The 72,089-nt window shown below is 32.3% G+C and overlaps 2 protein-coding genes across 4 annotated transcripts; one reads left to right on the top strand and one right to left on the bottom strand.

Annotated features, from left to right (window-relative positions):
* Positions 1-19,908: 19,908 nt before the first annotated feature.
* Positions 19,909-32,415, top strand: LOC110701329 (ultraviolet-B receptor UVR8-like). Of its 2 annotated transcripts, XM_021878970.1 has the most exons (15): positions 19,911-20,718; positions 20,932-21,008; positions 24,087-24,165; positions 24,969-25,028; positions 25,715-25,816; positions 25,915-26,008; positions 26,834-26,876; positions 26,962-27,007; positions 27,096-27,142; positions 27,252-27,354; positions 28,583-28,637; positions 28,761-28,827; positions 29,343-29,379; positions 29,646-29,725; positions 31,900-32,415. In XM_021878970.1, the coding sequence occupies exons 1-15, from the start codon at positions 20,448-20,450 to the stop codon at positions 32,017-32,019; spliced, it is 1,281 nt and encodes a 426-aa protein (XP_021734662.1). In that variant the 5' UTR covers positions 19,911-20,447; the 3' UTR covers positions 32,020-32,415. The 2 variants fall into 2 exon arrangements, with proteins under 2 accessions (XP_021734663.1, XP_021734662.1); XM_021878971.1 differs by lacking the exons at positions 29,646-29,725; positions 31,900-32,415 and having other exon boundaries at positions 19,909-20,718; positions 28,787-28,827; positions 29,343-29,378.
* Positions 32,416-48,153: 15,738 nt separating this feature from the next.
* Positions 48,154-54,685, bottom strand: LOC110701328 (diacylglycerol kinase 2-like). Of its 2 annotated transcripts, XM_021878968.1 has the most exons (8): positions 54,620-54,685; positions 51,751-52,950; positions 51,101-51,473; positions 50,943-51,019; positions 50,621-50,740; positions 50,322-50,486; positions 49,714-49,851; positions 48,657-48,806 (listed from the first exon to the last, which is right to left on the bottom strand). In XM_021878968.1, the coding sequence occupies exons 2-8, from the start codon at positions 52,867-52,869 to the stop codon at positions 48,657-48,659; spliced, it is 2,142 nt and encodes a 713-aa protein (XP_021734660.1). In that variant the 5' UTR covers positions 52,870-52,950; positions 54,620-54,685. The 2 variants fall into 2 exon arrangements, with proteins under 2 accessions (XP_021734661.1, XP_021734660.1); XM_021878969.1 differs by lacking the exon at positions 54,620-54,685 and having other exon boundaries at positions 48,154-48,806; positions 51,751-52,869.
* Positions 54,686-72,089: the final 17,404 nt, after the last annotated feature.

Below are 72,089 nucleotides of genomic sequence, written 5' to 3'. Positions count from 1 at the left end.
AATCAACTAACCAAATACGGAGTAATTGTTATTGTATGTCAAATTGGAGAGAAAAGGGAGCGTTATAGTTATGTATAAGGCTGTACAAGTAGGGCCAAAGAAACCGCACCAAAAGGTATCCCATTACATGTTTACATACTGTATTACACCTCAAAACATGGGACACCGTCCCAAGTGTCCTAACTATTATTCCGTATGCCGTACCAACTGACACCCACTCAACAACCAAAAATATAACTCAATTCCTTGTCAAATACCCCTATACTGTTTCACCCTGCAGTACTTCATCCGTTTCTTAAAGATTGCTTTTTTTTAAGGAACAAAGTAAACACGAGTAACAAACTATTGTAGCAGTTAAGTTTCGGTACGAGCAATTATATTGTGAGATCATGTTGTAATAACTAACTCTACTTAATCTATAAAGATTAGAGTGTTGCAAGTATTAATTAGGTAAACCGTAACATAAATAAACTCATTTTAAAATAGTTTAACATGATTTATCGTTAATTTTAAAAGGTACCGGTGGTTAATTAGAGAGGTTTGCATGCACTGATTACAATCACTTATACTCGTTTATTACCGGTAAGCTTATAAAATTACGTGCCTAAAAGAGATGAAAATAAAGACGAATGTAACTAAAAAAATAGACACCGAGAGTATATGATATTTTCGAAATGTACGAAGTATAACAATATGACATGTACGTTGTACTTGATGACTAAGGCGTGTAATCTTGGGTTTATAATTAGCCCAAAATATATACAATAATAATTAATATAATTGCACCAACCTTCCTTAAGAAACACCTCCCTTCTTTATATATATATAACCACCTCCCTCACCATGAAAATCACACACACTCACTAGTCACAACTTTGTACCACCACCACCAACTTTAAAACACACAAATACACTTTCTCTCTCCTCAAAACGACCTCATTCATCATGCTAAACGACGATAAGAAAAGCAACAACATCAAGGTGAAGAAGGGATTTTTGGCGGTCCAAGTTGGTTTAGAAGATGATGAAATAAATCATAGTACTAATAAAATTTATCAAGATTATGATAAAAATTGTCAATTACAAAAATTTGTTATTCCTATATGGTACTTGTACCACCCTTTATTCATTGGTGTTTTAGACCGTGCTAGAGAAGTTTACGGGTATCATTTCGACGGTCCTTTGCGACTCCCTATTTCCGTCGATGATTTTATTCATCTCCGGTGGATGATTGAGAAGGAGAACCACCCTAGTGGTGGCTCTCGTCGCGACGACCACGGCCAACACCACCAACAATATTCTTATCATCCACCCTCCTTTCGGTCTTGCTAGGAGGAATTTTTATTTTTATTATTTTTATTTTGGGATGGAGGGAGTAAATAATAGAAAAGTAAGGATTATTTAGCGTGGTTCAGGACCATTATGTTAAATGTGGTGCTAAACAATAGTAAGTTGTCAACGTAAATCTTTATTACGTGACAACTTATTATTGTTGGTATTTATCTATAATAATGGGGTACGGTTATAAGACTGAACCACGTAATAATCTCTAGAAGATAAAGTAAAATGCCTTCTACAAAGCAATTAGAAAAGATTATAATACTCACTTCTTCCCAAGTAGTTTAGTAAGTTTTATTTAAACATGATATAGAACTTTAATTAGAAGGGAGATTAGATAGTGAAAGAGAGAGACTTTCCTCTAATTTTATATTTTGGAAAGTTATGCCTCTATTATTACATTATATTAGTATGTAATCAATATGATACCATAGTTATATTTTCTCTTTTAAACAAATGTAATGATGATTTGAATTCTCCAAAATGAAATAACATATTCGATTTATTGTGGAGTTATTAGTTCATCAATCATCGTCCCTCTTTTTTCTTTTCTTTTTTTTTATAAAAAAATTATTATTTGATCTCTGTGTATGACAAAATTAGACAACTCACAACATAAGTTAGCGTGACAAATAATAGGAGTAACTAATTTCAACGCTTTATAAATCACACACCAAGTAAATCCTTTTGTACTCCTTACTTTAAAATTTGAAATAACAATATTACTATCTGTTAATATATTTTATTATTATCTGTTTTCCTACATTCCAGTCACTTGCATTTTACTCCTTCTATTTTTAAATTACATCCCTACTTTTCTCTGTTATATGAGGAATATATAAATGTTAGAAATAAAAATGTAATTTAGGAATTGAGGGAGTATGCAATTTCTAACAAACATTTGACCTTATTTATATGTTCAAGTACGTAAGTGAAATTCATAAATAAATATATTTTGTAAATGTATAACTATACTTAACAAATTCAACTTGGTGTGATAATTTTTTGTCTTATACATAAATTAAGAGACATGGTTGAAACTTTTTTTTTAAAATCTTTGACTTTAATCAATGAAATATATAGTAAGAGCTTGTTTCGATTTACTGAAAACAACTGAACTGATTGGGGCTGACAAGATTAAACTGTTGAATAGAGCTGAAATGAATTGTTTATAAGAAAAGGAAATTAGGAACTGATTAGAGCTTATTTGAACTGATTGAAGTTGAATTAAACTGAAATGAAATCAAGCTAAATAGAACAGGCCCTGAGTAGAACTTTATCAGAAAAAATAAAAATAAATAATAAGTACTTACTTATTTATGCGGAAGAAGGGAAAAACTTGATATGAGTCAATTCATGACAAGTGACTCAACAAGCGCCGCAAAAGAAAGGCAAATATGTTTAAAAAAATGTGTTTTTTTTTAAAAAAAAAAATTGAAATTAGTGTTCTTTTTATTTGTGCTTTTCTTCAAAATACAATGTATGCAGTATTTTAATTTGGCGTTCCTCACTAGTATTATGTTTGTATATTTTTTTTCAACTTTTATCATTACTCGGTATATACGGAGCATTATTCTAATTTTATCTTTACACCAATTTCATAAAAGTATGTGCCCGTTACCAATTTATTATTGTGACCTTTATGTCACGTTGGCTCTGATACTATGTTAATGGACCAACTCAACCAAAAGCTTAAACTAATAGTTGAGTCCCAGGAATATGTTTTATACTCTATCAATAATTAAAACTAATTATACTTATTTAATATATATATATATATTAAACGGACAACTTTGGATAGCAACTTTTATTATTCGTTAGATTACATACATAGTACACCAAAATGTAAGAAATAGAAAGAACGAAGGGAGTAGAAGTGTAAAGATAAAAACGGACAACCTAGTAATAATTGCTATCATTATTACTTCGAATTATTTACTGATACTATATTCAATAGGAGTTAAAACTACAACTAACTTGATTTGGAATATTTTCCAAAAAAATTGACAATTATTTTCTGATTAGAGTCAAAATATATATCCTTAAGAAGTATTTGTTGCACATGAAAAATTAATCATGTTATACCCTATGCATTTGGATAGCAATGCCACTCTAGAATAAAATCGTTGGAAATCTCTAATAAGTTGTTCTACGTGTTATTTTAACATAACCTAATCTCTAATAAAATCGTTGGAAATCTCTAATAAGTATTTGTGCGGTACACTCTCATTCCATTATTGGCTTTTGTACATAATGTGACAAAAATCGAATCAAACCTTATTCTATTCACCTCATTTTCTCTTTTTCTAAAGAATAAATTTAGTTCTAAAAATTTAAATATCATGTGAGAGTGAAGGATAGCTCTAGTGGTTAGAGTTTCCCTCTTAATTTCAGAAGATCATGTTATCGATTTTCACCCCCGCCCTTGTGGCTCTCTATACTATTAAAGTTTATTCTATAATTAAAAAGTTTTATTATTGTTTAAATAAGTCTTGATAATATGAATGAATCAAAGGCTAATACGTTAGACATGTAAAAATCATATAAATAGCATGCATCCTAAATCACTAATATATCAATTATCATAGCATGATTCACTACTTGTATACATTAAAAATTTTAAGGTACAGGCAAAAAACGCGAAAAGAACATGTAGCAGTTTTTTAAAGAACATAAAGCTATTTTGTAAAGAACATCCAATTTTATTGTTTTTTTATACATCTAAAGAACATCCCTAATATTTATAAAGAACATGAAAATATTATGTAATGAACATGATTTATTTATATTCACCATAATTTAAAAAAAAAAAAAATCAAAGAACATTTCACAATAAGTAATTAACATTATATCACAAATAAAAGTACATTACACAATTAAAGAACATAAACATATATTCTTTTCACTCTTTTTTAATATAAATATGTTCTTTTTACGTTAGATATGTGTTCATTACTTTTTAATAGTATGTTCTTTTCATTACAACAGTATGTTCTTTACATGTGTATAATATGTTCTTTTGGCGAAACGGCTTTACGATGCAAGATACCAACGCCTGTAGGAACCACACATTGGTATACATGAGTATACGTAAACACATGACCAATACGTACTAACCTATTGTATGTACTCTTAAATATAAATAAAAACCAAGCATTATGATATTAGAAATTTTGAGAAAATTTCCTAATTACTCGTAGCAATTTAAACTCAGTAAAAGATTACAAGTGTCATTTTATTTCAACCCCACTAAATATTATTTCTGAATCCATCATATGTCATCATTATTACTCCAAGCTAAGGCCACTCAATTTTTTTATTATTTTTATTATTATTATTTTGTTACAAGTAATTACTCCTTTTAGTTAGGTAAAAAATCATTTAATACAATGATTGAAATGGTATAGAAAAATTCTCCATTAACTCTCTTTCACTTTTTGAGAATTAGACGACTTTGCCAAAGACCTCTCATTGTGCACTCAAAAAAAATCGAATAAGACTTGTATATATTGAGAGTCGGGCCATAAAAGAATAAAGTTCCCGTATTTTATTTGATAAAAACCATATCATATATCTCAATGCATTTATCTTGTTGCTTTCAAGTGGTGACTAGTCCGATCGATGGGCCAGAAGTACAACGCAAAATAGCTACTCATCTTCTTAATCATGCACCTGGCTACTAAAATTGGAAAGATTTGTGGTAGGTAATTTGCACTTAAAGTGTAGATTAGACTGCATACTTAGCTTATTTGGTCGGTTTTATGAGATTGCTTGATTGATTTAGTTCTCTTCTAAAGAACGTGAACTTTTTGGCTAGAGATTAGGCACACAAATCAATAAAGAATGTAACATTAGCATGTGAAGATGTCAAGATGATCCTTGATCTATTAATATCCATGTAAGGCTGTAAGAGATGAGATATATCACTATATGGGGAAATATCAAAGCTAAAATCGATTTCCTAAAAAAATAATTACAGTATTATTTTCTCTAACCCTTTATATTTAAAATTTGAAATCGATCGAGTTTTATTAAAATTGTTAGAATATATGTTTTAGCTTAAAGTACCGATTTTTCCTTTGAACAGTCTTTATAAGAGTCTCATTGCCTAGTGCAACAAATCTGAGTCCATGGCATCACGCCCTGGTTCGGGACGCTTGGTCGGTTCCCATTGGTGTTTGGGAGCAACACCCCCAAAACTTACATTATCCAAAACTTACATTATATGTTATAGACTTATAGTGTTATGTATGTGGACTCAGATATACATTTTTTGTTTCCAGACCTAATTTGTTTTTTGTATTAGAAGTTTTACAAATTCCATAGTATTTCCATCCTAACGCATGCATGATTGGAGCCATATCTTGATATCTAATAAATCACCTTTAATGAACCACATAAAATTTTATTTGTGCCTAAATTATTTGTTGATTTTGTTAATCTTTCTTATGTTTGTAACAAGACTATTAAAACAATAAAATAAAATAACTCTGAATCACCAAGGGACTGAGAAAACTTTAGGATATATTGTTTCTAACCATTGAACAAACACTACCCTACACAATGATTATTTAACACATACGCTCCACATGCTTTGATTTCAAAATCCAAATTCTATGACACGGTCTACACACACATTCAATCGAAATAATAGAACACAAAAAATGACATCTAAATTAGGGTTGTACTCCATGATCGAGCTAGGGACATGAAATGGGAACCACATAATAAGTGTAGTAAAATGGGGCAGTCACCACCAAAACTAAGAAGGCAAAGATATACTAGTAGTGACTAGTGACAGACATATACATAAGTCAAACCATATATAACCAATATAAACAGTTATACACGTAGTACTCTCTTTATTTATTGCAGTGGCCTACTATATAATATACATTGCATGTATATACTTTCTTCGTTTCTATTTAGTTGACGCGTTTGATTTAGGCACATATATTAAGGAGTGGAGGAGAGAGAAAGAGAGAGTAAGAGAGAATGAAAAAGCAAGTGGGGTATCTTGTAAATACAAGGTAAAAAAATTTACCCTAAAAGAAACGTGTCAACTAAAAAAAAAACTTTCTAAGAAGAAATACGTGTCAACTAAGGGCCTGTTCTCATACGTTGAAATTCAGTTTAGTTCAGCTCCTAATTTCCTTCTCTTATAAAATATTCAGTTCAGTTCAGTTCGGCTGAGTTCAGTCAATGAAAATAGGCCCTAAAAAAAACGGAGGTAGTATATTATATAATGGAGAATATTATTAAAGTAATTATATACATATATATACAACTGTTTTTTTTTTATTTTTAAAAAAACATTATTTTCCCATCTTTGGGGAATAAAAATGTGCAAAATTATATGGAATGAAAAGTTGGAGATTCCTACTTGGTTTTTATGAAGATCTGAAAATGACATACCCCCCACCGGCCACTGCCAGATTTTTGTCACTGTTCGTGGTATCAATCAAACCAAACCTTATCATAAATCAAAAGTGCTACATATATAGTGCTAAATAGGTGTAATTTGTAAAAAATTAGTGATTTAAATTCTTGTATCCATCTTGGACATAAATATGTGTTTTATGTAGGGATGTAGGGATTAATTTCAAGATTATTAGACTGACAATATTAATTATAGATTGATGGTCCATTTTGTATAACCTAGCTAGATATGACAATATAATTATTGGTTATTTTTTGGTTGTTTGGTGAAATTAAATAATACGGCTACACATTGTTATACACTTGTGCAATTTGTATCATAAAATATGATATACGAGTACTAATTAAGCTTACAATATGATGTATATTGAGTAGGCCAGATGATACAACGTATACAAGAAAAGATATTTTCTTTTTTTCATATTGTACTTGTTAGGTACAAACTTGGAAAATGACTTTTGCTATATTTTTCTACTGTTGAAATAAATTCATGCTTTATATAACCAAGCATATGTATTTGATTTGGTGAATCACTTTTAACGGATTAACAAGCCAACTTTCGGGCAAAAAAAAAATTAAATAAAAAATAAAATCTAATTGAGGTACCTTCTTAATCACATTGTCTTTTGATTTTTATACCCAAAAGTTAGTTACAAAAATACATGATATTACCAACATTCAAGCACTGCACATATTTTACCAAATTATTTTGTAATCAGATGATAAAAGATAGTCGAGTCAAGCTACTAGCATAAACATTACTTCACAAGCAATTAGCACCAAACCTAGTCAAAAAGCTAATTAAGCAAATCAGTTTACAACTAACCCGATTTCCACATTGATTGAGGTAATATTTATCAAAATTTTATCTTTAGGTTGTTTTTTTTTATTTTTTTTTATATATATTTCAGCTCCTATACTATTATTACTCTGTGTCTAAAAACTATTTATGTTTGAAAGATAATTAACTATTTCATAATAAGAATTAAAAATAGAAGAAAAAAAAAATAATGATGGAGGGAGTATTAATTTGAATATGTCTAGTATAATATAGCCTTTTACATAAGGATCGTATGTATCATTGTACTGTCTTTTGTAAACAAAATAAGACGAACAAGTTGAAGCACTCCAAACATGTGGCAACTACTCATATGCTTGGAAAGATTCCCTCCCTAACTCTGTTCTAAATTAACATTCCTCCATCAAATAATTAAAGAGGGACCAACTAACAAAAAATAGGGGTTTGTGGTCACATAATTTTATTAGGCTTACTACGTACCCAAGTTAATAGGCACACTATAGCTAATTATACTAATGCTACTCTCACTAAACTAGTTGACCAATAAAATTTGCCAAATGATTGACAACACACATTGATAGGTATATTCACTCCCAATCATCTTGGGATACTTCAACGGAATAAATCCTAACTTCATTCGTTTACTTCTAGTTTGTCCATCCATAGTGTTTCTAGCATTGACCTATTGACAAATGTAGAGTTTGTAGGTCAATCCCAAAAAACTTGGGTACCCAACCGCATTAAGCTAATAAGCCTAACTTCAATATGGTTGTGTGACTTGTGTCCACTCATAGTGCCTTTGTTTTTGACTTATAGGTAGATTGATAAGAAAAAAAAAAATCTTGAATTCGATCTTCTCTCCAATGATTTATCATTAGTCAACATTTAACAATCTTTTCATTAATGGTGACCATTTAAAATGGTTATTTTTAACATTTGAGGTTAATTTCGAGTTATACTAGAGTTTCACTTGTAGGTTAAACTAGATTAGCCTTTTGTTTTGAATTGATTGATTTAATTAGGAATATACTATATATTTTATAAACTTTTGAGGTTAGAATTCTACATTAGCCTTTTTATATAAAATAAATAACCTTTATCATGAAAAGTTATAAAAAGGTATACAAAAAATTTGTTTTAGACAATTTGATTCAATATTTATCATCTTGACCTTGATTCTTTTGATAAAATTGTTAGTTTCGTTGTACCTAGTAAAGATTCTCAACTTTTCATTCACATTGTACTTAAGATTTAGGAGAAGAGTTGTGTGGAATTTTCTTGGGGCGTAAAAGAGAATTAAAAATAAAAGTTAGTGAACTAAAATTTTTACAATTTGTTGTTCCAACTCAAATGATAAATGGAAATCTATATCAAGAAATTTGTGAGAAATGGGAGCTTAACCACTTTAGTTAAGAATGGAAGGAGCGATGGAAAGTTGATTCAGCATACTCATTCATATATAGAAATCAAACCTACTATATTGACTAAAGTAAAGTTTTGTATACGCATGATGTGAGATTTAAGGTCTTTTGGATAAGAACGTACCAATTTAGTAAGATTATAATGTAGGCTTTTGAAAGAAAAACTGTGTCTTACATACAAATTAAATGTATTAGAAAAGTGTATTTTGAGGTGGATGGATCACAAATACTGTATAAGGTAACACATAAAGAGATAAAATCAACGATGACACGATTCACATAACAAAATTGGAGTCTTGATCACTAGTACAAGACAAAGGAGAACTTAATAAATTGCATGGTTTGACGAATTGAAGGTGTCTTATATACACCATTGTCAAGCACCATTATGACTTAGCTTGGGACAATAAATAGGATTATGAAAGGATTAAAAAAGATCATTAAACAATTAGGTCATCGAAAATTGAAATCAGTATTCAAGAAATGAGTGTATTAGTGGAGAATAATCCAAGTGACCTCATTCTTTGAAAATTTAAAGAGAGCATAGTTGATGACTTGATGTCGTACAGTTAGGTAAACCACCTTCATTCTTCACAAATTAGTACAATAATTTTCAGTACACCTTGTACCTCATATCTGTACTCTTACTTGTAAAGGTGTTAGACAACACTCTAGATTACATAAAACACAGTTTTAATTAATATCTTTATGTTAATTAGAATTTGACAATAGACAATAGATAGAATTAAAAGTAAGTTCTCTTCATCTTATTCAAGATTATTAGACCTATTTTTACATATTTGATTGGACCTAATTGGAATTGATTAGAACTTATATTGGCATAGTAACTACTCCGTAGCTTATATCGTGGTCATCCTTCCTCTTATTTTTCAATGTAGGAATAATTTTGACTCACACATGAGTAATTCTTTTAACATTAACTAATACATAACTACTTCAAAGTATTTATAAACTAAGGGTGCGCTTGCTTATAGAACCTATTACGCCTTATTGGACTTAATTTGCTCTAATATTACTTTGTATTTACACTTTTTTTAAAAAAAACAACTTTATATTTATACTTAATTAGACCTAGCCTGAGCTATGTTCTTTTGAGCTTCTAGACAAGCAGATAAGCTAGCTATCAACACATCAGAACATTTCAAATAAACAAGACCCTAATCTGTCTTGATTTCACCTTATGCTCAAAATTCTATGTCAATAGTAGACAAGTTAAAAAAAACAAAATACTTTCGGTTGATCAAAGAAAGTTAAAAAAAACAAAATACTTTCGGTTGATCAAAGAAAGAAACACAAGAATAATACAAGTGTATAAAAAATGTTGATTACATTTGGCCTTTCCATGAACTTGAAGTACAAAGTGAATTGCGTAGTCATTTTCAGTTTTTGCTCTTCCTTATATTTCACGCCTCCCTAGGACTAGTGGTACTCATCGTGCACGGCCTGCCAGACATCCGTACTAACTAGATTATGACGATCCTTATTTCTTTATTATTTTGCTTTTGACTCATACTCTTACATTTCAACTATTTAGTGCTATTGTGGGGTATAAAATCTTGCTGTTTTTCATCTTCTAAGATAATTTTTGCCCCACTAAATCATTAATTAGTTGGTCTAGGGTTATCATCTTTAATTACATTTATCACATTATCTCTAATCCATCCATTATAATACTAACCCACATGTCATCGTATTGCTTGCATGCACATCGTCCTAAAAGGTTAGATTTATTGACGCTTGTCCTATTACTATATAAAATGAAAAAATAAAATAAAAAACTATGTACTTAGTTAGTCTCGAGAATTTTTATAACCTGAATACTTAACTAAATTTTAAAATTAACTCTTGTTGTATAAGTGACAAGTCATCAAATTTGACTGGTTAGTTTTATTATTTCTCTGTACACCAATACTGAGTACTGTTCACTTTGAAAAGTTAGTTTCAATATTAAACCAATGCAATATCTAATTCATTTTAAAAGTTTATTATGTACACCTTCACCGACAGTTAATACTAAATTTTAGGGTGTTACCTTTCTCATTCAAAAGTTTCCACAACCGACGAAATTTGATTATTCTAATTATTAATTGCCATTAATCGTGGATTACGAACAATCTACCATTAATAATTCACTATCATACACAAAATGAGAGTGATTAGTAAAGACTATAATGTCGTCATGATGTGCATGCCAAATATATAATTATTGAATTGCACTTCCTTCCAACAAATTAATCAATCTTTAATTGCTAATCTGTCTGATTTATGTTATAAAATAATGTACAAAGTGCCAACAAAGTGGGACGTTAATAGACGTAGACATGACACAAATATAAATTGTTACAAGTCATAAAAGTAACAAATGTGACGAAGATAGGTGAAATAAAAGTTTTAAACTTTGATTAATTATTGATTAGACTCAAAAGTTGAAAAGTATTTGTAGATAAAAAGAACATTAAAGGGTGCAAAAAAGAAGGGATCAATTAGCCAGTAAAAGTAGATGGTTATGGCCAACTTGTCTTAGTGGATCCAGCTTCAAAGATGGGATCTTGGAATATCTTTAAATAGGTGCTACAAGCTATAAATGTGAATCTTAAAATAAATGGCTCATTAAAAAGCCAAAGGCTGTAAATTAAAAGTATAGTACTAGTGATGATCATTAAGCTTGTTCAGTATAGTTTGATTTGAAATAGGCTTTAAAAGTATCAACAATACAAGTTAGTAAAAGAGTTGTTCCATTTTTAGCCAGATTTCTTAAAGATATTGAATTTGAATCATGAAAATGCAGAAATATAGTTGCGAGTAATTTGGATGGATCGAAGGTAATAGTTAATGTTAAATTTAGAAACAATTTGAAATGGGCCTGGACAACCCGAACAAGGAAGAGGAGAGTTTGGCCCACAAACAAGGTTTTGGAGCTTCCATACTAAAACCAATTGGCAATAGTAGGAGGTACTCCTCTATGTTATAAAGTGAAACCATCTTTCCTCTTTCTCCAATGTGGGACACTTATAAGTGGACTACAATGGGTTTCAACAGTTAATAGAATGTGGATCAAAAAAGTAATTGTCAAAAGAGAAATAAAGGTAATAAGGGGCCAAAGGGGCCGGTGTACTGTTTAGGTATTGGAAAGTAAAGATTAATGTGATGATGGAAGAAACTATATATATGAAGAGAAAATGTGACATGCATCATATTAATTACATACGTAGGGTGAGGTAATTCTATTAAATTGCGGGGTTGGTAGAGTAGAATTGAAAATACATAAACTAGGGATTTTTTACAAGCAACTCGTAAATATATTGTAGAATGTTAAATACAAGTACGGGTTGTACATTTATTAAGAGAGAGTTCACTCTATAATATGATATTATGATCAAAGAAGATTTCATTCAAAAATAATTTTAAGAGAAGTAGCTTATTATTAACCTTACAAAGTTTTTAACTCTCTTTTCTTTTCTTGATATGAGAAACTTACATGTCGTTTTTAAATTTAAGAGTGGGGATTGGTATTTGTATAATTGTTCTTTTTTTCTTTAATAGACTCATGTCTTGACTCTTGAGTATTAGACCACCTACCCTTTATTATGACTTTAACAACAAACTAAAGTAGTTGATTATTCGCGATATTATTACCATCGTGTATATATGAACTCAAAATCAAAATCAATCCATGATCTAATTATTTAAACATACATTCGTTATCCTCCTATACCAAATCAAAATGAGAAAGTTTAAATTATACGAAGTATCTAATGAAATTATATTGTACTGTCAACTCACCATCCAAAGTGTAATAGTGTATATGTAGGATTTTTTTTTCTTTTATTTTTTTTAAAGAAGTGTATGTAGGATATTAATTAAATACGGACTTCCTCTATTCATCAGTCATCAAACTCATCACCCATCCAAAATACTTATAACTGTATTCAACTGTACAATTGTAACCACCAAAAGAAAATAAATTAAATTATTGCATGTACTATATATATACTACTCGTAGCTCATCATAACAAATAAACAAATTATGTAATTAATTACAAATTTACAATAATCAAATATGTCACCACCACGTACAACGGTACAAACTTTATTAAATTTAAATTATTGGGCAGCCTTTGATATTTTGGAAGGGTTTTTTTTTTTAATTAAAGTGATGCCTTATACAGTTATTTATACCTTAGAACGAAAACTACAATAATTAGTACATTCGAAATCATCAAACACACTAACTTTCGGGATTGGATTATTAGATCTACAAGCAACTACTATTAATAAATAAACATGCACGAGCAAGTTTAGAAATAAACAGACATGAGAATTTTATTACGTTAGTTGACATCCACAACTGTTATAGTTATAAATGTTATAATAAGTTTGTGGTTGATTGAGATGGAAGTATGGAATTAAACTTTTGTTAATTTCATTAAGGTTCAAGTAATTCTAATTTTGACAATTTTGCTAACATAGCTATTAATAAAACCCTATAAGGCTATAAGACATCGTTTAACAATGCGAATGACCGGTGAGCCTACAGATAAATTTATCTTATTTCTAAATCTTTTGAATGATTAAGTATGGAAAGATTCTTAGCTTATTGTTTATGATATTAATGTTGTGGATATTGAATATGACTTCACTAACTTAATTAGAATATTTGATTATGCATGAAAATACATTAATTGCTCGCAATACTACAAGAAACAAGTTCATAAACGTAGGGAGTTTCCGATTATAAACTTGTTTTAAAGCATCATACTCTCTGATTTCTCGAATCATGAGCCATCACAAAAGAAGGTTTGTTGCAACTGAACTCATGTGAGTTCTCAGTGCCTACGTATATAAAAATAATAGTGACTCCAATCATACATACGTCGTCAAAATTAATTTTATGACGACTTATTCCCTAATAAGTAAAATTTAATTTAGATTCTCATCTTTTCTAATCCCCGAATTCACTAGGCACCTATAGAAAATAATATACGTACTTTTTGGAGTCTATAACATTTCAAAAACTAAAACAAGAAAAATGCTACTCCATATTATATAGCCCTTGGGGCCAATAAAATATAAATATAACATTAATTACGTTGACTTGCACGTAAATTTGTTATACATTTCTAAATCGACATCATTTTAGAAAAGATAATAAATGTTTCTCATTAGATCTAAGAGTTTGATGTTTTTTCTATGTGGCTGATCACACCGTGGTCGGGTTACATATTAAGGGGTTACTCAATCAGTAATAATCTACTTATTATGAGATTACTCAGTCGATAAACGTGTTTTCATCAGGGTCACTTATTCATGGGTTACTCAGACGATCAAGTGTTACTTATTCTCGGGTTATTCAGTCGGTTAGCGCATTTTCCGTGTGAGAGTAAACCCTTGGTTGACCGAGTAACTGCAAAATAAGTAACTCAGGTCACATGAGCCACATATAAAAATTTGTGCTAATTTAAGAGTTATATTTATATGAATACGGAATATGATATTTCCTTGTTATATTACAAAAGAGGGAAAAAAATGTCATTTTCCTATTCCAAAGGGTTTAGAAATTAGAATACGTAGGTTTAAGGCTCTCCGATTTATTGATGGGCCATATCACAAAAACGAAATTAAAAATCTTTAGTCATTCCACTGAATATTTAATTTTTGGTTGACCATATCATACAAGCACTAGAGACAATAAATCGTAGGAGTACCATATAATACACAAGCACTAGACAATGGTACGTACCAGTGGCACCACATAATATATGATTATTATATGCCACATAATTCATACACGTACCATAAATAAAAAATAAAATAAATAAGAGCATATAATATAATCTTTAAATTTATCATTCCGTATTCATGTACAATTCAGCCGACCTCTCCACACACAATTCCCACTATAAATACAAACGTTTCTCCTTTGCCTTTCCTTAAACTCACATCTTCCTTACTACCAAAAACAAACAAAGAAAAAAAAAAAAAAAACTCAAACTACTTCTTCAAGTTCATATTATTATTCTAAATAAACAAGAAAACATGGTTAAAAAAGGGTGGTTAGCAATTCAAGTTGGCTTAGAAGAAGAAGATGATCATTGTCAAAAATTTGAGATACCGATAAGTTTCTTGTATCATCCATTGTTCGCAAATCTACTAGACAAAGCTCGTGAAGTGTACGGGTACTACGCCGACGGTCCGCTTAAGCTACCGTGTTCGGTCGATGATTTTCTTGATCTAAGATGGAGGATTGAGAAAGAGGGTTCAAGTCATAGTAGGGTTCATCATCATCAACATAATCATCCTCTTCATCATCATTTTAGTCATGCTTTATCTTTTCACTCTTGTTAACCTAAACGAGTAAATAAAAAAAAGTTGTTAGTGAAAGGTTTTGTAATTTTGCCTATCCAACCCTTTTTTTTTACATCTAAATCTTAATTAGAGAGAATTGTACTTTATAGAAGTACTCGTATTAAATATGAATATTATATTACAATGGACTGGTAGTTTGTTACACATCCGATTTATGTTCTCTTCTTCTTGTAAATTTCAATTCAAGGGATTTTCGTGATTTATATGTTTGATTAATTGAGAATCGGGAAATATAAGATTTAAATTTCATTAGAAAAGCGGGTATTTTAATATGAGAGGGTTCAATTCTCATAGGTAGAGTCACAAGTGTAAATAAAGATTGATTAAATTTCTTATTATTATGTATGATTAATATTATTGTGATATATTCAAAGATAAGTATTGTGTGAATGTGTGGTGTTGATAGCACAAAGTAATCGGAAAATTCAATCAGTGAATGAAATGAAAAAGGACAGTGCGGGTGTTGACTATTGTAATATTGTTGTTCACTTGTTTGAGAAACTTATTATTCTTGGGAATATTCTTTTGTTCAAGAAATTAATGAATTGAATCAAGATTAATTAGCAATAATTAAATTAAAAAGAACAATTACTGTATTAATTATAATCAAAATTGTTAAATAATGTTATCTTCTTGTTAGTCTTATCCTCAATGCACATAACGGTGATATGATTGGGCTAGAGCAATATGTATTTGACTTGTGTTTGTTAGTTTGGAATAAATGACACAAAGGGGTCCGACTTGGATATAGTACACGAAAAAATTATGCAAATCACTTTATTTTTGCTTTTAAAATTATTTTTAATGAAATTAAATTATTTTTTCTCAATTTAAATTATTTATATATATATTTTTTTTATAATATTTCTTTTTTAAAGTTAATGAATTTTATCAAATTGGATTATTTTTGCTAAACTATTTTTTTTTTTTACTGAATTGAACTTATTTTTTTACTAAATTGCAATTATTTTTTTAAGATGTACTGAACATGGCCTAAATTATTTATTTTTTTTAAAAAAAAAACCTAAAATTTGTTGCCACCAACCGTATCATGTAATTAGAGATCAATTATTAATACTCTAAATTCCTAAATTGCCCCTCTAAAAGAATAGAAAAAAAATCTTGTACGTGCCGGACATGTCAATTGTCATGTACGTGTGTTGATAATTGATATTGACTAGTTACGAAGTAGTATTTGATTTTATTGATAACTAGTCTTTTGACTCGTTTGATGCACGAGTTATTACTTGGATAAACTTTAAATATAGTACACAAAGTAATTGTTTCATTGGTAAAACTTTTTTTAAAAAAAAATAAGAAAATGGTTAGAGTAGAACTTTGAAAGAAGATGAAGGATTAGGTATATATATATATATATGAAGATTGTGGAATATGAAATGACGTATTAGTTTAAGTTATATTTTAAGTGTAGGAGATGAAAAGACAATTTTGATTATAATTCATATGTTTTATGTAATATGTAGTAATTATGGTGGAAATGAAACATTTCATTTTCTTTCTTGAATTTCCAAGTTATAGAATGCATAAAGACTTGAACAAAAAAATTAAGGGACCTGACATGTGACATATGGGGTTAATGAGTGACTTGTGATGACATGTGTCATGTAAAAAATATGTGGTTTGTGTTTTTAAATACTAAAGTATAGATTATATTTTTAAATTCTACTTCCTTGTCATCCTCGGTTCTTTTTAACTTGACATATTTATTTTATTACGCTTGTCAATGCAAAACTTTAACGATTATTAACTTTGATTACCCATAGGTAAAAATTATAAAAGTTATGTATTACGATAGTACTTATTGACATGAATTTTAAAAAAAATACTACATGAATATGTTTTTTCTTATATTACGTATATTCTTCACAAAAGACGGTCAAACGAGAGGTGGTGAATAGTGTAGAAGTCAAAGCAGATCAAGTAAAAAAAACGGAGAAAGTATGTTGTAGTATTAACTTTGTTGTAATTTAATTTAATCCTTTTTATGATTAATGATTTTAATTTGTTTGGTTACGGATTGAATAATCTAAGGGCCTATTTCTGATTGACTGAACTGATTAGAGTTGAAGTGAACTGATTAGAGTTAAAGTGAACTGATTAGAGTTAAAGTGAACTGAATATTTTATGAGAGAAGAAAATTAGGAGCTGAACTGAATTAAATTGAATTTATTAGAGCTGAATTGAACTAAACTTATTAGAGCTGAACTGAAAATAATTGTATCAGAACAGACCCTAAGAATGAACCACTTACGCCAATAAAACCGATGACGTTGAAATAGATATCAGTAGTATGGTGACTAGATTTTGTTAGTTACGGAGTAGATTAAAATTTTCAATAGAGTTTGGCCATGCATCATGCCCTTTCTATGAGTTGCATAGTCAATTAGAGCTGCAACTTATTTCTTGTGATTTGTGAATTGTCCATTTTTATGCAAAACTGTACTCGTAAGTTGTTTTCAGTTTTTAATCAGCCAAAGAGTGCCTTAGGAGTAAATTATGACTGATTGATGCTGATATGAATACGTTTTATTATAAATGTCAATGGTATCAACTATATATTCACAATTGCAATACATTATCAAAATGACAAATAAATAAATAATACAGTAATACGAAGTGATTATTAATCTAAAACGTCATACTGACACGACTCATACGAGTTAAGTTAAGAAAAATAAAATACTAACTTAATTACCTTCACAAAAGGATGATGTTTATTGTTCATTTGTTTGTGATGTCTACTCAATGTCAAGCCATTAATAGTTCCAATTAGATAAACTCCTAATAGTTACCATTGTACCCTTTTATGTTATTTTCCTATGCTTGTAACATTGATTGATTGTAAAATTTTCATTAGATTATACACGATCCCACGTCAGAGTAAAGCATGACCATATACAAATCTAAACGTGAATACTTACCTCCGTTTTTTATTTGTTGACACATATTTCTTTTTAGGAAATTTTACTCCGTATTTTAGTTGACACGTTTCCTTTTTGGGTAAGTTATATACATTGTTCTTTAAGTGTACCCTATTTGGTTTATCATTCTCTCTTACTCTCTCTTCTCTCCTTAATATGTGTACTTAAATTGAACGTGTCAACTAAATAGAAACGGAAGAAGTATCAAGTATGTTATAAGCAGTAAAGTTTGACTACATACTTTTTTTTTTTAAGTTTGGGCAACCAATAAGTCTATTGTGCACCCTGGTCCATCTAGGATAGCTGGACCACAACAAATTGTTCAGATTTTATTACCAAATGTTCAAAAGTATGGACGTGGTGCAGTGTTCGGATTTTTGTACAAAATGTTCAAAATTTGCAATTGTTCAGATTTTTTTACAAAATGTTTAAAAGTATAGGCATACATTGAGATTGTTCAGATATTTTTACTAAATGTTTAAAATTTACGAGGTTCAAATTTTTTTTACTTAATGTTCAAATTTTGCAATTGTCTAGATTTTTTTACTAAATGTTCAAAAGTATAGGTGTGGTCAATGCGATTGTTGAGATATTTTTACTAAATGTTCAAAATTTGCGATGTTCGGATTTTTTTATTAAATGTTCAAAATTTGCAATTGTTCATATTTTTTTTACCTAATGTTCAAAAGTGTAGGCGTGGTGCAGTGCAATTTTTTAGATATTTTTACTAAATGTTCAAAAATTTTGATGTTAGTTCGGTTTTTTTTTTTTTTTTTTTTTTTTTTTTTTACTAAATGTTCAAAAGTATAGGTGTGGTACAATGCGATTCAGATACTTTTACTAAATGTTCAAAAAATTTTAAGTTCAGTTCAAATTTTTTTTACTAAATGTTTAAAATTTGCCATCGTTCAGATTATTTTTACTAAATGTTCAAAAGTATAGACGTGGTACATTGCGATTGTTCAGATATTTTTACTAAATGTTCAAAATTTTTGATGTTCAGTTCGGATTTTTTTACTAAATGTTCAAAATTTGCAATAGTTTAGATTTTTTTACCAAATGTTCAAAATTATAGACGTGGTACATATAACTAACTTTGAAACAATCAATTAATAAGAATTCATACAAAATAATAAGAACGATAAAATTAATCAATCAAATTAAAGAGAAGAATCAAATATATCAATTAATCGATCGTAATGACTTGAAATGGCTTGAAATCGATCATAATCGATTAAAATCGGTAGGATTAGCTTCAAGAAATTCAAATAAAATTAAAACAAGATTTTTTTTTGAAGAACAAATTAAAATAAGGATTAAATCCACACATTCATCTCAAAAACAAAAACTAAATCAATATTGATCACAATGAATTCAGAATGACTAACCTTGATTGATCTCTTCAGGAATTTCAACGATATTCATCACGTTAAATGCAACAAATCAATGGAAAAAATTAAAGAAAAAAAAAATCAAAAAACAGAGGAGAGAGAAGAGTATGAGAAAAAAAAATATGATTGAAAAAGAAATAAAAGAATCAGATTAAAAAGGGAAAGAAAAGATCTTATAAAAAAGGAAAAAAAAAATAAAGAAGAAGAAGAAGAAGAAGAAGAAGAAGAAGAAGAAGCTAAGATTTCAGGATTGAAGAACAAAGTGAAGTTGTGTCTAATTAAGAGATCCGTGGATTTAGTGACAGGTCCATATAGAATAGGTGGATCAGGGTCCATGTAAGAATTTGTATTTGGGCAACCTAAAACTTAAGGCCCAAATTTGGGCTCAAAACCTTGGTCCGAAATAGGCCCAGCTATAATGCCAAGGCCCGACCCAACCAACCCAACCCGAACCCATGATCAGATTTACTCGGTGCATAATACAGTCGTACGGTCCGACCTTCTATGAGGTTCGTTGCAAGTTTGCACATACACAGACGTTGCAGCTTCTAAAACCATCAATTCATTCATCTAACTTCTACATTTCTCTCTCTTCTTCCAATTCATCTTCATCTTCTTCTTCACAAATCCTTCAGTTCAATCTCCATTGAATTCGACCTTCAAAATTCCACCATTCACACAATTTCTCCACTTTCTCTCTCCTCCATGAACAACAATTTTTCTTTTTACAATGTGGACTAGAGCAGTTTACTCCCAAATTTCTAAATTATCAATTCTCAACCCCAATTTAGGGTTAGGGTTAGGATTAGGGTTTTGTTCGAGATTGTATTCTACTGTTGAAAGAGGTAAGAGATTTGCTGCGGTTTGGGGAAACGGCGATTTTGGGAGATTAGGCCTTGGAAGTGTCGATTCTCAATGGAGGCCTGTAATTTGTCCTGCTTTCAATGGCGATAATCTTCGTTCTATTGCTTGTGGTGGTGCTCATACTCTTTTTCTAACAGGTTTTTACTTCAATTTATCTTGCTTTTGTTCTTCAATTATGATCATGGAGTTGGAATTGATGGTTTGATCAATTTGATTTTGATGTTTTAAGCTCAATTTTGATTTATGTTTGGGTAATTTTATCATTTTTGCAATGTTAGTGTGATTTTGTTTTTTTAGTTATATTTGTGTGTAATATTGGGAGGAATTCAGTTTTAGTTGTCATATGACAGAATCTGGGCGTGTTTATGCCTCTGGACTCAATGATTTCGGACAGCTTGGGATTTCGGATGATAAGAATTACGCAATGGTACGATATCGAGTGCCATAGTCAGGCCAAGAAATAAGTGTAACATGTCCTGCATTGTCTTTTGTTATTTTTTGTTTGCCAAACTGATATTCATAGGTTTTTGACATTGTAAATTATAATCCTCAATGTGATTGGTATCACCGTCTTGAAATTAAGGTTTAGGAGCAGTCTCACTTAATCTTTTCCTGCTTGATAACCAAACTAACAAATTTCTCATATGAAGGCATTTTGAACATATTATTCTTTCATCAATATATGATAACTTTGTGTTTTATGTGTTCGAGGTTATTTTCCTTGTAATAAATGTATGTTGGGAAATTGGGAGGATAAATTTGGTAGCGATGGTCTAGTAAGTCATCTAAGTATTGGAGAAATTGGAAGTATTGGTTGTAGCAACAATTGTAATATTGGACTAGCGAATAGCCAAAGAAAGCGGTGACAGCAAGATAATGATAAGGGGATATCATGGTGAGGGATGTGGTTTCCCTTATATTGGAGGAAGTTGAATTGATGGCTGCAGTTTAATGGTGTTAGATTATGTTAATGTGACTACACCACTAACACGAGTACACAGCATCTTGTATTGAAGGTGCATTAAGTAGGTGATACCTTTGCGCAATTGACATGTGTCCTTGTCTTGGCTTCTCATTTTTCTATTGCGTGGCATGCTGATTGTTAGAAAACCTTTATTTCAATCATGGCATTTTCCCACTGAGGCTTGGATGTTGGATATAACATTTCTAAGACTCAGATCATCCTCAGGCTTGCGTAGGGTCACCTACCTTTCCAAGTGGTTTCCAAAGCATAAACTTTCTCCATGAGCTTCACAAAGAAGATTTTTTCTGTTATCTTCAATTTCCTTCGCATAAGCTCCTGCAGCTTTGAATTAGGAAGGTTTTAACTAAACTCAAGTTGGTATTGAGTCTGTGTAGTCAACTCCCAAAAGAAAGACAGATCCTTTCTTTCCATCTTAGTGCATAAAAATAACAACCAGATACAAAAAGAGATATTCAAAGGGTTGCCTTCTCAAGAAGCCCATGTAAATGAATACAATGGAAGATCAATACAATGAATATTAAGTGCAAGCCATACCTTTCTTTGTGTATAGATCTTTTGAGTGGGGACCACCTCTATGGTCTAACGAATGAGAAATAGATATTGGTTGAAAGTGACAAGTGGCAATAATTTTGTAGGAGTTTTTCTTGCCTATGATAATATCTGTATCCTTGAAGGTTTGGGAAAATGGGATGCTGTAAGTTTGGACAGATGCTTGGCATATGTCTGCCAAGATTTGAATTTAACCTTGATTTTGTAATTCTCGGAATCAGCTTGCTGTCAAACTTTGGACCATTATGCAAATTTAATTTTTACTAAATCTTAATTCTTAATCCCCCTTAGAACTATATTATGTAAGAATTGAAACATGTAATTTTAAGAAATCTACTGGAAAAGATTTGCAAGGGAATCAATACAACTATCAAACATAGAACTAAGAATTCTGTATTTGTTGCCGTGAAAACTGCATGAATGACACGGCAATAAGAGTAGGATGGATGTTGCTGGTTGTCTGGTCCTGGTTCTTCAGCACCCTTCCTAAAAGGTGGTTGGAATCCTGAGTCGAGTTGCTCTGTTCCTGGTCATCTTTGAACCCTTTCTTTCCGGTGGCAGAGTTGATCTAGGAACTGTTCGGATGTTTAGCCTGTTTTAAGGTCTCTTGTAGTTTTGGTGGCTGTTACAGCTTAGCTGGTTGTAAGTTGTAACTCCTTATTCTTGGCAATGAAATTTAATTTACCAAAATAAAAATGGATGGTGCTGCATCCCGTAGGTTTGAGTGACAAATGGGAAGGATATTAGGATTAGAATGTTAGATTACTAGCGTTATTAAAAAAATGTAAAGAAAGAGAACTTATTTTCCCCTTGTGGATTTGGCGATTGCTCTAAAACCCATCCTTTGGTGGATTTGCACATATGAGTTAGTTTTAGAGTTTTTTAAGTTTTCGCATTTTCTTGTTGCAGTGTACAGGAACTATAGACAAGGTTGACCATGGAGGCTGTGATACTAAAGAGGAATATTTGGGGTCATAGGTTTTTAATTTATTTAGTGATAAATCTTGTGAGAAGATCTTAAAAGCAGATCCCTTATGAGGCGCCTGTTTGTGAGCTAATGATTATGGCCAGTTGTTGAGAATGAAAATGTATATTGAACTAATTGTTTTGAACCAAAGAAAATACTTACTTCCAAATATGTTCTACATTTCTACTTTTTTCCATCAGACATGGCCATGATTAAGGGCCTGTTCTCTTCAGATTGTTTTCAGTTCAGTTTAGTTCCAATAAGTTAAGTTCAGTTCTTAATTTCTTTCTCTCATAAAAATATTCAATTCAGTTTAGTTCAGCTCCTATAAGTTAAGCTCAGTTCAGTCAATCAAAAAAGGCCCTTATTTATGCTGAAGAATGAGAAAACATGATATGAGTCAATTCAGTCAATCAACTTACCCCATGTTTCTGGAGAGGCTCCTGTTTAAGGTATGGTGGGTGTGGGGGGCAGATTTCTTAGTTTTGCTCCTGCTATATTAGAGAGTTCTCTTTTTTGGATCCATGATCTGATACATAAATATCTACTGTCCTAAAAACGTGAACCTTTTAGCTTCATAAGAAATTGGTCTTGAATGTTAGACGCAAAAGTTCTTATCCAAATCTTATTTGATCTGGTCTTGACTTGGCGGCTAAAATGGACCTGAGTGAATACATTCATATCTGTTGTTGGTTTCATCGTTTGACCTTTTCAAGGAGGAATTTCATTGAAGGAACATCTTATGTGCAGAGTTCCATCTTCTTGGTGTTTTTGTGACTCAAAACTCAGAGGTTATCACATTTGTATGTTAGCCACTAGGGACCACTAGCTTATTTTCTTCATTAGAACCGTATGTTTTAGCTTTTTCTCGATTCTTGTTTCTATGCCCTACTTGTCTCAGATTTGACCGTGTTGTGTAGAACTGTATAAGCTCACAGTTTGGCCTTTGGCTGTGGTTGAACTGCTAAAAAATTGCTGTTTGATATTTGATATTCGTTTTTCAGGAGCCGGTTGAAGTAGTTGGAATTGAGAAAGAGATTAAACATGTTTCTGCTGGCTACTGTCACTCATGTGCAATTACAGGTCAGGAGTTTGAAATCCTCACCCTTATATCTTTCTAATTAGTTGATTACTATTTCTTTGTATGCAATTTTGTTTAATATTGTTCATTAGATGGTGTAAACCTAATGTGATGTGGGATCTGTTCCCCCCCCCCCCCCCCCCAAAAAAAAAAAAAAAAAAAACAACAACAACAAAACAATGTTAGCTGACCCCTACCCATTTTGGGACTAAGGCTTTGTTGAAGTTGTTGGAGTAAATATTACAGTATTCCACCATTTTTCCCCCTAGTGATGATGTAATACTGAAAACAGTGGAGAAGACTGAAGGAAGGACCAAAAAAAAAAATTTTGCCATTTTCAATTCTTTCTTTCACTGATATATCATAGGAATTTTATCTTGTGTAGAATATTGTAACTCCTCATCACTATATAGTTTCTTACTTGTATGTATGTTCTGAGACATCTTCATCAACATTAACCTAATGCCTCTGAGAAGCTTCCAGCTTGGCCAGATGAGTGGGGCTTCAAATGTTATTTGTAAGCAGATTTATCCTATGATAATTGGGAGGTTATCACTAACTGAACCGTCATCTAATTTATAGTGATGCAACAACCACTTGCTTCAGCTTCACACTTTAACTAGCCATTTTAGTATAGTCCATTGTAAACCAAAAATCTAAGAATTGTCTGCATTTTGGGAAGTCAATGTTCTGTATTTAAATATTCATTGTCTTTGCTATTTAAAGATTTCATACCTCCTATCTCTCAAGTTTCAAGGATTTCCATTGTTGTGTACTTTTTAAAACAATTTTCTCTAACTTACAGTTGATGGGGAGCTCTACATGTGGGGGAAGAACTCTAATGGACAGCTTGGACTTGGGAAGGGTAACTGCCACTTTCTTAATTCTTAGTTTCTTGCTATTTCATTTTTCAAAGTAGTTTCTTTTCGTTATAATGTAACAATTGTTCAGAATATTATGGGTTGTGTTTATAATAGTGTCCAGAGTTTGATGTGTCAGTCATTGCTTAGTTGCTTGTAGTCACTCATTATTAGAATTCTGTCAGTTAGTCATATCTTCTTTGTTGCTTTTGTTTCATTCATATTTGATGCTTGCCGGACATTGCTTGCTGAAAGTAAGCATGTTTCCAGATTCTTGAAATTTAGTACAGCTTATATCTGCATTATGCATAGACTTTGAGTATATGTTATTTTTATACTCTATGATATTTATTGTTGCCTTTCCAACTCTAAATGTAGGAAAATTAGAGGGTTTTTTTTTTTTTTTTTTTTTTTTTTTTTTTTTTTTTTTTTTTTTGTGTGTGTGTGTGTGTGTGTGTGTGTGTGTGTGTGTGTGTTGTTTGTGAAACTTGTATATTTTTAACAGAGTCTTACCTAGTTACTTTTACACCAAAGCTCCTTTATTTCTTCGTGGAAAAAAAAAATCTTTATTTCTATCAAATTTAGTGTTTCATTACTGTTTTATACCAAGTTTGTGTATGAACGTGTTTCCTTGAATTTAGTAAGCTGTCTTAATTGAAAATTAACTAGTAACATGCCTTTTATCTTTCAGGAGCACTATCAGCAGTCTCAAGACCACTAAAAATTGGATACTTGACTGGGATCATCATCGAAATGGCTGCTTTAGGTTCAGAGCATTCTATAGCTGTTACTGGTATATTCTTTGTATTATTTTTATTACTTTACCTATATATATTATTCAAAGTACTTTTGTTTTACTTGCTAAACTTCTATATTCTATTGGGTCTAAAGATGAAGGTGCCACCTTGAGCTGGGGAATGGGAAGTTCTGGAAGACTTGGTCATGACCGCCAATCAGGCTTGTTCAATTTTCTAAGCAGCAGGAGGTATGTGTATATTATATTATTATTGCTGGACGTCTATTATCTGGGATGCATTGGTTATGTTTTAATGTCCCACACTCCCACTGCTTATTGGATCAGTCACAAGACTCACGACTATTAGTTAGGTGGGTCAAATTCGAAATTCTTAGTTCTTTCTTGGACAATATGTGTCTTACACATTTACACTAAATATGTGTTCATATGTCAACATGTACATTATCAGGAAATTCTATTTGCCTTTTAGTTATTCATATTGTGTTCTTTGTTGATAGTCATTCACTTTCAGGACCATCTGCATAACCCCTGCCCAAGAGTTCCCAAAACATCTGCATAACCTCTGCCCAAGAGTTCCTAAAATATTGTTTTCCCTGGTGGTTTTCATGTGCCCAAAGACCAATTTTATTTGTTGTGGGGTGACTCACCATATGATCCCTTGTTATTATAATTTTGTAACATGTCACTAGCGAATGTCACTTTAGCTGACAGCGTATCTAAGTTAAAAATTGATATTGTTACACTAGATCTCTGTTACTAGGGTCACTGTCTGCAGATTCTTTGTTAAACTCCAAAGTTGTGTGGATGGTAGTATTCTTCTGTCCATCCCTCTTTGTTAATTTGATTGTGGAATTCCATTTACACAAATCAGAAATTATGGAAAATGATTCATTTAAAAGAAAACATGTTGATGCCTGGCTCCTCTGTATTAGTTCCAGTTCAATGATTAGAAAGAGGCAACAATTGCTAACACGTTGAACCTTAGGAGATCTTTTAAGTGCCAAGCTTTTTCATGTGATGTATGTATATTCATGTATGAATAAATTAATGCAGTGAATATACTCCAAGGCTTATCAAAAGACTTGAAGGGATCAAGGTACTTCATATTTTATTTGAATGGTTTTTAAATATTTAGGTCATCCGGAATTTAACATGTTAATGAGCTTATTACTTGTTTATAGGTCAAAACAGTTGCTGCTGGATTGCTGCATTCAGCTTGTATTGATGGTATTTGTGTTACAGATAACATTTTGGAGTTACCTTGCATTCATTAAGAAAATCAGATTAATGTCTTTTATTACCTTTGTTTTTGCAGAAAATGGCAATGTCTTTATTTTTGGTGAAAGAAGAATAAACAAGCTTGTGAGTTTTTAATGCTAATGCTTAAATGAATCAAAATTATTACGGAGTATAATTTCCTGGTTGCTTGATAGCAGTAGTTACCATCCCGTCTAATTCATTCAATTTGCAGAACTTTGGAAATTCGGACAATGTTACTGGGCCATCAATGATGTCGGAACTGCCAATTTCTGAAGAAGTTGCCTGTGGTGGTTATCATACCTGTGTTGTATCAAGTAAATTCTTTTAACCTTTTCTAAATTTTTGTAAATTTTGTTTCCCTTCCAAGAAGCTTATGGTATAGTATGAGAACTAGTTCATTAAGGCAAGGATGACTCAAAAAAGGCAGCTCCATTCAAACTCATGGCTTTTAATTGGATTTCATTTTGATGGCTTGTTAGTCAATTGTTGTTTTTCTTCATCATTAATAGTGGAAGAGGAATTATCTATGCCATTGGAAAACAAAGATTGAGCATTTATCATCAAAAGCCTCAAAGATCACTAAAACTGTGGTACCAATTTTATTGGACAGATATAACAGAAGTAGAAAATGCATTTTGCTAATATATTGAAGTTTTTGCAGCACTCTACATGAATTATATAAAAGCATTGCTGCTAAGCAAACCAAGTCTAAGCTCAAGCAACTAAATAACTAAATAAGGGAAAGTGGGAAATTTGGCACACTAAATTAAGTATGCTAGACTTGCTAAACCTTCTAAGTTTTAGGAAACATAATATATACTATAAACCAGACCTTTGTGTTATGAATAAAAGAGTGTAATAGTCCACTATAAAACTAATGTTGAAGCATCTTGTTTTGTATGATAGCATAAGATAAACAATCTATGTCTCAAGTTGTAGTTAAGTATTTCCACTCTTCTATATGCTTATCATTTCAGTATACCCATATACAATCCTTTCTTTACCAAGCACCACTGAATAGTAGATCGACTAGTAAAAATCTACCTTTTGAGGTTTACTCATAGCTCCAAGTTACTCTTTGTCAACACTCCCTTTTGTTTTTTCTCACAATACCAAATTCATATAGAATAGAGCTTTACGTCTTCCGTTAAAACTTGTTTAGCATGTGTTTTTGATCTATTTGTTTGTTTGACATCATTTACTAAGATTTCTTAGTCGGTGGGAGTATTTTATATTCCAAGTGATTCTTTTGATCTAATGTTATCTAAGTAAACTTGTTTGGCATATGCTTATGAGTTATGACTTCTGTTTAGTTATGTCAATGACCTAGCATTTGGCTTTCTAGATTTTTGAGGATGTAAGAAGTAGTAACTTAAAATGTGTAGAAATAGACACATAGATTCCAACTGTGGTCTCTGGCAGCTCTTCCTACTCTCAAGGCCTCAACAATATCCTTTTGCTATATGATGCACATGAAATCTTACTTGGCCAGCTAGCCTTTTAAAATTATTCTTATTTTTATCGCTGTAAATTTTCTCACAGGGCATGGAGAATTGTATACATGGGGTTCAAATGAAAATGGCTGCCTTGGCATTGGGTATGTATCTGTTGGATTTCTGAAGTTGAAATGATCAAATAGTCTTTTTTGACCATGTGATAATGACATACTATAAAATATCATTTTGTATCAATTGTTCTTATCTTTTCTCTACTGACCTAGTTGTACGGACGTCATTCATTCCCCAGAAAGAGTTGAAGGTCCTTTTCTAAGGCAATCAGTGAGTAAGGTTTGTGCTATTCTTGGATTTTACTCCCTATATTCTGGTATATAAGTATATTTGCTATTTCAGCCATTTGCACAGGGATTAAGAGTTCATTTATCTGACTTAGTTTTCATCTGCTGTCAATATTAATCCTAAATATATGTTTTCAAACTTTTCTAACCCCTATTTTTTACTTGCTTCTCATCTGGAGGTGTTTGGAATGTTGGATTATTAATACTCCTAATTTTTTATGCACTTCAATGACGATTGTTGTCAAAGTTTATAGTCATTTTATTAACAACGACTGTAAATAATGTAACATCATTTTCCAACAAAAAAAAAAAACGCGTTTTTTTTTTTTCACCATTGCGAACATGAATAATGAATTTGTGGTAGGTGCAATACCAAAGAGAACATGGTCATTCTCTTCTTCTTAACATAATTAAACAGTACCAATGCATCAAAACTATGATTCATGTGTCTTATAGATTTGCTATAGATATCTGTATATTCTTACTTTTAAATCTGCATCATGTCAGGTTTCTTGTGGGTGGAAGCACACAGCTGCTATTTCAGGTGGGTGGTTGTCTTTGCAGAACATTTTGGTGTTGCTGATACTTGATAGTGTTATTTTCTTCTAAGCATTATCTCTATTCTCTATCACACCTGAGGGCTGAGATATATACATTATTATTCAACTGATGCGTTGATGCCTATACTATTTATCACGTTTAAGAATTTCATCAAGCTTTTGTCCAGCAATATACTTCGTATTTATTTTACATTGTTAACTGTGATTGTTTTGACTTTTTTGCTGATTTACTTTGCCTGATATTTGGCAGATGGCTATGTTTTCACATGGGGTTGGGGAGGTTCTCATGGAACATTTTCTGTGGATGGTCATTCTTCCGGTGGACAATTGGTTTGTTACTCTCTCTTGTACACCCTTTAGTTATTCCTGTTTGGCTCCACATGAACTATGTCTTAGACCCTTAGTACAGACGATCCATTCTGGATGTATAACATTAAAATGTTCTGGACTTTCTAGCTTATTGTGGAATGCATGCATCCTTTATTTAGCTTGTTAGTTGGATTACACTTGTATATGTAGTTATATCCAAAGAATCGGTTGTTGGATTACACGTTTACTCTGTGTATGAAGTGTTGTTATATATAAGGAGCCAAGGAGGGTCAGTGTGTGTGAGTAGCAATGTAAGGGAGGATCCATTGAGAATTTAAAATGTGAATGATTAAAGGTTAAATCATTTTTGATGTACAAAGTATAAATACATATTATCTTTTAACTATAGGTTCGTTGTTTCTAAGATTTAAGCTCGTCAGTTTTTAAGGTACATTGTTTGCAAGCCTGAGGTTCATATTGCTTATACATAATATGTCTTCAATGCAAAACAATTATTAAATAAAAATAGTTAATTTGTATTTCAGAATTGAAATTTAGAACATACTTGTATGAGATAATAACCATTGAGCTTGAGAGTGGGATGAACTCCCAGGGGGTGGGGTGAATCCTAAAGGATCTCCAAGTGTTAGAACATGGATAGGGAAACAGGCATGCAGCCCTTCCCCTACTTGGTTTTCATAGTGTTGACAGTAGTAGTCATAGTCACTAATTAGTCAAGGAAAATTGGTGAAAAATTAAGTAAAAAAGTGATAATGTTAGAAGTATATGAGGACTAAAGGAAATATATGCCTGCTATAATGATGGCATGGCGTGATTTTAAAACAGTCGTTATGTAACAACATTTCATGGATTATGAAAAGTGGGAAATCCTATCATAATTTGCCTACCCATGGGAACAACCTTGTTTTAGTTCCTTTACTGTTGGACACGTAAGGCTGTGTGGCACAAACTTGTTTTTTCCCCACATAATTGTAGGAAGCTTTAGGCTCTTTAGGTCTTTTGGGATGCTGCAAGGTTTCTCAATATAAATATTTGGGGACTTTCTACCATTTTTTTTTATAGTATCTGCAGACATGACATAGGGCCTTTGCAGGTAGAGCTTATCTCGTTTAATCTCATCACATGCATCTTGTAATTATTGGGAAATTCGAGGAAGACTTTATCTATTTTTAATATCTTAGTGGTGTGATAAATGTGAAGCCATGATTAGTTGGTTTGCCACATTATGGTCTAACATTCATAATAATTAGGGATATCTTTTCAACAGTGTTTGGGATGGGTCTCTTGCCGCCAAAGTGTGGCCATCAATCAAACTGTGGAATCTTTCGTTTTGAAAAAGTTTCTGCTAGTAGCCCAAAGGGTTGAGTTAGTAGGCTTTGATGTTCCCATGTGGTTCTTATATCCTCAACCTTTAAGTCTTTAGAATTAGATGACTACTACAATTGCCAGCTTACTCTCAAAGGTTGCTTTTGTGACAGATAGAGATCCCTTTTTTCTTGGGACTTCCTATATTGTAGTATGGTTGCTCTTTTTGTCAGGGATAATTCCCTTGTTTGTTGTCATCTATTATTGCTTTGTATATTTGTCCTATTGCTAGACTTGATTATCAATTGAGACTTTGATTTGATTTTTCAAATTTCATGGTTTTGTATACATTTGTGATTTTGTGAAGAGGTGTCATTTAGGTCTCATGGAGTCATGGACATGACATATGCTTGTTAAGAGGGATCATTTTAGGCATAGTGTAAGATGTAAGATGATAGTGAGTTGAGTTTCTAGTGGTGGTGTAGGACTAAGAGACTTTGTTATCTTCGGACAATATCGTATATGTTTTGCACTCTGGTATATGGAATGGATCTTGGTAGTTTTCTTTGCACAGCTTAAATAGGTGCCAGATTTGGCCAAAAACATCCCGATCTGCTTAGGACATGTAGGCTCTTTATATACCTTGTGTTTGTTAGTTATAAAATTGGCAACATGGCAAGTACACCTGTTACTTCTACCAAGTTATTCTAGATGTTTGTTTAGAAATCTTGTGGAAGCTTCCTGTAAACCAGTTGCACCTGAATAACCTTAAAAATCACAGCTTAGAAGATGATTTATACAATTCTCATTATTTTGTTTCAATCTTCTAGTTTGCTGTTGTTACATTCAATAATTTTTGCTGAATACAGGGTCATGGGACTGATGTTGACTACATCAAGCCAACTGTCATTGATGTTGGAAGCAATGTGAAGGCAGTAGAAGTATCTTGTGGATTCAATCACACTGGTGCCATATATGAATGCATATAAGTTCCAGAAGGAGGCACTCGTATTCTGGACAAGTTACTCGCAGATCTTCTATGATCTTGACTAGGTATACCGTGCAGTCATAGTGTAGTTAATTATTTTGTTTACATCTCTGTGTTTATACCTGTTGTATAACCATTAATCCATTATGTTACGAATAACAAACCAGCCCAACAATATAACTCATCTTCTGAGAGGAATTTTGTTATTTCCATTGAGCCATATTGGTTGGTGGTAAAGGTACCTGTACTACATATCGTGTATAGTAATTGTAAAATGGAACCACAATAAGATTCATCACTGGCTGAGTACAGAATGAACTTGATCAGTTTTGTTTCCAATATGTGTAACATCTATTCTATATAAAAGAAGTTAAAAATAATTCGACAAAACATGTTGAGGTCCATTACTCTTAGTTTGTTTGTGTATTTGTTTAAATGGTTGTCTTTATGTTTACAATATGTGCTGAAAGTATATGATGAGGCGGTAGTTGTGGTCATATTTTCATGAGTTTTAGGAGTCACAAAGGGCAGTGATGTCACGGCAGATGTTTTTCTGTAAACAATTGAATTGATGATTATTTTATGGATTTTTCTCTCTTAAACCAAAGGCATTTTACTGATTATTGAACCACAAAGTCCTGTAATTTTTTGATTAAATCAATATTTTGTAGTTCATCTATTTGATTAACAAAATAAATTTTGTTGGTTAGTGAATGTCCCATTTAAATGTCTTGTAGTACTTAGTTTTATGTGAATAATTCTTTGGGGTTTTGTTATAAGTTGTTGCGTATTGTCTGATGAGGTAATATTCTCTTTTAGGGCAGGGTAACACTATTTATAATTGACTTAAAGCCAATAATATGAGTCATATTTTAGTGGGGTATAAACTTGGACGACATAATCTTAGATATCACGTGATTAGAGGTTCTTCCTAAGTTAGTCACCTCTTGGAATCTACATATTCGCAAATTTGGATTATTGGACTTAATGTGTACCACAAAAGTCCACAACTTAATAGTTTGATTATGATTTAACCTAACTGGGGCTGAATTTCTTCTTAATTAATTGTTACTAAATTAGAGGTCCACATTGGGACCGTACCCTAATGACATTCAAGCTTGTTAACAGAAAGAACTATGCACGTTTTATATAATCATTTACATGATTGATTCCTCACTTTTCAAGAAAGGACTAAACATCCTTTAGTTTTCGAAGAATATTAGCACGTCTCTAAATTTGCCGAAAACTATGTTTAAACAGAGGTGTCAAATTGGATGATTGGATCAGGTTCGATTGGATTTAGTCGGGTCGGGTATAATTCAGATTTGAATGCTAAATCATCATGTCATGCATATTACATTCTAATTGAGTCACTTTTGGGTTGATTCGAATGAGTTTTTGGCACCTCAACATTTAAAAGCCCATTAGAGTAGAGATACATGTCTAGTGTTCTAGTTTTCTATGCTAAAGTTAGTACTCTATCTAATATTCCATTGCAAAAGGAATCATATGTTTTTTGCATTGTTAACTTGAATATAGCCAAGATTATACACCGGACATATAGAAATAAAAATAAATTAAAAAAAAATAAAAATGGTACGTACTTGTAAATGTATTATTATAGTAGTAAAATAATATAGAGAGAGTAGATGAAAGAATTTTGACAAGTCCATGGTGATTGCTCCTGTCACTGAGATACATGGCACAGCAATTCAGTTGTGCAGTGTGGCGGATGGATAGACACACTTGTTATACAAATTGGACCTTGATATATCATATTCACATCAATTCTTTTCTGTGGGTCTTGACTTTTATATTATTATGGACCCACTTTTTATTATATTTGTTTTTGGCTCTGTTACACTAATGTTTAGAATTTATGGTGACTTGTGACATTACAATTTCTATGCTGGCCATTTAGATCTTATGCTATGGTGAGATTCATAGAAATAGAAGATGTATAAATTTAGTATGATGATCTTTATGGTTCATAGAGTAGAATTTTGATATAAAAATAAAATAAATAAATAGATATATTGGTTTTAAGCAATACATATGCATCTATCCTTTTCTTTGGGTCTTATTTACCATTGAATTGGATGGGGATATGTCATTCATCAATTTTGAGAATTTCTTTTTGGTATAGAACATTTTTTGAAATTTCAAATGAATCATAGCTATAGGATAGTAGGTTTAGAAAATTAGTTGCCCATGTGCTTAGCTACCAAACTTTATTAATGTTGGCTACTTTAATTTTTTCTCGAATTGGGTGGTTATGTCTTACGAAGTATACAATTATAGAATTTGCTGTTTTTGGAGTCGAGTTATACCTAATTTAGTTGATAGGGATTTTGCCTATGACGAAAATCAAGGGTTTAATCCCTACTTACAACAATTCTTGGAGTGAAAATTCCTTTACCCTTCCTCTAATCCCCGATAACTTGATCGGCTGATTTACCTGATCCCTTTTAAATGTTAGACAAATAAGACATGCAAATATACCTTAACCCTAAGTTAAACTCTGAAGTTGTTACTAGTAGAATAATTTATTCTGACCCCCCTCATTTTATGGTAGCAAAATCAATAATTGAAGTTAAAAACTTTATGAGATAATGATGATTAGTGTAAGTCAATAGAAACAACGCAATTCCAGCTGACTACCATAAGCTTTATAGCCCTATAACTCTAACCTCCTCCCCTACAAACAGGGTAACTCTGTTTCTCATCACATCTATCATTAACTCATTATTGCATTCTTATGGTCCCCATCTTTTAGACTTCATGCCTTTGCTACCTCACCCAATTATATACTTCCACGTCATCTCATCTACAGTCTTCTTTTTGTTGGGCCGGGCCGGCCCGTGGCTGTTTAATGGTGATATATTGTGGTGTACTGGTGTGGTCTCCATCTCCAATTCTCCATTTTATGTTTGAGTGATCATTGAGCTTAAGTAAGAAATTCAGATCAAATGTATTAGTCTTAAACATTGTTTTGTGAATCGGTGATATCAAATGTATTAGGGTCTATTCAGCTTATTTTCAGTTCAGTTTAATTCAACTCCAATAACTTCAATTCATTTCAGTTCAGCTCAGTTCAGTTCAGTCAATCAGAACAGACCCTTAGTCTTAAACAATTCGATATCTTCCCGGTAGTATTATAGTTCTTTTTCTATAATAAGTGAACTCGTAATAACTTTTTTTACGCAACCCATATTTTATGAGTGATGCTACACATACAATGGTTGTATGTGGGCTACCACATACAATACCATTGTATGTATGCCACGTCAAAAGGGAGTAAAAAAATAAAAGGGAAAAATAGAGGGAAAAAGGTGGGCCCTAAAATATAAACCAATTAAATGCTGCCAACAATGGTTGTATGTGGATGGCCCACATACAACCATTGTATGTGTGTATATAATTTCAAAATATAGTGTTTGTATTAGTACATGTATAAAGACGCAAAATTTTATTTCATGCGAAGTGTAAATGAATTACGAGTATGGCATGACAAATACTCCATAAAACTTATTTTTTACGATCTTCTGTTAATCTTTACTCCATATGTGTTAATTCCCACAAAAAAGTTAAAAGTTGAACAAGATTCTACTGGTAGTAAAATTCATAGCTAGTGCATGCTGTAAATTCCAGACAATGCATAAATACAGTCAAAGAAACGTTAATTCTTTGAGTTTGACCTTAAAATGGTAAATGAAACATCCTCTAGATGACCAAAAAGGTGTCATTATTCTACTAATCTATTTGGGTGTACTTTTATGGTGTCCAAAAGTTACCAAAAAGCGGATCAATTTTATAACCTTCACTATTTACCATTGGAAGTTGGGTTATTTGTGTGGCTGACCACAATTTACTTCCCTCATTTATTGACCTTTCTTTATCTCTTTTTACAGGGGATATCCCTCCTCCAATGACCGTACTAATTTGACTTTGCATGAACATTAGGAGAATTTGAAATGTGATTATTCTTTAATCTTCCTATGTTTTCAAACTTTTCAAGTGATTCGGGTAGTGAATGACTTGAAATGTGGATGCGATTAGAGTTTTGCTATACTCAATACTCCGTACTAACACTCCACTTTGAAAGGAAGGGTAGATAAGATTTGAATAAGGTCAGTTCGTTGTAAGGCAATGACAAATTCAATACTTGTTGTACAAAATAAAACTTCTTCCTTTGCAGCTAAATCCATTAAGTTCATGTTTGCCTTTTTTTGGTCGATTGAGAATCCTAAGCTCTATGAGCAATCGGTAATAAGTCCTTGCAACTGCAACACCTCTTATACAAAAGAAAGCTACGAGCATATATCTCGCTCTAGGGATTAGGTGTCACAATGACCTCTTGTTATGTCGGTTTCAATACCATGAATGTCCGATAATAAACTCAATCAAAAAGGCTAAACTGGTGAGCAATTGAAGTTCGGTAAATAATTTTACTATTATGTATATAACTAATTATTGTCACATAATCTCAAGTGTATCATGTGATAGATACACCCAAATATATAATGGTAAATGAACACTCTTATGCTTATCATGCCGCGTTATTTCATGATACAAATTGCGAATATACTAAGCACAAAGATGAAAGATCAGTGTTAAAATTTTAAATTTGGATCTTGCATCTAGGATGAAGGAGGAATAAGAGACAGTAAAAAAAAGTACAAGGTCAATAAATGCTAGACATGGAAGAGATAGGTGAAGTGATGAGGTAAAGGCATTGCCTGATGTGCATGAACGCCGTACAAACAAGGGTAGAAAGTAAGTGAGAAAGTATGCTATAAATAATTATAAGGTAATCATGATACATGAAAGAAGAGAGAGAACACATACACTATTTATATTTTTAATTTAATTGCTGAAATTGAATTGAAGAAAGGGTTTTTGGTCATTGTGTTATCTCGTGTCAAGTGTCAATTCCATTCCTTTAAACAAATATCAAAATATAGAAATATAATTAATTATTTATGAATAAACATTTCAGTTTGTCTTGTGATGTGTCCATCTTTTTTGTTTTTTGTTTGACCGTTGGGACAAACATTATAAAAGTTCAATGCTTTTTAGTTCACTGGTGGTAGCAGGTGACCTAGGAGTGATTTTTTAAGTCAATAAAGGAGGATATTTATACATAAACAAAAAAAAAACTAATTTGTTTTGTCATTAAAAGTTCTAAATTGATTAGAATTTTGTAGGATTACACTAGTAAGAGTATTTGAAATTGAAACTGCATAACATTAGTTCTTATTCTTTATAATAATACTCATGTTAGGAGACTTCAATTCATAAAACTTATGTTGCATACTTGCATTACAATAAAAATTTTATAACAATGTCTTCTCATTCCAATTAATCGAAAACGATGAAGATATTATATATTTCTCTCTTCTCATGTATCAATCCCGGTTAATTCCTCTCCAAATACATACAACCATCTCGTGGTTTAATTGGATTAGTTGCGGTTCAATAAATTTATCTTGTATGTGAGACCAGTAGACCACTTTAGGGAAGGAGAGTATTAGGAGTTGAGGAGGAAGTTGAAGCAGTAAATCATGTTGTTGAACTCGTCTAAAATGGGGAGACAAATAAAGACTAGGGTTTAGGAGTTTATGGAAGATTACAATGAATGAGATTGGAGTTAGTGGAAATAATTAAGATTGTGAAAATTGAGATTCAACTTTCTTGTTCTTGCAAATAAGCAATCTATATCGATCAATAGTTATGTGTTTAGTAAATATATATCTATTAGTTGTGATTATTTGAGTTGAGATGATCTTAAGGGTCATACATGATGATATAAAGGAATTTTCCCCTTCCTATGATCAGTAATCCATCCTAATATTACGTTAGTAACTAAGCATGTGTACATAGTGTTACATACTTGCATTAGACGCGCAAACAATGCAAGACTTAATCCAACTCCTTATGGCATGGGCTAATGACAACCATATATGCATGTACAACTTGTGTTAGCAAAAATATTGCTTCCTTAACTAATACAACAAGAATACAAGATTATGATTGCAATGGGTGATAATACCTTTAAATATCATATATTTTTCCTCTCATGGTCCCACCTAAATCTACTACGGAATTTATTTTTTTATTTTTTATTATTTTTTTTACCTTTCATCTCATGTTCATTACTTTTCATTAAACTATTAACCCCATAATTTTTCTTTTATAATTTTTTAATACTCCAACCACCCTACTTACCTATTATTTTATTTAAGTCAATTAAATTTCCCAAAACTATGTGCCGATCAAATTGTAATGCTTATTAAAACACAAAGGGAGTAAGGGTATGTTCTCTTCAGCTTAATTTTAGTTCAATTCAATTCAGCTCCAATCAGTTCAGTTCCCAATTTCCTACTTTAATAAACAAACAATTCATTTAAGCTCTATTAAGTTTAGTTCAGCTCCAATCAGTTCAATTTAGCTCAATTCAGTAAATCTGAATAGATCCTAAGTACTTAAAAACTACCAAAAATAAAAAGTGGAGCAAGTATTTAAAAAAGGGGGAGTATATCATATTTTACTATTGATGCACTAGATGCAAGTGCACACAAAAACAACGTGTCAACATTCATAATAAAACTTCAATATCTCAAATAAAGACAATTGAAACATTATAGTGTATACTCAAGATCAAATTGTTGTTTAAGATTAACCAGAGAATATTGCATAATAATAAAAAAAAAAAAAAAAAAAAAAAAACTGCAGTACGTACTTTATAGTAAGATTTAAAATCAAGAATATGCTTTACATTGAGTACATTACCAGTGAATTGTTTCTTGCTAAGCCACCTCAAAAAAAACCTAAACAATCACTAAGTTAAAAAAAAAGGGCAAATAAGTAAATAGAAAGAAAACAAAGTCAGTAAAACTCATCAACAATTAATGAGTGAATAGTAAAAATTGCAAATTCCCAAAGCACAATTAGGCACTGAGATTTAGTGACCTCAGTAATTGTTATAGGGACTTAGGAGAGGTTTATTTGTTCCTATAGCCTTTTACCAACTACTACCTTAGGTTTTTATTGTTTTCTCTGCCCTTTGACTTGATTCTTTTTACTCTGACTTTTTTTTTTTTTTTTTTTTTTTACACTTTTAAACCCCCCCACTTTTCTCTCTTCTTATCATTGTTATAAAGACCCCCTCTTGTGTTTGTGTGTTCCTCAATTAGGGTTTCACTTTCATTCATTCATTCTTATAAACTAGAGAGAGATTCTAGAGAGAGAAACTACATTTTTGAGGGGAATGTTGGCTGGCTCGAGGCTTTATAATCTCATCATCGTCTAGGCCTCGGACCAGGCTTCATTCCCCTCAAATATGATATGAAAACTATATATTATAAATTTTTTATATTGTTTTTCTTGGAGGTTTATTATTCATTATCAAAGGGTTTGGTTGAGGGGTATGTTGTCTGGTTCGAGATCATGGAGGTTGATGAATTTTATTATTTTCTTCTTCTGATTTTTAAGATTTTTGCAAATTATGTATTGGTTGTTTTTCCATATGTAATTAGCATAAAATTAAAAGGAGGAAAATTTATATAAAAGTAAAACCCTACATGATTCTCGGACCAGGCTTCATTCCTCCTAACCTTCTAACTCTTTTGTTTAATTATTTCATTTTTTCAAGATTTAAGGTAAGTTTTTTATGCACTTATTATTCTTGATTAATTCCTCATTTTATATATTTTGTTTGATTAATTAATATATATATATATATATATATATATATATATATATATATATATATATATATATATATATATATATATATATATATATATATATATATATATATATATATATATATATATATATATTACTCATGTTTTTTTGTGGTTGATTTTATGAAGACGGGTTCTTGTACTCAGATCTCAGTTCACACGGTAAATAATTTTGGTATTAATATCAAGTTTTATTTTATTTTATTTTATTTATTTCAGTTATTTATTTATTTTGTAAATTATTTCTGGTTTGGATTTGACATATTTTGATGTATATCAATACAGCTCACAGGAAACAGCTAGCAGTATTTGTACGTAGGTTTTCTCCATATATTTATTTACTTATTTTCTAGGGTATGTAAATATTCGACGTAATTTTGGTAAATGTCATAGTGTTTTAACTGTATATTGATTGACATATATAAATGGAGATTTATTATATTGTCGCATCTTCTTACTATTAATGTCTTGTTACTTGTTATGTTTGAGTATATTCATATAATGACTACTTAGGTATATAACTTGTAAAGTTGTAATCTTATTTGACTCAAATGAAGTAGATTTTCTGTTACCACCAAAAATCCCTCTAATTTTCCATGTTTGGGATTAAGATGTGTTGAATTTAGTGGTTCAATATGTCGACATTTTTTAGGTTGTAAATTGTTTGGTTGATTACAATGTTAATCTTATTTAACAACAATAAAAAGTGTAACGCAATGTGCAACTGACACAGATTAACTTGCCATTGAACGAATCAAATATCAACTAGTTTCAATATATACTTCCAAACACTAGAATTTGCGAGGAATAACTTTTGATATTATCACATCATGCATCAAATACCTAAACATTAAAATAGCTAAATTATACATTCGTTTCTCTATCTTCATTTTCATGAATATGTTTTTAAATGCTATATGTGGAAACCCTATATTAATTTCCATGGGTATCTAGTGTCAAGCCAATAATAAGACTAGAAGACAATGGCAAATACCCCAAACGTAACTGTTGGAATTTAAATGCAAGGACTTTTGTTCGAAAAGTTTGATCATGATGGAGAAAAACCTAGAATTGTTGGTTTTTTTTTAAGGCATTTCAATTCTTGCATCAAATTATTGGTCATGTTTTATTAACCATGCAAACTAAATTTCTTTATAATATCCTTTTAGCTTAGGTCATGCATTTTGTATTATCAATGAGGTAGTTTTGAAATAATAATGGGCTTGGGAGCGGAACATGGTCCATGGCATGACATGACACGGCCTAGTAAGCCTATGTTAATTAATTCGTTCGTGAAATTCTTTTAACATTCTAAGCAATATTCCAAAATTTTATTTTTTCTAGATTGACAAACACATGGCCGCCGACATGGGCTAAACATTGAGCCTAGGTTGGATTGATAATTTAACCTTACACAGTTCATGGCCCATTAGACAACCCCTCATATTGGGTTGACTTATCTCACACACCCAAAATAACTTTGTGTATTCGTTTTCATTCAAAACCGCCACCTTAAATAAAAAAGCATTACATGCAAAACAAATTAACCAGTACTAATTACTCCGTATGTACTAAAAGTGATTAATAATTTGAATCCATGGAGTACGAGTACATAATAATAACATGTCTAGTTATGTACTTATCAACTTATGTGTATGTGTTCAAAGCTAACAGGGCATATAAGGTAAAATTAACCTTGAAAATAGAGGATAACATACTATATACGTACGTGAAGTGACTAAATGCATGAGTAATAAAGTGCACCAATCTAGTACTTGGTAGTGCGTAAGCATAATTATTATTTTAAGCAATACATGTGGAGAGATTGCTAAAATTTCTCATTATGTCTTCTGCCATGGAATGTTGACATTGACATTCTCTACTTTACTGTATTATTTTTAGGAGAGAGAAAATTCATTAATAAATCTAGTTATACAAGTTAGATGTTGACTATTAACAATAATGTACAACCTTCTCTTAGATTTTGTTGTGTTACTAATAATACATTGCATGTTCTAAAAATGTAGAAATGTGACGTAAAGCTTATAGCATAAGATGAATTATGCACATAATAACCATATAATAAAATGAATGAATGAATAGAATGGTGTCACTTTAACTGCAAATAGAGGAAGAAGGAAAGAGAGAAAAATCAGAGATAAAAGGAGAAAGGTATTGATGAAGGTTTTATGAAGTTGCTAAGAATTTCAGTTACTATCCTTGGTAATCTAATCTTAATAGTTTGCTACTGTTCTTTGGTTGCTTCGAGAATATTTTAACAACACTGTACTCTTCTTCTCTAATCACTAATATGTTTTTACTGTTCCTTTTTTTTTTTTTTTTAAATATTTTTGTAGCTTGGGTCATGTTTTCATGTGAAGTGAATAGTGATTGGAAAAAAAAAAAAAAGTTTCATGAGTAGTGATTTATTTACGTAGCTCAATTCTTAGCTAAAGACCTCACACTAAGCAAAAAATAGACTTAGCTTGGTGGAACTAACTTGCATTGTCTCCAACTATTGTAATATAGAGTATGTATTTCCTTATTCAAAACCAAATTTTATCTATCTCGTTACATAACAAAGTATACGAGATTAGAGAATCGTACGTAATTAATATAAATCCTACATTTAATCTGATGATGACTTGACATACTTGCCTGAAATCTTCTCAAATATCATTATGATTATGGATTTAGGGTTAAGAATTTTTTTGGAACTACCCTTTGGGCCTATTCTAATAATTTACTGAACTAAGTTGAATTGAACTGATTGAAGTTGAATAGAGCTAAAATGAATTATTTATGAGAAAAGGAAATTAAGAGCTGAACTGAACTAAAATTAAGTTGAAGAGAACAAGCTATTTGTATCATCGTCAATATATGTACACATATTAGTTAACCTAACTAAAAATTACATTACTAAACGCACACTTTTTCACAAATTAGTTAACCAATCTAATAACATAAGTCAAACCATTACAATAAGCGAGAATTTAAAGCTAAAAAAATTCTCTTATTCTCAAACACAAATAGACAATGAGGCTCATAATAAGCTTTAATTTACGTCACAATATTAGATAATTTACTTTATGATTTGTAACCCTCGAATTCCTTAGCTCAAAGATTCAATCCCGTTAGACCTAGTCAGTGGCGGACCTAGGAATTTCCGACTAGTGGGTCACAATCGATAATCAAGTATGTAAAAAAAAAAAAATTATCGAACAACCAAATAATAGTACTAAAAAATACATCCAAATATTCAAACAGTACAAAATACAACCAAATGTTCATATAATACTACAAAAGACAACTAAATAGTAAATCTCTATCATCTTTATGAAATTGACTCATCTTTCTCCTCTTTCCTGGATCTTGTGGAAGATTAGCAAATTCATGTTCACTTAATCTTTCACCAAACATTGGGGCATTAGGAGAACATTGGCCTTGTTCATTTTGAGGGGAATTTTGAGTTGAATAATTAGATGGAGATGAATGTTGTTCACTTTCTTGAGGTGGAGATATAGTTTGTTCACTTTGTTGAGGTGGAGATATAGTTTGTTCATTTTGTGTTGGATGTGGAATAGAAGTTGAAGTAGGATTCTTTTTAGCAAAGAAGCTAGTAATGTTTTGCATTTCATTTGGAGTGCGTTTTCTCTTCATTCTGAAATTTGAATAAATAATCAACTAAATCAAGCAAAATTCCCCATAAAAATTATTTACAAAGATCATTTTACCAAACAAACCACAATTCACATAATCACATGGTCAAAAAGGTTCAAATTTCATCAAAAAGACAAAAACCCAACAACATTAACAAAAGGTTCAAAGATTACCAAACAAACAACAACAAAATCAACCAAAGTTTAATATAATTAACTAATTAGACTGAATTAAATTGAAGATTAGAATTTTAAACTAAAAATTAGAAATCAACTTACTAGCAAAATGAAAATAGGAGATTAGACTTTAGAAGAAGCGACGAAGCGAAGAGCGGTGAGCACAGAGGACGGAGCACAGAGCAGTGGAGCAGGGCAGCAGGCGAGCAGCAGCCAGCAGGCCAGCAGCACAGCCAGCACTGGAGGCGTGAGCAAGCTAGCGAAGTCGCGAAGAGAACTGTCAAAGTGTCAAACATTTCACAAATTCACAATTCAGAATTTCATATAATGCAAAATTCTCTGAAATTGAGTTGATTATTGAACAATTAGGGATTTAGGGTTCAAATTTAGTATTACTAATTCATAACTAACAAGTAATATCAACAATTAAATAAATAAATAAAAAAAAAGCCAAAAGATGCATCTACTAACCTGAAATTATGCGAAGAGGAAGACGAAGCGAACTAGCGAAGAGGCGAATTGGAGTTGGAGATGATTGATGAAGGATTAAAGGGAAGAGGCGAATTGGCGAAGAGAAGAACTGAAGAAGGCTAGGGCTTGAAATCAATTCGTGATTTGGTCATTTGGGAAAACTGATTTTAGTTTTTTTTTTTTTTTTTTTTTTTTTAATAACTTAAATTTGGGCCTGGTGGGTCAAGTACTTGACCCACCAGGTCTAAGCCCAAGTCCGCCACTGGACCTAGTTGTACTCGTATGAGTCATATTAACTACGAGTGCAAATAGTAATCTTAACATGTCTACTTCTATTACAGAACATTATGATACACATAACAGTTAAAACATTCATTCATCAGATAAACATTAATCATTATCAGAAAAACAAAAAACACCAACACAGACCGAGTGAGTGAGTGAGTGAATGAAAGAGTGATGAGCAGTTGGAGAGAAATAAATGTGCAAAAAACCAACTGACAAATTTAATTAAATTTTGGATACATTGGGAAATGTATACTTAGCTTCTCTCTCTCAATCTCTCTCATCTCTACTCTCTCTCTCTCTCTGTGATGTCTGAACAACTGATCTCTTTCAGTTTCTGAGTGTGTTCAGATGTTTCAGCACAAGTCTTGGGGTGCTTGCTTTTTTTTTTTGGTTTATAAATGAAAATTTAAGGCAGATTTCTGTCTTTTGAGGAGGAGACCATTTTCTATATTTACTATTCTTACCATCTTTTGTTTTATTTTTACCCTTTTTTCTAATATTTTGTAGATACAGTTCCATTTTTTGCAAGTAGAACCAATTTACTACATGCATTTATTCAAATAATTAAATGTCATTTTGAAATACTACCTCCGTTACACATTATTTGCAACGATTTGACATAAAGTAGAGAGGGAAAATGTCTAATCGTTGCAAATAATATGTAACGGAGGTAGTAGAATACTTCGTACTCGTATTAAATAAGGTAAATATATAAATTAGCTAAAATAACTTAAACACCAATGACACAACATGCATGTCTATCTTATCACGCGATGTTCAAATTCTATTAGCTATTTTGTTCCTTTACCTCTTCTAATAGGCGTCACATATTGTAGTTATTTAAAAACGGAAGAGGCAGATAGACTTGTACCAAAAAAAAAAAAAAAAAAAAAAAATGTTTAACTGTTATGCTTTTGGCAGCTGAAGAAGTATAACAGTTGATTTTCTTATATAGAACAAGTATAAAAATCAGTTACAAAAGCTTATGTTGGAGAATCGAGGCATGCCCAATATATCTTCTACAAAAGCAGAAGAAAAGGAAAATCATGACTATGTTCAACCATAATTATGTGCCATACATGTTTATTCCATATCATTCATTTTAAAATTGTCAATTAACATATTTTTTATACTCTGTGGTCTGTATTTTTAAAGATAAGTTAATTATATACGTAACAAAAAGTATAGTCGCGAACTCTTAGTATTGTACTATATATGAGCATAACAGGTAGAATAATCAAAACTAATTTCTCTAATTATGTAATTGGCTAGAAAAATGTCTATTATTTTCAGAGCTCGTATTTTCGATAATAATAGAGTAATAAGAGATTAATAAATGTATCTAAGGTGGTTATTTTTTTATTTTATTTTACAAAATCTGAGTTCCGAGATGATTATATGAGCATAAAATATAGAGTAAGATATAAGGTGAATAAAGAGTAGTCAAAATTTTTAAATACTAGTAATTGCATTCAAACAGCTAATAATTACAATTGTGAACTTACAATGTATTATCTTAAGGATGTGACATTCACCAAAATAAATCCTCAACTTACCTAGGCAAAGAAGTCATGATTATGCTCACTAGATGAAACTTGCTAAATTTAGCTAATTAGTGATGTAAAAAAATTATATTTAGAAAATAGAAATATACAAAGAAAGAGAGACAAAAAAAAAGATAGCAGGATTGTTGGATATAACTTGAGGCATACGAATAGATATGTAATGTGTTGGGTTTTGTCTGGTTAGTAGCCTTTGTAAGCCTATGATCACTCAATCCATCAAATCCCTTTAAATTGCTCACTACGAGTATGAATTACATCTATTGTCTAATGTTTAAAACAATGTCTCTTTACAAAAATTATTACAAGTAAATATTTTGCTCTCTTTTTAATACAATTGATTTTTGGGTTGGATTTGAGAAATACATCTAAATAAATAAACAATACATGAATAAAGTACACGAAAAGCAATATTAAATATAGAGAAAAATAACAATAGACTATATTTATAGTAGGAGTCTAGGGCACTAGCAAATTACTCCTCTTTGGAAATTCCCCCCCAAGTACGTCAAGTTTGTGAATTTTGTTCTTTTTCCCTCAAGCTACATGTAAATTCCAAGTCTAGTCTATCTATCTATCTATCTATCTATCTATCTATCTATCTATCTATCTATCGGAGATATTAAAGATTTGTTCTCTTCAGCTTGATTTCAGTTCAGTTCAATTCCTAATTTCCTTCTCACATAAACAATTCAGTTAAGTTCAGTAAATCAGAACAGGCCCTAAGACCTATAAGCTCGTTACACACGACTATAAGAGGAAAAGGGCCGGAAAAGGGGATGAACTCCCTAACACACTAGCCACGGTTCAAAAATGAGATTTCATGGCTAAAATTCGTCATTCTTATGTGAAGTATATGCTTATTTCATAGATGATCCGATCAACTACTTAAGTCTATTTTGTACACGTGACAGTTAGTATGTACTATCTCCTTACGTGTATTAGTATAATTATAAGCTTAAAGAACATTTAACAAATGATATTTTCATACAAGTAGTTTATTTTATACTCCTTTTTAATCACTAAACAAGCATGAATGTCCTAAACTACGAGAGCTGTCAACAGCAAGCTAAGGTAGCTACTGTAGTAAAATGTGTGTTTTAAATCGAAAAAGATGCGATTAGTGAAAAGTACCCCCAAAATTCAAAAGAGTTATTTGTCTAAATGTGCTCGTAATCCAATAAAGCTGACAAATTGAGTGATTAGATGGCAAAAAAAAGGGTGAAATTTATTATAATACGTTCAAAATCTTGAGTCAAATTTGGTTTGATAGAATCAATTGATGAATAAAAACTTAATACTCGTATATCGTCGTCCTCTTGTGACCATTTGTTTCTGCGACAACTCGTGCGAGCATTGGTCTGGTCTAGGCATGTCTGTCTTCAGTCTTCACGGTTCATTGAGGTTACAAATCCAGCTATGTTGCACTGAAATCGATATACATACTGTATATCAATGTACTCCGTCTGTCCCAAATTAGCTAGCACATTTGGTATTATAAAGTCAAGCTTAAACTTAGATTGTAGATCGGTATAATATAACTAATTAAGGATCTACTTTTAAGATATACGAATAACATTAAACAATGTTCAATGTTGCAGTTATTTTGGGATAAAATGATAGAGTACAAAAGCGATTATTTTAAAGAGACAATCTTTGATAATATATATGTGGCCATTGGCCAAGTAAATATATATTTTTTAAGTGACAATCTTTGTTTCAATATGAATTTTAGTAATATCAAGTATTCGTAAATTTTACTCTATAATATAAAGTAAAATACAAATACACAAGAGTATTAATGACCAAAGGTGCGTGAAAATGACAAGATTCATAAGATGGATGAAGAAGAAAGTTATGTTTATTATTCCGTACTCCATACATTATTAGGAAAAAAAAAATAAAGCTTTAATTTTGTAATTAATTTTAATCATTTGTAAGGATGCATGAATAAATTAATAACATAATCACTTGCGTCAATTTTCTTTCAAGTTCACTAATGTTGATCTTTTATTCTTTTCACTTTGTAAAGGCAAGAGCAATGCTCGATCCATCAGTCCATCACACCCGATTTTAATGAAATGAAAAATCTACTACGTATCTCATAAAAATTGAATCACAAAGGTAAACATATGTTTAATGTTTTCCAAATTTCCATCTTACCGAAATTGCTCTATACGGTAACTTAAATGAGACAAAGGAGTATTGGTGAAGACTAAGCGAAAAAATATGGAAAATGAGACAAATGTTGGGAAAATAGGGAAAATTACAGCAAAATGAGATAATTCATTCGGTTACATTTGAGGATACATGTCTTTACAATCTGCAAACCATTCTAAAGATTAATAATCTACGTAAATCACATGCTTTACACAATTAGAACTATCTACTTAAATCTCAATCTATACGTCGTGGTTAATCTTCAAACACACCAAAATCTCTAATTCTCTATATCCATTTGAGGCAAAACTGTACCTTTGTATACTTTCATATGTACTTGACTATCAACACGGGAGATTTCGTCGACTAGCAAGTTTGGATGTGCACCAAGGCCAAGTGAAAAGAGCACAAGGATGGGTAATTGAACCAAAAAAAAAGAGTGAGAAAGAAGATGACGAACTCCACTCTTCTTTCCTGACTCCCTAATGACTGAATGTTTGCACTAAGCAGGAAAATTAGCGCTAATAAAGAGATATGAGAAAGGGAAACAAAAAAAGAACGACCAACTTTTCACTATGAAAGGCGAAGAGCTATCTGCTCAATTAGAACTCTTTTCTGAGAGGAGTTAATAATGCCTTTACACTCAGCGTCCAACAAAACATCTGACATCACTGCAGCTGCATGGGCATTAGGTTCTTCAGACGACTTCCTCAACATAAACACCTACAAATGAAAATTATCGGAATGTTAGAGGCTTTCTCAATTTTTGAACTTTTCCCTGTTTTATCATGTGTAAGTATGAACTTGTAAAGGTTTATGACCTTTCCTTCTCAAAGTTCATCGCAGAAAAGTAAAGGCATACAATCTTGAACACCATAGGAGACCAATATCTTGCCATCAATAAGTTGATAAAATTATTTGCATTATGCAAGATTGCAAGTTGTATAATACTAGCACATGTCTCCAACAAAGCAAAGTTGTATAAAGTTCCTAGACACTAAAGCACAACTAAAAAGGGTTCATACTAATGATATAAGTATTCTGATTTGACTAATGATACTATTATATCCAGTCTAAGAAGGCCGGTAACAATCAATCATTTAAGTTAAAAACAATGTAAAGGGGAAGCAAAAGGAATACAAGGAAATGCCAGCTTAAAAAGGTAAGCTCTTCAATAAATTAACAACAGTGGAAGAGAAGCAAACATGCAAGGATAAAGTCCATGTAAAAGATGATCGATAATAATGCAACTTGGAGAAGTAAGAAAAAGAATATGTTAGATTCAAAGCTAATAATAATGGAGGAGATAGATAGCATAAAAACTTGTAGCAATGGAAAATAATGTAGCATCTAAAGGAAGACAAACAATTTTTAACATTAATCAGGGATGAAATTATGGACTGGGAAGACAATAGCATTGTCTGGTTAATATGCATCAGCCTAAATAATGTCAAGGTATCACTAAGATCTCTGGGAAGACAACAGCCTAAGATCCCTGGTTGAGAATTGAGATGTATCAACTTAAAGCAGTCAAGGTGTCACTGAGTCAAATGTCCATTTCAGCCAAAATAACAAGGCAAAAAGAGGGAGCGAGGTAGAGTGAATAAAACTTCTATATGTCACAGCATACCTGCTTATGGTGTGATATTTCTAGATAGCCAGGCTGTAGGATAAATGGTTCCCCATCTATTTGAACTGGGAAAGCGCTGGAAATATGTATTCTTATGATGCTACCCTGGGCCAACCTCCTGGCTTGAGAAAGACCAACCTGCAAAGAAGGATAAGGCAATAAAAAAAAAAATTAATACACAACCTGTATTCAAATCACATGGGAAGCAAAATAGAGTGAACTGGGTTCAAGTCATCTTGGCAAAATTATATACTGACACAAACCCATCTCTCCTCACCCTCATACTTTGGGCACAATAAATGTATTTCAATTATCTCAGCTTATCTTTTATTTATTTATTTATGAAACATCTCTAAGCATATCTCTAAGAATGTTTCTTCATACTAAAAATAATTTTGGCTTTTCTAAATGAATTTGAGACTAAAATTCTTTTATTTATTTATTAAAAAAAACCCGAAAAAAGGCCAACAAGTTCCTTTAATTCTTTTGTTTAAGAGGAGAGCAAGAGCTTAAGATTGACACAGCAGCAAACATAGCAAACTTGTTCTTTTTTTGCTTTATCCAGATTTATCTATAGGAATTTTCAATTGACCAGGGATTTTATTTACCTGCAACTTTCCAAGGTGCCATGCTCCAGAGACGCAAACAACCTCTAGCATCTTATCATGCAATGATTGACAGGTGAAATGATCATCATGCTCACAGTCATTTTGCCAAAGATCTACTCCACCCATGTAGCTACTGATATTGAGAACGATCAAACCTTCAGCATCCTGATAAGATTAGGTGGTTGCATCACAATTCAGACAAAAATATCCATTAAAAATTTTGCAAGGAAAATAAGACAACTGCACTACCAACACTAAAGTACAATATGCCCCATACACGTTTATATGTCACCACATACCTTAGGAATCGGGATATCCTTCCCATCTACTTCAAGCCAAACTTGCCATGGTAAGTCTGCACAAGCCCTATCCATCATATCCCTGGCGCCTTCCTTGGCATACCGCAATTTGTTCACAAACTGCAAAAAAGATGAGCTAATCATTTAGCAGGGATAAGATAATGCATATAAAAGCAAAATTGTCAAGCAGGATGAACCAATGGAGGTAATACACAGTTTAACAGTACACCAGAAGACCACCTTCACAATTAACAAAGACCGGCTACACACATGATGAGCAAAAATCGCAAAAAAGTTCGAGAAATTGGGAAAAGTAAGCTACCTGACTATAGTATTTCTCAGGGTTTTCCTCCCGGTTCACGTGAAATTCATAAGCAACTTTGGCATCACATCCAATACCTAAAAAATTACAAGCAATAAATTAGAGTTCAAAACAACAGCTAAAGAACAACCACAGAAAGCAATGAACAATCCGCATACCTAGATAGTTCATCATATATTTTGAGCGCATATTATCTGAATCATTGTTCAAGTTTTCTTCTTTAATATCAACTTTCCAGCGGTCCACCATTGTAACAGCTGCATGATTAACTTCATGTAAAATGTTGCCTAAGCCAGGTCCCTCAATTTTAGAGAAACCCCCTCCCCATTGTAGAACTCTTGCAAGATCATTTCCTGTGCCCAACGGAAGAATGGAAACAGGCGGAGGTGACTCAAAGCTAAATTTCTCAATTGCATCAAGAATCCATGCAACAGTACCATCTCCACCACATACTAATACTCTAAAATTTGGCACATTGCTAAACAGCTTCAAACCAGCCTCAGGACCCTGGGAAGAATTCAATTCAAACACCTGCCACGAAAATGAATGTAAGCTGATGAGCCATATTAAACGAACATGAATTGGTCCATGAGATGATGAGAATATATAGTCAATTACAACTTTTGCAACAATTTTTCACCTAAGCATCACTTTTGCTTCCCTCCAATTCCTTTTTCTCTATCTTGTCATTAGTCCGTCAAACCATAAAAGTAATAAAATAATGACAACAATCATTCTGAGAACAAACGTGCTTATGCAAGTGAGGAAGATAACTGATGCCATATTGCTAAAAAAATCTATTAATTACCTGTGCAGGATTTAAGAGCATGTTCAGTCTCCTCCTGAGAGAAGGCCCATTCTGAGCACCACTTCTGGTATTTATAAAAACTAAAATAGGTATAACATCATTTGGCAAGTCCACTAGCTTGTACTTCTTGGTTTGTCCGTATGTTAATGTTCCGCCCTTCTTCTTGATTAATCCAACATTACTTCCTTTTGAGCCATATGATTTGCCATTTTTTGACAAAAAGTCCAGATTTTTCTCACTGTAGCATTTCTTCAAAGTAGCTATACAATTAAGCATATAACGCAGTGGAGAATCAGCAGTTGGCACATCCTCGAACTTGCCACTAATAGAGCGACTTGTTCCATTTTTGTTCCGATTGCGCCTTCGCCGCATTTCTCCACGAACAGTAGATGCTATCATTTCTTCTCTTATCGAGCTTAAGCTTCTCACCGATCTTACATCAATTCCTTTCACACACAAAGGAGAGAGAATGATATCTCTATGAGGACCTAAATCACAGACATCCCCTGATTCTTTTGACATCTTGGCATGACAAGCGACATGTATGAGACGCTGACACCACATGCAATGCCATGTAGGAGAAGCATCAATCAAAGGAACACCACAAGGTTCATCACAGTAAAAGCAAAATGCAGAAGTTTCAGGATTATCATCCATCTTGAACCATCTTTCTGACCAATGATGTTGCACGTGGCTCTGACCAGCTTGAGCAAAACATTTACAATCTTTTGTGGCAAACTGAGAGCAATAGAAATGAGCAGCTACACCACAAACAGCACAACGATGAACAGGAGTGTGAAACACTGTCTTTGTACCTAAGTTTTGAGAGAATGACAGAGAAGTAAGGCAAACAGAGCATGTGGATAGCTGTTCACCACAACCATAATCTTCAGCCCATGTATGATGTGATACTGGAACATTCAGCTTTTTCCATGCTTTTTGCTTTGCTCTAGCAGCAGCTTTCACCCAATTTAAAGATGTTCTTTTCTGCCACTTAAGGAGGGCGAACAGAACAGCCAAGAGTCCAAATAATCCAGTAACCAACCATCCCAATACAACAGGGCCAAAAGCATCTGAAATAGCCAATAGCCTTGAGATTGAGAAACTTAAGTCAAACATTGTGTGCTGAACTTGCAAACATCAGCCTTCACTTAGAATATGTATGTACAAATATCTCACATGACAGTTGATCAACAATACCTGATGAGAACAAATTCATAGATAAAATTAAGAAGCATAATTGTGTAAAAAAAAACTAGCAACGGGAATTGAAGAAACACTAAATGATACAATCATAACAATCAAACTATCATCATTAGAGAAAAACCTTAACAATGTAAGCCAACGTTGCAATGTTTTATTTTCAAAATGACAAAAAGATCGATGTACCGGGGCAAAAAACTAACTCCAATATATAAGTGAAAGAAGTTGCCACAATAAAAGAGACTAAAAAAAATCATGATCCCTCCTAAATTGCTAGCATAAAAATTAAAGAGATAGAACCAACAATATGGGCATGGTTTATGATTCCTATTACACCATACTAAATTTTTTGGTCAAAATTAAGAAGTCAGGGCTAGCACTATAGTTTCAACCTGAACAGTGAGAATAATGTCATCTAACAATCTCATAATTCATACCCAAACAGCACAGCTCACATCTAAAGGTCTATGAACAACCCACGTTTGACATTTAGGATTCAGAAGTTGATCATTTGTCAGAGATCCCTAGAGGATCATACTTCAAACACTGCCTTTGAAACACAAACAAAAAGTATGAAGTAGGAACAAAGAACCCAAAGTGTATAAATTATCTAACATCTTTCTGATGTCAACCGCATAAACTTGGTGCTCTAAATTGCCCAAAACATATCAAGGCCTCAAAGGTCTAAACCGAACATTCTCTAAGCAACAGTAAGGAAAACATCGTCTGTCTGATCACCTTCTCTCCCCCTCCCCCACCGGTCACTATACAAGAGCTTAATCAGATTGGTGTAGGGTGATTGTATACAATGGAAAAATTTCAAAGGGTTTGAACTCTGAATGAACATTTTCTACGCAACAGCAAGGAAAACATCGTCTGTCTGATCACCTAAGTACCCCCCCCCTCCCGGTTCACTAAGATGAACTTAATCAGATTGGTTTAGGGAGATAGTATACTATGGCAAATTTTTGAACATATATCACTTCACCACAACCTAATAAAAGCCCTAATTGAGAATTCAGGTTCACAACTAGCTTACGATTAATTGGCCAAAAATTTATCATTTACTTTTTTTTTTTGCACATATTTATCATTTACTGACTAACACCTTAATTCACATTCCCAAACTTCATAATTCATCAAATTGCAGATCAGCTAACAATGCAAATTCAACAGCTAATAACTAATCTCACACCAAATAGCTGCAAATTCCTAATATTTCCAAAGTTTTCATTAAAATGAATCCCTACATCTTTCTAACCTAATTTAGCAATTTATCTAGCAATTACAAATTTACAACTACAATAACAATACATTCACTTCCTCCAAAAACAACTCAAACAAAATTTATTCGCTCGATCAATTTATCAAAGCTAGGGTTTAACCTAATAAAGCAATTTCCACCAAAATTGCAAAATCAACAATTTCTTTTCCTCAAAAAAAAAAAAAAAAAAAAAAAAAAAAAAAAAAAAAAAAATCACATCGAAATTACAAAAGCTATATGAAAAAATCAAAAAAATTGTGACTGATTCGAAAATTGAAAATAAATTCCAAGATTATTCAAGCAGATCTAGAAAAATACAACAGATCAAAGCTACTTTAAAAAAAAAAAATTAAAAAAAATAAAAAGAAAAGAATCGAAAGCCGGAATAAAAGGAAGACGAACCTGGCGACGTTACGTGAGAGGAGAGAGAAAGTGAAGAGAAGAAAATTAGCAAGATTTTTTTGAATTGGCGGTAAAAATAGTGTAATTATAATTAAATTCCTAATTAAATTAAATAAACTAAATTATTAAGAGAACTTTGTCAAAAGAAAACGAAAGTGGGTTTTATTTATTTTTGTTTGTTTATTTATAATGTTGTGAGATTCAGATACTTGATAGAGAAGAAATATGAGAAAGAGACTAGGGACGGTGAGATTAGGGAGACAAGGGTATTTGTTAATACGCAATTAACACGGCTTTTTGTTTGTGACTTTTTATAAATGAAAATTGTATTTGCCTCTAACAACACGTTTTATAAGGTACAAGTCTCTCAATTAGTCTTAAATAGATGTAACAACACAGTCCAAAAGCCCAATTACACATAACCCAATAAAGAAAAGCCCTAAAACTAAAAACATGATAAGTGCAATACACCCACCCACACCCAATAAATATAACGTCACTTCCAAACTCAAAACTCTTCTTCTTCTATGTGATTTTCTCTCTCCTCTTTTTCACTTTCTCTCTCCTCTATTTCATTTTATCTCACTAAAAAACTGCAAAAACATCAATGAACATTAGAGAAGAGATGTAAAATAAAAATGATCCTCCCTAAAAAAAAGGCAATTTTATGTAAATTTCACTAAATTTTGTTTGAATTTATATGATTATCACTTAATTTTGTTTGGATATTGTTCGAAACTCTATTGTTCGAATTTTTTTATTGGAATTGTAAAAAAAAAATTAGTGAAATCAAACGGATACCTTATGTTCACATTTTGAAATGCATATGTTCATATTTTGAATTCTTATGTTCATATACTGAATCCTTTTGTAAACTTTCTAAAATGCATATATTCACTTTCTAAATCCATATGTTCATATTTCTTATGTATATGTTCACCTTCTGAAATGCTTAATTTTATTCATACGCATTAAAAAATGAACCAATGCATTATGTTCATATTTTGAATGCATATGTTCATATTTTGAATACTTATGATGCACATGTTTCATAATCATACTTATTTTTATTTCTTCAATTTTTTTATGTTCATAATTAAATGCCTTATATTCATAATAATATTTTATATGTTCATAATATAAATATTCATAGTAAATATTTATTGTTCATAAATATTCTCATTAAGTCTATTTATGCATATTTTCTCTTTCTTAATAGCATATGTTCATATTTTTTACGCATATTTGAAGAACCTATGCATATGTTCATATTTTGCATGATTATGTTCATTGATAAAAATAAAAAAATAAAAAAAAAGTGCAGAAAATCAGATGAAATACATATGAAATTGATCAAAGCTAAAAAAAATCAATTCATATGAATTCAAAAAATCAGATAAACAACCAATTCCATATTGTAAGGAACAGATTCAATCGTTAAATCAAAACAAAACGAGAAAAATAGAAAGAAAAAAAAGAGGAAAAAGGAATTAAAGAAGGAAGGAGAAAAAATAGAGTATAATTTGTGAATTCAAAGATTCATATAAACCTTAATCAACCGAAATTAAAGCACAAAATCGAAATTCACAAAAAAATTCATACTCCCTCCGTTTTTAAATGCTTGCTCTACTTTCCTTTTTCGGCTGTTTTTAAATACTTGCTCCATTTCCTTCTTTGGAAAGTTTTTACAATATTTAATTCATTTCTATCACCTAGTGGACCCAACAAATATCATATTTTATTCATTTCATATTCTCTCACCTCCAATTTCTCCACTACTTTTTTTATTCTTCCACCAACCCCATTACCTCCATATTTTATTACTTTCTCCAATTTCTCCTAAAACTCCGCACATGGAGAAATGAAGCAAGTATTAAAAACAGAGGAAGTACTTAATAACTACTTTCATGTTGTAAGAAACAAATTAAATAAAAAAGGGGAAAAAATAGAGGAGAGAGAAAATAAAAACGAAGGAGAAAAATAGAGGAGAAGAAAGCTAATGTTCACTTTCTCAAAAGTTAATGTTCATACTGTGTTGTTGTTACACCTATTTATAGGTGCATTAGTGTGCACCTAAGAATATGTGCAAGTCTCTTATACTCCGTAAATCTTATAATAACATCAAAGGTGGGGTGAACATAGAACATTATAAGTCCATATATATATATATATATATATATATATATAATAATAAAATAAATAAAAAATAAATAATTTATAAGCCCAACTAGATTAAGTCCTGTGCCACGCACGGTTTTTATAAAATTCTATAAAGAATTATAATGTTAATTTAAAATCTACCAAAAAAAAATCCTTATTCACAATTATATAAAAAGTGATTTTAATAAGCAAGTGAATAAAAAAAATAAAAAATAAAAAAAGTTTTAAAGGGAAAAAACAGCACCAAAAAGCGACACGTGTGTGTCTGTTTTAGTATTACTCGTATGTTATTGATTCATTGATGATTGATGAATCCGAAGATCTTCTTCTCCATTATATTGGCTTTCTTTTTGCCTTAAGTTTTGTATTAATTAATCAAATTCCACATTGAATTAATTCATGTTAAATAAAAAAATTATTCAAAGATCAATATTGTTTTACTCGTATTATTTATACTCCAATTATGGATTATACATCAAGAAGGTATTATGTTGTTAACACTAAACTACTTTCTTTGATTCCGTGTAGTTGTAAGTTATATGAAGATTGTTGATTATCTACTAAGTGTTGACCTAGTGGTAGAAAAAAAGCCTTTAATGTTGAAGGTTCAATCCTTACTCTTTCCCCATTCTTAAAGTGTATAGTCCGTTAACATGAAATGAAGTAAGACACATCTATGTGCTAAAGATGAGAGAGATGAATACTTAAACCTGATAATCAATGCCGGAATTGTTGCTGGGGGTATTTAGTGTGAGCATTCATATATCCCTACTTAACGGCCAAAATATATAGACAGTTTTGGGAAACTGCCTTAGGAACTACAAAAAGGTGTATCATCTTTTGTATACTTGCTTTAGGCTGGGACAACAAGCATAATGAAGCATCTCTTGTTCATGTGACCACTTCTCTTATTTCTTTGTTCAAAAACTGGTTGAAGTTCATCCGAAGTTATGGATTACTCCGTATTTTTTTAAGAATGAAAATTCGATTGAGGATGATTTGAGGTAAGTTGATTAAGTTATAAATTCAAGATGCATCGATTTGCTTGACTCCCGACCACTGAATTTGTGGTTCGCATGAAGTACTACATGGTGCAAATTAAAGAATTAATGTGTAAAATTCAATTTGACCTTGAAAAAGAATATGTATAGATTAGGGGTGTCAATCGGGTTTTCGGTTCAGTTTTGGGTTCGGTTTTTCGTTTTCGGTTTGTAACGGGTTGGAATTATTAACGGGTCAGTTCGGGTCGGTTTTAAATAATTTCGGGTCGGGTCGGTTTGGTTTATTTTTATTACAGTTTCTTTTCGGGTCGGATGTTAATCGGGTCGGGTTATAATTGGTTCGGGTCATAATCGGTTCGGGTTAAATTCGGTCGGTTTAAAAACTGGGTTTGTCAGTTTAAAGCGGGTTTTGGGTCAACACATATCGGGTCCTAATCGGGTCGGGTTGTAATCGGTTCAAGCTGTAATCGGTTTGAGTTGAACTTAGTCAGTTTAACAACTAGTTTTGCCAGTTTTAAACGGATTTCGTTAACATATATCGTCTAGTATATCCTCAATATTCTTTAATTAGTTTTTCCAGTAGATCATACGGAGTATTAATTAGTTGTTTAACTTTATGTCCCTTTTTTGTATAATGATTTTAAGGACCAAATAATAATAAAAAATCTAGAGTTAGCTTTTGATTTAGATTTTTGATTTTTTTAATACAATATATTGTTTCATAAACCATTACTCGTTAGGGGACGATAATATTGTAGCATAAGAGTTTCAATGACATCAAAATTCCAAACCTTTTCAATATAAATACTTTATAATTTAAATTAAACCCTTTTGTTTTACTATTGATAAAATGTACCCAAAAAAAAAAAGAAAAAAAATTCTACGGTCATAACGGGTTATGGACTTACGGATTATAAAGTTCGGTTATAATCGGTTACGGGTTGTAAACGGTTCGATCATAACTTATTACGGGTTATAAACGGTTCAATCCTAACCAGTAACAGGTTGTAAACGATTTGGGTTTATCGGGTTTTTGTCGGGTTTAAACGGTTTCGGTTTACAATGAGTCAGGTTGCTATTGGGTTCAAAAGTACACGGTTCTGTTATTCTCGGTTTCGGGTTGTATCAGTTCGGCTTGATATCGGGTACGGTTCATTAACGGTTCTCAAACATTCAGATCGGTTCAAATTCAGGTTTTAAAAAATCGGGTTGGGTCGGTTTACGATTTTAAAATAACAGGTTCTTAGCGGTTCGGTTCCTTTTCGGAATAGTTCAAAACAGTTCGGATTCACCAGTTCGGGTCGGTTTTTGACAGCTCTAGTATGGATAATTGATCTCTCGTACTAAAGCCCAATTCACTCAACCTTGAAAAGTACATGTTTATTAGTAACAGTTACTCTCATTTAAAACGGTTGAATAAGTTTAACTTAATGAAAATAATAAATAATTTCAAAGAGGAATTACCACAATAAATCAACAAAAATAAATTAAATTGAATTTTTTTAGGTGAACAAATTTAGTATAAATAAGGTGAATGCCGGGTAGTCCTTATTTTTCTATAAAAATATTATGTAAACATTGTACCACTCATTTCATGTATAAACACTCAAAAATATTACGGGTATTATTTTTAATTAACTCATGATTCCATTTTTTTTTTTGGTAGATAAAATGAAGGGCGCTTATCGGGCCAGAACCACTTCACAGATCAACCCAACTCAGGTTAGCGGGCTAGATAATTTGGGAGAGTCGGAGGGAGGGGAGGTAAGGGATTGAACCTCTCCGTACTCATGATTCCATTCAGTGTATAAGTATAACATCTAATAATATATTGATTCTCATTTCTTACACATTTATTCTTATGATTGTATAAAATAGCTGAGGATGTAGTGTTAACATATAATACCTAAAATGTCCTTAGTTTTTTTTGTGAATTGCTAAATACCGCCAACAAAATTTATCAAACCGCCAACATTTCAAGTAAAGGGACAACATTGCCCTTACTAAAATCTTCCCCATATTCTTTCTCTTAACTTCATTACATGATTTCCATCCACCACTTCTAAAGCAACCACGTCAACCACCACCAATCACACCATCGGTACCACCCACGCCACCATGTCGACCACTACAAAGTACAAACCCACAACCATCGTGTCAACCACCACCATCTACACCAGATTTCCAAGAATAATAACAGACTAAGAGTTAATCAATATAATTATCTACAACAATAGTAATAAAATTGATTATAATTATTTTGTAATAATAACAATTAATTAGAATAAGTTTTGAATAAAAAAAATATTTTTTTTAAAAAAAATTTGTTGGCTAACGATGCTCAAAACCGGTTGGCCGCCACCAGTAACCGGCGGTCAAACCGATTGACCAGCACGTTCAACCGGTTTTGAGCGCCGGTTACCAGCCACCGGAATTTAAAAAAAAACTTAAATTCAAAACAAAAAGCTAATCGGCAAATTTACCTCCTTCCCCGGTTTCCAGCCATATCCCCACCATCAACCACCGTCACCCATGTACGCGCCACCACCTCTTGAACGCAGCTGACTGGTACGTCGGTTGTCTCTGTGGTGGTGGTGGCTGTTTTGGGGCATCTTGAGGGGTTGTTGATGAGAGAGAAAAAAGAAAGAGGAGAAAGATGGGTTTGGGTTTAGTATTTTAGTAAGGGCAATAATGACATTTTGCTTAAAAAGTTGGCGGTTTTGATAATTTTTGTTGGCGGTATTAACACCTCCCTTTTTTTTTCTAACTCTTTTAAAATGATGTTCAAATTAAAGCAATCTAACCATGCATGTCAAGGAAGGGCCTGTTCTCATTGACTGAAATGAGCTGAACTGAATTGAACTGAGCTGGACTGTACTGAACTTAACTTATTAGAGCTGAACTGAACTAAAATGAATATTTTATGAGAAGGAAATTAGGAGCTGAACTGAATTGAACTGAATTGAACTGAATTGAAAATAATCTGATGAGAACAGTCCCGAAATAGTGAAAGTTAAAGCATGACAAACATCTTGTACAAGTTATAATTTTTGAAATTTTAAAACACACTTCACATGCAGATTGATAAAGTCTATGGTCAAATATTACAAGTGAAAACACAATTAATAGATATAGAATGAGATCAATAATAATCATAATATAAGGAAATAAATCTTCACTACTTAATGTATTGATCCTTTTTATTTAAGAGGACTACAATAATTGGTCAGTTTCATTTTTTATTTTTTATTTTTTTGAAGAAAATAATTGGTCAGTTTTAAAGTACTTATTATTATAGTTTCCAAAATAATGCCTATATAAATCAGTAAAATCACATAAACAAAGCATATACAAATATACAAATTAAAGTGGAGATAAAATACAAAACAATGGCTTGTGACAATCCTAGAAGGTGCCAGGATTCTGCATGTTGTAGTCAAGGTGACAAAATCAGTATTTTTTCCATATTCATTTAATTTATTACTCCTATCTCCTTTTCTCAATTATATGATGGTATTTGTCTTCTTGAATATTGTTAGTTTGATAAAAAAATCTTTCCCCTAATTTAGTCTAGCTGGTTGGTTTTCAATTAAAGGACGGCTTTAATTGCTTTTTCTGATGTGATTTGTTGCATTTTATGTAATAAAAAAACTTTTTAATTATTTATTTATTTTTGTTTGATTAAATGAGGAATAGAGGCAAGATTAATTACGTGTTACAAATGTGTTATCAATGTGAAATTGAGGTTCAAACTTGTGGTCTTTCTTATGCGCATACATACCTTTATAAGTCTTTGTCATTCGATTGTAAGTATTTTTTGTATATATATAAATATGTGCCATTATTATTTGTCATTTTATTTTGTTGGGTTATTCTTATTTGTTCTTCTTACGAATGTGTAGGAAAGAAGTACCAATGGCCAGAATTGCTAGGGAAAGATGCAATGGAAGCCAAGAAAATCATTGAAAGTGACAATCCTGAAGTGACTGTTGAGATTGAGACTAAGGGGATTTATAATTTCAATCCTGATTTTTGTTGCAATCGTGTTATTATCTTTGCAAATCATGGATTTGTTGACATTCCATTTCCTCAAATTGGATAGAGGAATTGGGATCGGAGTTGTACTAATAATGTTGGATGCATGAAATATGCAGAATAAAAATTTAAATTATCCCAGATTATTAATGAAAATTAATTAAGTATTTAATTTATCAAGATTAGCCCTAAGTCTTGATGATATCATCATTTTTAAATTTTTTGGTCTTAAGATAAGACTTTGTTTTTTTTAATGCATTTAAAAAGCAGAGTCTTAACAAAATCTGAAGTGGAGTCTTGAAAACTCAAGACTCAACTTAAGACACAACTCTACACACTATACACTGTGTTTTCCCTATATATATACATCAAAACACAATGTTTTGATAAAAAAAAAAGCTTTTTTTATTTCTTAAATACATTAAACAAATCTATGTACATCTCTTAAAAAAATATGGGAGTTGTTAAATATCACCCTCGAATATCTAATTAACGCTCACAAAATAAAATAAATTATGTATTTATCCTTATAATTACGATTATAAAAATAATTAATTTTACCTCAATTTCACACTTTTACTGTACACAAACCTTTTTACCGTTTTCTCTAGTGGTCAATGGCCACTAATGCTCATCGAACAACCACCCCAAACACCGTGAGTTTCAAAATCAAACAAATTTTTTAAATTTTGCAAAATTAAATTCGTTAGATCTTATGGACAACATCGAAGTACTGAAAACACAACCTTAGACGCTCGCCAAAGGCTCGTCGAACCGTACGGAATGGGTACGTCACGATAATTTTTTTAAAAAAATTCGAAACCCATGAAACGCCTAAGATGTTTCGAAAAAACTAGGCGTTTCAACCTATGGTATTCTAAAAAACTAGGCGTTTCACCTCAAACGCCCATATTTTTCATACAACCACACGGTTGTTCGCACGAACTAGGCGTTTGAGCCTAGAAAGTGCGAAAAATCTAGGCATTTGCCGCGTATTCAGAAAATAAAAAAAAAAACAAACATTTTCTCCGCCGGCGACCGACTTCCCTTTGTCCTTAATTACTCGTCATTACCGCGGCTGTGTAGATCGTGAAACCGGAGGTAAGGAGTTGGTGGTTAAAAGAGGAGGAGGAGGAGGAGGAGGAGGAGGAGGAGGTGGTGGTGGTGGTGGTAGTGGTGCAGTGGTTAGTATGAAAGGGTGGTGGTGGTGGGTAGTATGAAGAGGGGGGTAAATTGAGGGGGTAATTTTTCTATTAAAAAAGGGTAAACTTGTAATTTTAGTTTATTTTACGGGCGTTAGTTAGATATTCGAGGGCAATGTTTAGCTTTCCACAAAAATATTCTATGTACGTTGTTTTAAAACAATGTATGTACGTTGTTTCGTAGGTTGTTTTTAATTTTTTATATACAAAAATCACATTGTTTGTTTTATTTTATCTTAATTATGTACCTAACTTGTTTTTTTTTTTTAAAAAAAATACCAATCATGATTTAACAATAATTATCAATTTAAATTATCTTGTATTTTAACTATCTTATTTCTTTTTTATTATTTGTTGGTTTTTAATTTATAATGTATGTACCTAGTCATAATAAAATTACTCTATATATGTATTATAAAAACTAAATATCTTATTGATTTTATTACCATTTATTTGTCTTCTTTAAAAGCCTACAAAAATTATAAACAACATAGAATATTGAAATATATATGTTAAAATACAAAAAATAAAAAAAAAATAATAAATATTTTAAAGAAATCTAAAATAAGTCTGAGGAATGAAGAGATAAATATGATTGAGTCTTAAACAGTCTTAACATAATTAAAAATAAAAAATAATTAAATTAAATATAAAATCTGATGTGGCAATGGATTAAAAATCTTAAGATCATACAGGGCTAATCTTGCTCTTAATTAGAGTTAGTGCTTTTGATTAAGAGGAAGATAGAATATCATGGGAGCAACAATGTTGACCTTAATTATTTAATTAAAGTATTTAATGTGAGCGAGTGAGGGATAGCTCAAGTGGTTAGAGCTTCCTTCCAGCCGTAACTAGGATATTCTAGAATTGATTCCCACTCCTGCCCTTGTGCAGTGGCTCTCTAAACATCAGAAAAATTAAAGTGTTTAATGTTGATCTTAAAGTATTTATTTTTGTTAAACTGAAATTATTTTTTTTTTACTGATTTTCTATTATATTTATTCTTTAAATTTACTGATATTAACTAAACTGAAATTATTTTTGCTAAACTGAAATTATTTTCACTCAATTGAAATTTTTTACTGAATTGAAATTATTAATGAATATTATTTTTATAAGATGAAGGGTACACGACCTAAGAGGAAGAGAGAATATTGTTGGAGCTACAATGTTGATCTTATTCAATTAAAGTATTTAATGTTTAATGTTCAAGACTTCAAGCTTAAGCATGGAATAAGTTATGGTTACGGAGCATATGCTGAAAGTTTGAAACCCATTGTAAACCATTTGTAACTGTCCCATATCATATAAAAAAGGAGAGATGATTCCAGTTTATAAGGTAGAGGATTTACTTTCACTATTAGCAATTGGTTTTAGTATATGAGACAACCTTAGGCTATGTTTGTGGACCAAAGTCACCAAACCCTCATGGCCTCCTCCTGTAAAGTGTAAACCACCTGTAAATGGCTTATTGTTTGCATATTGCTCACCAAAGGTACTCGTTCCAAACCTAACAACTAGCAAACCCACTAAGGGCCTGTTCACATTTACTGAACTGAGCTGAACTGATTGGAGCTGAACTGAACTGAATTGATTGGAGCTGAACTGAACTGAACTAAATTGAATTGAGCTGAAATGAATATTATATGAGAGAGGAAAATTAAGAGTTGAACTGAACTGAACTGATTAGAGCTGGACTGAACTGAAATTAAGTAAATATGAACCAGCCCTAAATGACAAATATATGTTTCATGTAAGGAGCAAAAAGCACAATATATAAAATGAAGACACTTATTCAAATTTGTTAACAGGCCCCAACTCAATCAATAGATGAGATCTTGCTTTCATGGTTATTTTGATATGCCTTAGTATGACTTTTGTTTATGCTGCTCATGAAAATGAAATCAAAATTTAGTAATGATGGTTAATAATTAAATTAATTTGCTAAGTGCTGATGATCTGGTAAATAATTTAAATTACTATATATGGATCATGCATATATGGTTCATTCAATAATAATCTGTATTTATTAATTAGGAAATCAGAAATGATTTGGTCTTTAATATTTCTTTACTCAGTGTAATAGAAATTAAAATCTATAATTAGGAAGGAAAGTTAAAGGATCTTTATCTTAAGATAAAAATTATAATTGATCATTCCTTTTGTAAAGTAATAATTGTTTGATTTTTAGTAAAGTAATAAGTGCCTTAATTGGTCATTTACTCATTTTATAGCAGTGTGTTTTAGTCCATCAAAATAATGCTCTATATAAAAGCACAAAAAACAACTACAAAAATACAAATTGAAGATTAAAAATCTCAAGAATTAATCATCAAACAATGGTTTTCCCATCTTGTGACAATCCTAATAAATGTCATGATCCTGTATGCTGCACTCAAGGTAACAATCCTAATAATATCAATACTACTTCATAAGGTATTATGGTATGGTTTTTCTAATATGATCTTGTTGTGTTTTTTTAAACAAATCAATTCATTAATAAAAAGCCATCCGACATTTACAAATGAAATCTATAGTAACAAATACATATAACTGAATCAAATTAGGGTTTCATTCATCAAAGCTACGATCGTTGAAAAAATCTTGCATTGTGGTACATCTCTCGCACACATCACTGGAATATAAAGCCTTTTCGGAGAGACGGTCTAACGATTTGTTGTAGCCGTAAGGATGATTTTCATTTGATTCGCTTGAACGCATTTGAATTTCGATCTTGTTGTGTTTGTCTAACTAAATTTTGAACGTTTTTTCTACAATACTGTGTAAAGAAAACATGTTACAGCAAGTCCTTGTTATTTGTTTCAATAATGTTTATGTTCAAAATGCATAATTTGATCAAATATATTGATCTCTCCAACCCCCAACTAAAATTCTCAATAATAAGATGCTATGCTATATACGAAATTACAAAGTATTTGTTTTTTTTAGCCTTATTAACCTGAGACAACAACTCTAGGAGAAGGAAAACTCTACTTGATTAACCAATTTTATTATTAATTTTTTTTAAAAGCCCCTTAGACGACAACCCTAAGGCGATTAGAGATTAAAACCTCCCTTATTAATCTAATGTGGAGGGCGAATTTATTCGCTTTTTTTTAATGTAATTTGTTACATATAATGGAGAGTATGGAGTACTTTATTTGTCTTATATTGATTTTGTTTATTTTTTTTCCTTATATATGAACGTACAGGTAAAAAGTATGAATGGCCTGAAGTGGTAGGTGAAGAAGTTAACAAAGCCATGAATACCATTCAACATGACAGACCAGAAGTGAATGTTGTGATTCAGACTCAGGAATTTTTAAATGATGATCCTAAAGAATTTTGCTGCAACCGTGTCATAATTTATGCGAAACAAGATGTTATTGTTAATCCATATCCTCGTATTGGATAGAGGAATTTATTATCAGAAAGTTTTAATATTTGTTTGGTGGCATGAGTATTTTGAATAAATGTAACGTTAGTTACCACAAATTAAATTATATCAATGGAATTAAGTATTAATTTTTGAGCATCTTAATAATTTAAAATTTAATACTGGTATATATTTTAGGAAAAATGGAATCTAAAAATCCAACCTTTGGCCGATCTGATAATAAAAATTCAACCTTCCATTAATCTCAAAAAAAATCCAACCTTTGCACCCCACCTTCTTTGACAGGTCCATTTGACCTTTAACTTGTTAAACCGGTTAAAATTTTTTTTTTTTTTAATTTCCTTCTCACTCCTCTTCTTTCTCTCTCCTCTCTACACCACCACCACTTCTGCCACCACCTTAGCACCACGAAACCACCTAACACCACCACCACCTATCACCACCACCTTAGCACCACGAAACCACCCAACACCACCATCTAGCACCACGAAACCACCCAACACCACCACCTAGTACCACGACACCACCCACCACTACAACCCCAAAACCTAGAACCCACAACCCCAACTCAAATTAAACCTAGAACCCCCAAACCCACAACCCAAACTCAAACCCACAACCCAAAACCCACAACCCCGAACACAAACCCAGAACCCCGAAATCGAACCCACAACCCCAAAAACGGGTCAGGGGTATTAGAAAACCGGGGTCGGGTTTAGGGTGGGGAGGGGTGGAAACGGGTCAGGGGTTGTCGGTTTGTGGTCGGCGGGCGGTGGGGACGTTCGGGGAGGGGTCGGGCTGGTTTGGGAGGGTCGAATAGGGTGTTTGGTGTGGTGCTTAGGGTTTAGATCGTAGGGGGTTTTGGTGGTTGGGGAGGTTGCGGCAAGGGGCGGGAGGAGATCACCGGAATCCGACGACCCCGATGATGGGGCTGGTTGGGGTGGGGGAAGTTGCCAGGAAGTGGGGGAGGTGGCTGGGGTGGTGCGGGGCTGGGGGAGGTGGCTGGTGGTGTTTTTTTTTCTGTTTTTTTTATATTATTTTTTTTGTTTTTTAATGATTAAAAAAATAATTGACCAATTAACGACTGACACGTGGCACATAACTTACAAAAAACGGTCATCAACAGGTAATGGATCTGTTGGAGAAGGTGGGGGGCAAAGGTTGGATTATTTTGAGATTACTGAAAGGTTGGATTTTTATTGTCAGACCGGCTGAAGGTTGAATTTTTAGATTCCATTTTTCCTATATTTTATTATTTTTTTCAAATTTAATAATTTTTGAGCATCTTAATATTTTTTATTATATTTCTATGTAAATAAAAAAAAAAAAAAGGGGTGGAATCTAGCTTGCTTGATTAATGACTAATCTTGAGTAGGGATGTCAATATTAAGTGGATATCCACTAACCCGCTCCACCCGCAATAAATAAATGGATGAAAACCCGAATTAAATGGATGAAAAGCGGGTGACGGATGAAGCGGATGATGGATCGGATCGGATATGGATGATACTTTTTTCACCCGCTAATCATCCACCCACCCGTTTAACATATATTAATTTTTTAATCTAAGAATTTTAATAATAAAATCTGAAATGTGCAAGAAAATTATATGTATTTTTTTTGTTGCAAATTAATTTTTCAAACAATATATTGTTATTGTTTCCTTTTTAATTAATAAAATTAATAAAACTATTGTACAAATAACCGAAAATTAAAGTTATGTGAGTTTTTTTCAACTTTAATACTCATCCATTAGTCATCCGCTCCACCCGTTTCATCCGCGGATGATGGACGGATGGATATGGATGATGGGTGAAGCGGATGATGGATGGATGTGGATGGAGCGATTAGAGTAATGGATGGATGCGGGTGAAGCTCCACCCGATCCGAATCCGATCCATTGCCATCTCTAATCTTGAGGTTTACTTTTAAAAAATCAATATTTTACTCCCTCTATCCAAAATTAAGTGCTCCCTCTCTTTACTAGGTGTCTCAAAATTAAGCGTTCGTTTCTATAAATATACGTACTAATTTTTGGACTATATGGATAGTTGAATCATGCATTGAAAGTCATGCAAAAGGATACTCCCAAAATTGGAATTTTAGGATGCAAGTGTACTTTCGTTTAAGAGGATGAGAGAACTGTTCATTAACACTAACCAATTTCAATTTCTAATAATATTCCATTTAGGACTATTCATCGATCCAAGACCGAACTGACCCGGACAAGACCAGAGATTGAAAATTAGAGTTTTAAGAAACGAAGATCGGACTAATTAAAATGGACTGAACCCTTATCGAACAAAAAAAAAAACTTGTCTAAAACCCAGATCGGACCGCTTTGGACTGATTTGTAATTTTTTAAATAATTTTATGGAAAACTAAAAAAATAAAAGAAAAACAATATTATAATAACGTCTTTTTATGTATGGTTAGTACAAAAAAGCCCATACAATTTAGGGTCTGTTCTATTCAGATTATTTTCAGTTCATTTCAACTCTAATAAGTTCAGTTCAATTTAGTTCTTAATTTCCTTCTCTCATAAGATATTTAGTTCAATTCAGCTTCAATAAGTTTAGCTCAGTTCAGTTCAATTCAGTTCAGCTCAGTCAATCAGAGCATGCCCTTCTATGCATATTAGGGATAATTTTAATCATTAATTAAGGCTTTATATAGGAAAAATTAGAAAAAATAATCCCAACTTTCATCAATTTAGGTAGAATAATCCCAACTTTAGATTATACTAGAATAATCCGAACTTTGGGGGGTCTTGAATTTCTTCAATCCCTAACCGGTCAACAAAGTCAATGACCTATTATTTCAGGTCACTTGACACGTGTCAAGTTATGATTGGCTTTAAAATTAAAAAAAAAAAAACCAAAATAAAAAAAAAACAAAAACAAATTTTTTTTTTTTTAAAAAACACCCAGCCAGCCTCGTCAGACCCCCACGCAACCACCATTCTAGTTGACGCCAGCCAACCACCAGCCTCGTCGTACCACCACGCAACCACCACCATAGTCGCCGCTCCGGCCGCTACCAATCTAAAGCACCATTCCCCCTCCCCAAAACAATATACTGACCCACAACTCACTTGCTCCCTGCTACACACCCCTAAATTACCAACCTCCACCTCCACCTCACAACAGTTCTACACCACGCAATCCTCCCTTCTACAACCCGCACAACCACCACAATAATATCAACTCCCAACAACCACCACCTTCCCCTACTTCGTCACGCAAACAACAACCACCACACCAAATCCTAACCACTTCACCTCTCACCAAACACAAAACCCGCATAGCAAGCCACACCTCCAACAATAACCACCACAGCCTGAAGATGTACTCGCCACCAATTCTAGCCACAAAATAGACCCTCGCAACAGCCTCGCACCACCGCCTGCTTCGCAACCAGCAATCGAGCAATTCATCCTCTAATTTCAGCTCAATCCCCCCCCCGCGTTGCTAACCCGATTCACCGCCTACGTGCCCTTTACGCCTGCTAATTCCCCCTCCCCCTGCATTGCTAATTCCCCCTCCTCCTGCGCCGCTAGTTCCCCCTCCCTACGCGCTGTTAATTAACGAATTGAACAATGTAATTGCTTGAAAATCGTTGCGAAATTGGGGTTGCAATTTTGGTTGATGTATATTTTTCGATTGAAATAGAGATTGTTTGGTAGCTTTGAGGTTAGTGTTTGCGGTTGAGGTGGCTGTGGCTGGGGTGGTTGTGGTGTTTGGCGAGGTTGTGGTGCTGCGGTGTTTGGCGAGGCAAGAAGGAAAGCCAACAACGGTTTGGGATGGGGTCAGGGGTTTCGGGATGAGGGAGGTCAGATAGGGGGGTGGAGGTGGTGTTTTCCGGGGTGGGGGAAGGTCGGGGTTTGGTTACGGTCGGAGACGTCGTTCTCCGGTGAAAGAGGGAGAGGGCAGTGGTGGATATGGGGGCTTCGGTGAGCAGGAGGGTTGGGTGATTGATGGTGTATCTGTAATGCCCCCGAGGAAAGTAGTTTACACATTTTGAGAGACTGCTATGCTGCTAAAAGTGTATGGAGAAGATTAGGGGTGGATACCAACTCTTCTACTTTTTTTCAAGGGGATCTAAAAAATTGGATATGGTCTAACTTAGAGTGTACTGATGAAATTGATGGTCATCCCTGGGCTGCTCAGTTTGGTATCACTGTATGGTGGATTTGGAGATGGCGGAACAATTTTGTATTTGGGAAAAGCAAAGAAAATCCAGTTGATATGAAGGCCTTCTTAAAGGTTCGATTTGAAGAAAATTCAAGAAGCCTTTTTGGAGAGGAAGGAGTTAATTCTCAGAGCACTAAATCCAGTAAGCAAGAGAGGTGCATTGCGTGGACTTATCCACCAGCAGGGTGGTACGTTCTCAACTCTGATGGAGCAGCTAAAGGGTCTCCAGGGCAGGCTGGTGGAGGAGCTATCATCCGAGACAGCATGGGCAGATTTATCTCAGCAATTTCAATGAACTATGGGCGCTGTTCTGCCTATCGAGCTGAAGCTATGGCTCTGAAAAGAGGCATTGAGCTAGCACGGAATCTGCATATAAGCAAACTCGTGATCCAACTTGATAATCTAGCATGTGTGCAAGCTATGAATTCTTATGCTTTAAGCAGTGGTGAGTGTGCTCACTTCATTAATTCATGTCGTTCGTTAATAAATGAAACCGATTGGGAAGTGAAGGTGGTTCATGTTTTTCGCGAGGGGAACCGAGCCGCGGATTGGCTAGCTAATTGGGGAGTGGATCAATCTACTGGTCTTATTATCCTAGGTAGTGTTCCTTTGGAACTTGGTAGGATTTTGGAGGACGATGTAAGGGGCGTGGCTTTCCCACGTCTCATACCTCCTGCCTAGACTAGTTTGATTAGGTTGTTGTTTATTTTCTTTTTATCTTCGGAATTTTTCCTCATTTGCACAAAAAAAAAAAAAAAAACCAAACGTAACTTAGCCGATTAAGTTAAGCAAAATTAAGTCAAAAAAAGCAATAAGCCAAAGGGGGAGGGAGGGGCAGGTGACCACGTACATAAAAAGCCCAATGTACATGTACGTGTCTCTCATAACTTATTAATTTAAAATAAAAACTAATTGCTTTGTTAACAAACTAGATTAGTACAAGTGCTTTTTAAATTGGTTAATTTAACATTCATACACATGTTTTAAGACAATGCATGATAGCCTAATAGACATGAATGTATGTGCATGTTTTAAGACAATGCATGATAGCCTAATAGAATAAATTGGCTTAGACATATTGTGTATGTATATGCCTCATTAAGGCCCTTGTTTGATTTACCTTAATTTTGCTGAACTGAAATTATTTTTACTGAACTGAACTTATTTTTACTGAACTGAACTTAATTTTACTGAACTGAAATTATTTTTACTGAATTGAAATTATTTTTTTTTTTACTGATTTTCTATTATAATTCTTCTTTAAGAAAACTGAATTTTACTGAACTGAACTTATTTTTACGGAACTGAAACTATTTTTACTGAACTGAAATTAATTTTACTGAACTGAACTTATTTTTACTGAACTGAAATTATTTTTACTTAATATTATTTTTTTAAGGTGAAAAGAACAGGGCCTAAGTCACAATTGTCTGTGGATGCTGCATGCTAGGGCCTTTCTTCAAGTAAGGTATGATGAGGCAC

This window comes from Chenopodium quinoa, unplaced genomic scaffold (assembly GCF_001683475.1).
Source record: "Chenopodium quinoa cultivar QQ74 unplaced genomic scaffold, ASM168347v1, whole genome shotgun sequence".
Classification (NCBI taxonomy): domain Eukaryota; kingdom Viridiplantae; phylum Streptophyta; class Magnoliopsida; order Caryophyllales; family Amaranthaceae; genus Chenopodium; species Chenopodium quinoa.
Note: the sequence above shows the minus strand (reverse complement) of the source record. Positions and strands in the feature narration are given on the sequence as shown.

Excerpts from the sequence above, each read along its gene's own strand:
- LOC110701329 (XM_021878970.1), top strand. The coding sequence starts at position 20,448 with ATGTGGACTAGAGCAGTTTACTCCCAAATTTCTAAATTATCAATTCTC. Across the intron at positions 26,009-26,833 it reads AATTTTCTAAGCAGCAGGAG|TGAATATACTCCAAGGCTTA; the intron begins GTATGTGTATAT and ends AAATTAATGCAG. Across the intron at positions 27,355-28,582 it reads TCATACCTGTGTTGTATCAA|GGCATGGAGAATTGTATACA; the intron begins GTAAATTCTTTT and ends ATTTTCTCACAG.
- LOC110701328 (XM_021878968.1), bottom strand. The coding sequence starts at position 52,869 with ATGTTTGACTTAAGTTTCTCAATCTCAAGGCTATTGGCTATTTCAGAT. Across the intron at positions 50,741-50,942 it reads CTGAGAAATACTATAGTCAG|TTTGTGAACAAATTGCGGTA; the intron begins GTAGCTTACTTT and ends TCTTTTTTGCAG. Across the intron at positions 48,807-49,713 it reads AAATATCACACCATAAGCAG|GTGTTTATGTTGAGGAAGTC; the intron begins GTATGCTGTGAC and ends TTTCATTTGTAG.